The sequence below is a fragment of the Equus asinus genome, chromosome 16 (genome assembly GCF_041296235.1).
Source record: "Equus asinus isolate D_3611 breed Donkey chromosome 16, EquAss-T2T_v2, whole genome shotgun sequence".
Lineage (NCBI taxonomy): Eukaryota > Metazoa > Chordata > Mammalia > Perissodactyla > Equidae > Equus > Equus asinus.
In genome coordinates this window covers 30,842,576-30,914,664 of record NC_091805.1, presented here as the reverse complement: position 1 = coordinate 30,914,664, position 72,089 = coordinate 30,842,576, and the positions used below count along the sequence as shown (strand labels likewise).

Below are 72,089 nucleotides of genomic sequence, written 5' to 3'. Positions count from 1 at the left end.
TTTCTCCCCAAAGCCCCCTGGTACATAGTTGTATATTCTTCGTTGTGGGTCCTTCTAGTTGTGGCATGTGGGACGCTGCCTCAGCGTGGTTTGATGAGCAGTGCCATGTCCGCGCCCAGGATTCGAACCAACGAAACACTGGGCCGCCTGCAGCGGAACGCGCAAACTTAACCACTCGGCCACAGGGCCAGCCCCTAGCCAAAAGTTTTTTAACAAGAAGATATGGCTCATGCTGAAGCATCGTGATCAGATATTCATAGCATCAAGGAGAATAAAAGAATGGCTGGATACTTGTGGAACACAGTCAGACTACTGTATATAAAACAGTCATTGTCCCCACAAGCACAGCCAAGGTGAACCCAAAGGTGGACATCCAAACAATGCAAGATAATCCTAAAGATAAACCATCAGGTAGATTCCCCCCCCCACGCCAGCACATCTAATATATTTCCATAATTTAAAGGGAACTTGGATGATTTTTATTATGTTAAAAATATGTTAAATAAAATTTAGATTATTTGAAGAAGGGATAACATGACTTGGGCTAGTTAATCTGCTTTGAGTATGGCCCACTTTTGACTTCTCAGGCCAAACCAGAACTCAGGGTTTCAGTCTTTACTGACCTCAGAATCAATCTTAAATTTTTTTAAGAGCAAAGCATCCTAAAACTTGCTATTATTATCACAAGCTACCATTTATTTCACATTTATAAATGCTAGGCTCTCTCTGTGGATGGATAGATAGATAGATAGATAGATAGACAGATCGATAGATAGATAGATAGGTAGATATCCCCTAGTAGCTACAAGTATGCTTATCTCCACTTTATAGATGAGGAAACGCACACTCAGATCAACACCTTGCCCACGGTTATACAACTAGCAAGTAGCAGAGCATGGTTCAGACCAAGGTCTAGCCAACCCTAAATTCCACGTTCTTTGAATATCTCATATCATCAGGAGGTCAAAACACACCTCCATCCATCAGAAGCTTTTCCATACCCTTACCTGGAAGGAGACCTGGCTTGTGTCAGATCCTCTGACATCTCTCACCATGTTTTACCCTTACTCACTCAGTCAGATGAGCATGAGTTATCTTTCACTGTGCTTCCATTTCCTGACTACCACTCTCCTTCCTAGGTAGCTCTTTGAACTCCAGTCGCTTGTTCATAGTATTTACGACCTTGCTGAACATCCAAACTTTCTATTAGCGGCCACCTCCTGTTGAGCTACTTCAGTTCCACCCTCTCCAGCAACTATCTGCAATCAGCTTGCATTAGACCAGCCAACAAAAGGTGCCTAACTGCCTCCAACAACGTTGAACCACACTGTGCCTGCCACTTCAGCCTCTAGGATTAGAGTCTAACACAAGCCAAGCCCATGGTATTTTTCCTGTGAAAAAATGCCATGACTTGTTCATTTAGAATGTCCACTGTCTCTGCTTCTGTGTTGTCCCCAGCCAAGAGAGTACTTCCTGCAATAACCCCATAACTTGAATAACTGGATCCAACTACAATTTGGCTTTTCTACCCTACTTGGCAAGTCTACTATCACCTCTCACTGAAATCCTGGTTCATAATCTGACTTGGGTATTCCAAACCTTCTCCTCAGTTCTAAACTACCAACCGTCTTTCTCCTCAACCTCTAGTCTTTCCCATCTCTCCCTCCCCAGACACTGCTTCTTGATTCAAGTTGATGTATCTACTTGTGTGCAATATCTCAAAGGAGAGATTTTCACATGTTCCTCCCTTTTTATTCACATATATGCTTGCTCTACATCAACTATTCTCTTCAAAAAGGCTAGGCTTAGGGGACTGGCCCCATGGCTGAGTGGTTAAGTTCACGCGCTCTGCTGCAGTCAGCCCAGTGTTTCATTGGTTCGAATCCTGGGCGCGGACATGGCACTGCTCATCAAATCACGCTGAGGCAGCGTCCCACATGCCACAACTAGAAGGACCCACAACGAAGAATACACAACTATGTACCGGGGGGTTTTGGGGAGAAGAAGGAAAAAAATTAAAAAATCTTTAAAAAAAACAAGAGGCCTAGGCTTGGGAACAAACGGACGTGAATTCACATCTCAGCTTTACAATTTTATCTGTACAATGTTTTTTTATTAAGATTATGATAGTTTACAACCTTGTGAAATTTCAGTTGCACATTATTGTTAGTCATGTTGTGGGTACACCACTTCACCCTTTGTGCCCTCCCCCTACCCCCCCCCCCTTTCCCCTGGTATCCACCGATCAGTTCTCCTTGTCTATATGTTAACTTCCACCTATGAGTGGAGTCATATAGAGTTCGTCTTTCTCTGTCTGGCTTATTTTGCTTAACATAATACCCTCAAGGTCCATCCATGTTGATGCGAATGGGACGATTTTGTCCTTTTTTATGGCTGAGTAGTATTCCATTGTGTATACATGCCATATCTTCTTTATCCAATCATCAGTTGCCGGGCACTTAGGTTGGTTCCATGTCTTGGCTATTGTAAATGATGCTGCGATGAACATAGGGGTGCATGGGACTCTTGGAATTGCTGATTTCAGGTTCCTGGGATAGATACCCAGTAGTGGGATGGCTCGATCATAAGGTATTTCTATTTTTAACTTTTGAGAGATCTCCATACTTTTTTCCATAGTGGCTGCACCAGTTTGCATTCCCACCAACAGTGTATGAGGGTTCCTTTTTCTCCACAATCTCTCTAACATTTGTCACTCTTGGTTTTGGATATTTTTGCCAATCTAACAGGTGTAAGGTAATATCTTAGTGCAGTTTTGATTTGCATTTCCCTGATGACTAGTGATGATGAGCATCTTTTCATGTGTCTATTGGCCATCCTTATATCTTCTTTGGAGAAATGTCTGTTCATGTCCTCTGCCCATTTTTTGATCGAGTTGTTTGATTTTTTGTTGTCGAGCTGTGTGAGTTCTTTATATATTATGGAGATTAACCCTTTGTCGGATAAGAAACTTGTAAATATTTTTTCCCAATTAGTGGGCTGTTTTTTTGTTTCAATCCTGTTTTCCTTTGCCTTGAAGAAGCTCTTTAGTCTGATGAAGTCCTATTTGTTTATTCTTTCTATTGTTTCCCTCATCTGAGGAGTTACGGTGTCCAAAAAGATTCTTTTGAAACTGATGTCAAAGAGTGTACTGCCTATATTCTCTTCTAGAAGACTTATTGTTTCAGGGCTAATCTTTAGGTCTTTGATCCATTTTGAGTTTATTTTTGTGAATGGTGAAAAAGAATGGTCAATTTTCCATCTTTTACATGTGGCTGTCCAGTTTTCCCAGCACCATTTGTTAAAGAAACTTTCTTTTCTCCATTGTAGGCCCTCAGCTCCTTTGTCGAAGATTAGCTGTCCATAGATGTGTGGTTTTATTTCTGGGCTTTCAATTTCAATTCTGTTCCATTGATCTGTGCACCTGTTTTTGTACCAGTACCATGCTGTTTTGATTACTGCAGCTTTATAGTATGTTTTGAAATCAGGGATTGTGATGCCTCCGGCTTTGTTCTTCTTACTCAGGATTGCTTTATCAATTCGGGGTCTTTTGTTGCCCCATATGAATTTTAGGATTCTTTGCTCAATTTCTGTAAAGAATGTCATTGGGATTCTGATTAGGATAGAGTTGAATCTGTAGATTGCTTTAGGTAGTATGGACATTTTAACTATGTTTATTCTTCCAATCTATGTGCATGGAATGTCTTTCCATCTCTTTATGTCATCATCAATTTCTTTCAAGAAAGTCTTGTAGTTTTCATTGTATAAATCTTTCACTTCCTTGGTTAAATTTATCCCAAGGTATTTTATTCTTTTTGTTGCAATTGTGAATGGGATTGAGTTCTTGAGTTCTTTTTCTGTTAGTTCATTGTTAGCTTATAGAAATGCTACTGATGTATGTTGATTTTATATACCCTGCAACTTTGCTGTAGCTGTTTATTGTTTCTAATAGTTTTCCTATGGATTCTTTGGGGTTTTCTATATATAAGATCATGTCATCTGCAGACAGCAAGAGTTTTAATTCTTCATTGCCTATTTGGATTCCTTTTATTTCTTTTTCCTGACAAATTGCTCTGGCCAACACCTCCAGTACTATGTTGAATAAGAGTGGTGAAAGTGGGCACCCTTGTCTTGTTCCTGTTCTCAGAGGGATGGCTTTCAGTTTTTGTCCATTGAGTATGATGTTGGCTGTGGGTTTGTCATATATGGTCTTTATTATGTTGAGGTACTTTCCTTCTATACCCATTTTATTGAGGGTTTTTTTCATAAATGGATGTTGGATCTTGTCGAATGCTTTTTCTGCAACTATTGAGATGATCACGTAGTTTTTGTTTCTCATTTCGTGAATGTAGTGTATCACGTTGATTGACTTGCAGATGTTGAACCATCCCTGTGTCCCTGGTATAAATCCCACTTGATCATGGTGTATAATCTTTTTGGTGTATTGCTGTATTCGGTTTGCCAGAATTTTGTTGAGGATTTTTGCATCTATGTTCGTCAGTGATATTGGCCTGTAGTTTTCCTTCTTTGTGTTGTCCTTGTCAGGTCTGGGGATCAGAGTGATGTTGGCTTCATAGAATGTGTTAGGGAGTGCTCCATCTTCCTCTATTTTCTGGAATAGTTTGAGAAGGATAGGTATTAAATCTTCTTTGAATGTTTGGTAGAATTCTCCAGCGAAGCCGTCTGGTCCTGGACTCTTATTTTTGGGGAGGTTTTTGATTACTGTTTCTATTTCTTTACTTATGATTGGTCTATTCAGATTCTCTATTTCTTCCTGATTCAGTTTGGGTAGGTTGTATGAGTCAAGGAATTTATCCATTTGTTCTAGGTTGTTCAATTTGTTGGCATATAGTTTTTCATAGCATTCTCTTATGATCCCTTGTATTTCTTTGGTATCCATTGTGATTTCTCCTCTCTCAGTCCTAATTTTATTTATTTGAGACCTTCTCTCTTTTTCTCTTAGTGAGTCTGGCTAAGGGTTTGTCGATTTTGTTAATTTTTTCAAAGAACCAACTCTTTGTTTCCTTCATCCTTTCCCCTATCTTTTTTGTTTCAATGTTGTTTATTTCTGCTCTAATTTTTATTATTTCCCTCCTTCTACTGACTTTGGGCTTTGTTTGTTCTTCTTTTTCTAGTTCTGTTAGGTGTCGTTTAGGTTGCTTATGTGAGATTTTTCTTGTTTATTGAGGTGAGCCTGTATTGCAATGAATTTCCCTGTTAGGACTGCTTTTGCTACATCCCAAGTGAGTTGGTATGGTGTGTTTTCATTTTCATTTGTCTCCAGATAATATTTGATTTCTTCAATAATCCATTGTTTGTTCAGTAGCATGTTGTTTAGTCTCCACATTTTTGCACCTTTCCCTGCTTTATTCTTGTAGTTGATTTCTAGTTTCACAGCATTATGATCAGAAAAGATGCTTGATATTATTTCAACTCTCTTGTATTTATTGATGCTTGCTTTGTTTCCCAAGATATGGTCTATCCTTGAGAATGTTCCATGCGCACTTGGGAAGAATGTGTAACCTGCTGTTTTTGGATGAAGTGTTCTATATATATCTATTAAGTCCATCTGGTCTAATTTTTCATTTAATTCTATAATTTCCTTGTTGATTTTCTGTCTGGATGATCTATCCATTGGTGTTAATGGGGTGTTGAGGTCCCCTACTATGATTGTATTGTTGTTGATGTCCCCTTTTAGTTCTGTTAAGAGCTGCTTTACAAATTTTGGTGCTCCTGTGTTGGGTGCGTATATCTTTATAAGTGTTATGTCATCTTGGTGGAGTGTCCCTTTTATCATTATATACTGTCCCTCTTTGTCTTTCTTTATCTGTTTTGCTTTGAAGTCTACTTTGTCTGATATTAGTATAGCGACACCTGCTTTCTTTTGTTCATTATTAGCTTGGAGTATTGTCTTCCATCCCTTCACTCTGAGTCTGTGTTTGTCTTTGGGGCTGAGGTGTGTTTCCTGGAGGCAGCATATTGTTGGGTCTTGTTCTTTGATCCATCCTGCCACTCTGTAGCTTTTGATTGGAGAGTTCAATCCATTTACATTTAGAGTGATTATTGAAATGTGGGGGCCTACCACTGCCATTTTATCTCTTGTTTTCCAGTTCTCTTGCATTTCCTTTGTTTCTCGTCCCATGATTTTTGGATTACTAATTCAGGTATGTAAATTTTTGTATTGGGTTTCTTCTTATTTGTAATTTGTGTCTTTATTCTTGTTATTTGTTCAGTGGTTACCAGATTGTTAATATAAAACATCTCATAGATGAGATAGTCCATTTTCTGATGGCCTCTTATTTCCTTAAATTAAAACCTTCCATCCCTTTTCTCTTCCCCTTCTAGGTTGTTATGTCAGATTTTTTTTTCTTCTTCTTTCTTGTGTTGTGAGTTTGTGGTTAAAATGACAGGGTTATATTTATTCTTGGTGTTTCCCTTCCTTTTATCTTTAATGTTTTATTTAACTTTTGCTAACTTGTTCTGATGGAGAGCTGCTACTTTCTGTTACTGTCCTTCTACTTACCTCCTTTGCTCTTGGTTTTGTAACCCCTTTCCTTTTTTTGATTTTTCAGGTATGAGGGTTTTCCTGAGCATTTCTTGAAGAGGAGGTTTTGTGGCAATGAACTCCCCTAACTTTTGTTTACCTGGGAAAGTTTTTATTTCTCCATCGTATTTGAAGGATATTTCCACTGGGTAGAGTATTCTTGGCTGCAGGTTTTTGTCCTTCAGAGTTTTGAATATATCCTTCCACTCTCTTCTAGCCTGTAAAGTTTCTGCTGAGAAATCTGCTGATAGCTGATGGGGGTTCCTTTGTAGGTTATTTTCTTCTGCCTGGCTGCCTTTAGTATTTTCTCTTTGTTGTTGACTTTTGCTAGCTTCACTACTATATGCCTTGGGGTTGGTCTTCTTGCATTGATGAAGTTTGGAGATCTATTGGCTTCTGTCACATGAAGTTTCATTTCTCTCCCCAGGTTTTGGAAGTTCTCAGCCATTACTTCTTTGAACAGGCTTTCTGCTCCCTTCTCCTTCTCTTCTCCCTCTGGTATACCTATAATCCTTATGTTGCATCTCCTAATTGAGTCAGATAATTCTTGGAGAGTTTCTTCATTTCTTTTTAGTCTTAGTTCTCTCTCCTCCTCTGCCTGAAGCATTTCTATATTCCTATCCTCCACGTTGCTAATTCTGTCCCCCATATTATCGGCCCTACTGTTCAGAGTGTCCAGATTTTTCTTAATCTCCTCCACTGTGTTCTTCATTTCCAGTATTTCTGTTTGGTTCTTCTTTATAGTATCAAACTCTTTTGTGACATAGCTCCTGAACTCATTGAGTTGTCTATCTGAATTCTCTTTTAACTCATTGAGTTTTTTAATAATGGCTGTTTTGAAGTCATTGTCATTTAGGTTATACATTTCATTGTCTTTGGGATTGTTTTATGGGTATTTGTCATTTTCCTTCTGTTCTGGAGATTTAATATATTTTTTCATACTGCTTGATGGTGTAGATTTGTGCCTCCGCGTAGAGATAGAGTTTAGTTACTGCTTCCACTTGTTTCTACCGGTGTGGTGAGGAAGCAGCTGTTTAGACTGCACCGACCAGGAACCCTATCAGCTGTTGCTAACTGGACCTGGGAACCTCCTCATAGTCACAGTGGTCCTGTGTGGTCCCTCTTCAGCTGTGGGGGCAGTCACAAGGGGGCTTCAGGCTGCTGGTGCCTACTGTTGCAGACCACCTAGACGTGCTCCCTCCTTGGCGTCTGCAGTGATGTTATGGGCTTTCCCAGCAGCCAGGGGCAGGATCACCTATATTTGCAGCTCTGTCACTGTCAGAGCCCACAAAATCTCACTTGTCCACTATAGGTCACGGCAGAGCTATGGGTATCTTCTGCAGTCTGTGGTTAGCTCACCTAGCTATGCTACTTTTGTCCCAGGGTCTTCCAGCCTTGTGATTGCAGGGCGGGGCTTCTCTACTAGTGCTGTGCAGAGGTTTTCACTGAGGCTGCTGTGAGACTGTAGAGTTTCCCCTTTGGCTGCGGAGCCAGGCTGCTGGAACTCCACCCAGCCCCAGACCACTCTCACAGAATCTCCCAGTGCCCCTTGCCCCATCTGGGGGACAGCCGGAGTCTGTGAGTCTGGCAGCAGCTGGCAGGCTGCTGCCCTGCCTGGGGTCCTCCTCTTCAGGACCCTCCTGGAGTTCTGAATGCTAGGCGGGGCCTCTCTGCTAATGGCGAGTAGAGGCTCTCCCTGCTGCCACTGGTGTGGGACCCTGGAGTTTCCCCCTGGGCTTAGGTGTAATCATGGGGGTCTTAGGTAGGGCTGTAGTCACCTGTTTCCACCATTGCTCCTCTGGTGTGCGCACCCTCCTGCCCTTGGTGTGTGGTGATGTTCTGGGGGCGTCTGCTGGAAGAAAGCTGCTTGCAGGTACTAGGCTGTTCGGGGGTCGGGGTCGGAGAGTTTTCACCTATCTCCACCTCCTCCCAGGGGGAAGTCCGTCTGCCTTCTGATGTATAGCAGCATGGGTCTCTCAGGCATCCTGCAATGCTATATGGATATCCTTTGTTAAGCGATGAATGTCCAATTAGTTGTAGATTCAAAGGGGGAGAGACAAAGAAGACTACTCACACCGCCATCTTGGTGACATCATTCCTGTACAATTTTATTTGCTATATACCCTTGGTCAAATTTCTTAACTTTCCCAAGGTCTGGTTTCCACTTCTCTAAAATGGAAACAACAGTGCCTGTTGTAGCAAGTTCATGAGAATCCGACACTACCTCTTATAGTGGGCACATTTTGGGGGTTCATTTGGTCCTTTCCCCATCTTCTAGTTACAAAACCACACTCTCTCTTTGACTTGAATGAGGTTGATTTTCCCCATGGGATGGGACAAAAGGCCCTGGCCCAGCCAATAAAAGAACCAACACCCTTGACCACAAGGGTTAGCTCATGGACGTAATCTAAGTAGGGTCAATCAGGGTCCACCTGGTGGCTCATCTGATAATGACTGGGACAGAAACTTCTTGTGATTTCTGGGATTGATAACCACAAGGAACATGCAAATCTGGAGTAGTCAGTGGTTATTTTTGCCGTAGAAAAAGGAGAGCTGAGCTAAGAATGGAGTTAAAACAGAGGAAAGTAGAGCTGAGAAATTTAAATAGGCAGAGTCGTCACACTGTTTAAGCATATAATTCCTAGACTTCCTAGTATTGTGAGGCAATAGATTCCATTTTTCTTAAGTCAGTTTGAGTTGTGTTTCTGTCACATGCTACCACAACCTCTGACTAATAAATGTCTGCAGTATCCAGCATTGCTTGACGCCTACAGTATTATCTGTGCATGATGTGCAGCATTAACTTCTCTGCCACCTTCCTTGAAGACACCTCCCTCTTTATCATCTCATCCCACAAGCCCCTCAGTGGTATTATTCCTACACTTACTACTTCCCTCTGGAACATCGATAGCTTCTCTGCTTACTTGATTACTGCTTTCAGTATGCCCAATAGTAAAGAGTCATTATTTCCATTTTTTGACTGTTGTTAGTTTACAAAACATTTTCATATATGATTCATCCTACGGGATCAGTCACCATAACCTGACTCTTCTTCCTTCAAGATGTCTCCCCACCTTTCCTCTCCTATAACTCTAATGTAGGCCCACCTCACTTAAATAATTGCACTCATTAAAAAATATTCTACCTAAGAATTCTGACACTAAATTAAGCTTTCTAAAATGTCACTTTCAGCATGTCTCTTTTCTACTGAAGAGTCAAAAATATTCCAGGTAGCTTTGCAAATAACACCCATCTTTTCTCAGTTAATCCATTGCTGTCCCCCGATTGGCACCACTTCACTTATCCAAACTTATCTTGGAGCCAGACAGTTCTGCTTCTTACCACGTTCTACCACTTACCACTTGCCAGGGTGTGACTTTGATCAATTTATTCCCCTGCTCTGAGACTCTGGCTACACTACTACAGCCATGTCAACTTCCTTACCATGCCTTGCTCACATTAGACTTATTTCTTTCTGTTTTTTTAAAAACATTTTTCAGGCATAACTTACATAATATAAATTCACCTAATTTAGTTCATAATTCGTTGATTTTTAGTAAGTTTACCAAGTTGTGCAACCATCATCATAACCTAGTCTTAAAACTTTCTCCTCACCCCTGGACATCCATCATGCTCATTTACAGTAAATCCCGTTCCCACCTGCAGCCCTATTTTTTGTCTCCACAGATTGGTCTGCTCCAGACATTTCATTTAAGTAGAATCATAAAATACGTGGTCTTTAGTGTTTGGCTTCTTTCACTTAACCTAGTGGACCAGACTCATTTCTGCCGTCATCCTTCACACATGTGTTCTCTATCACACCTTCTCCCTTCCTTTCCACCTACCCAAATCCTTCATTGTTGTTGTTGTTGTTGATGCTGTTGTTTTTGAGGTCAGATTTGAGACCTAGTGCTTTTATAACATTATCTTAGATTCATTTCAATCCGCCATTGCTATACTTTTTACTCAGAGACTCCTTAGGACCTCTAGGCTTGCATTCATCCTTAGTTGCTTCGCATAGTTATCTTATTTTTCTTGCTGAGGAAAATAAAAACTCTTTATGGAAAGTGTTAGACACATTTGAGAACAAAAAAGTGTTCCTTGAAAAAAATAACAAATTGGGTACACCCACTCATACTTCCCCTTACGAAGAACAGTTTCCAAGAACCATACTCAGGTAGGGCTCACTTTAAGAGAGAATTTGATCCAACTGTAGGAGGGAAAGATTCAGATGCATGACCTGCTGATTTCTCTGCATCCTATGCCAAAATAGCTGCTGACAGGCTGGGCATAGCCTATGGCTTTTAGACACCCCATTCTCCTCCTATCATCAGTTCCCTGATAAAGCCCCAAATTTCAGGAACTGTCAGTTCCTTGAGGATGGTCTCAATGCCTGCTGATTCATCTTTGTTCCCACTTTAGTACCTGGCTATATCTTGCATGTGGTGTGTGCTGAATAAGTATGTGTCTAATGAACAAGTACATGAGCGCATGTGCAAGTTAGGCCTTCAAGCAAGCAAGCAGCACCTGGCCACGGCAATCTCAGGAGCCCTAAAGAGTCAGAAGCTAGTGTATTAGTTTTAGTTAAGAACTCCAGTCCGGATAATGCAAAGGCTAAGTAAAGACCCATACCTATTGCACATCAACTTGTCAGAAACACAAATAAAAATGTAAGAATTTAGCCATGGAGACATCGTGCAAAAAGTACAGACTTCAGATCAGAAGCAAGTAAGGCTGGATCTCTCACACCCACAAAATTGAATTTCCCTCCTCTCTCAGCTCACCCGTGCTTTAGAACGCTGTTATAGGTCGCTTCCTCTGGTTAACCTTCCTTTATACGCCAGGTTTGGTTGTATTCCTACTTTTCTCTTACCATATTTAACCTTTCAACAAATATTTATTGAATACGTACTGTGTGCAGGCATTGTTCGAAGGGTTTGGGATACAGGAGTGAGCAAAACAGAAAAAAAGTACCACCCTGCATTCATGGAGCTTCCATTCCGCTGGATCCCATGTCATCACATTTTCTTGTGTCAGTGTCTGTGTGCTAAATCCCCAAGGGCCAGAAATGCACCCTGTTATAGCCACAGCATCAAGACAATGTCTGAAATATAGTGGAAAATTAATGCATATTGGTTGAATAAATGAATAAATAAGCCACCATTTATTCAGCATATCGATAACATTTAATCCTCACAATTACCGTAAAAGGAACATATATACCTACCCTGTATCAATATCATTTTGCTGCTCCGGTTCAGAGAGGTTGATTAACTTGGCCAAGGCCACAAAGCTAACTTATGGAAGATCCATAATTCAAATGCAATTATTTAATCCCAAAGCTATGTTCTTACCTGCTACCCTGTCATGCTTTATCAAAGCAAAAGGATAATAGGAGAACAGTCATTAGGATGAGGATCCAGCTTAACTGGATTTGCTTGGACCAGATGAAAATTCCACATCTTAGTTAAAGCATTGGGAAGTTAATTTCAGAAGCAACCACCTATACTGAAAAAGGACAAGATACCAATTGTGAAATCAGTAACAAAAGAATAACATAACTATTGTTCCTCTGTGAAAATTAATCAGAAGGCACGTGAAAAGGTCATTCACCTTTACATCTACCTAAACTGGTGCATTTTCCTGAAATGTTTTGATTTCTCCAATCCTAAGAAGAGAAGTGATAGAAAAAGAATTTTTTTTTAATAAATAACAGCTACATCATTTGCCCCCAAACCTAAAAATATTGGAGTTATCCTACATATTTTGATAATTTACAGTGTTATATTGTTTTCTAATTATTACACATGTTTAAATGTCATTCCCCCAAGCCTATAGAAAATGCAGGATCCCCATGGGTATAAATTTCTTTTATGCTCCACAGCACCTAACATGATGCTGAGTATAGACTTAGCTCAGAGTCTCAGGAATGGAGATAAATTTAGAAAATCTGGTCCAGGGCTGACTGTTTTCCCTGTTAAATTTTACCTCCAAGATTTCATCCTGTTAATCTATGTCATTGAAGACAAGGCCAGCTTTTGCTATATTTCCACACCATTCCAAAAGGCCACATCAGTGGCTATTCATCTCATCACATAATAGACAGAAAAGCAGATTTTATTTTAAAATTAGCTTTGCCCCATTTAGTGAATTTGCTAGAAACTGTGCCTAAATTCACGTAAATGGTAGGATGAATCTGTGCCTGTGAGAGAGAGAAAGAAGGCAAGTGCGTGCACACACTTGTGGGTGGGTAAGCATCTTCATAAACCCCTCAGCTGCTCTGGAGGAGCTTACAGTACGTGCCATGGAAACAGTGGTTACCATGGAAAGAATGCGCCATGGTGACGAGCTGAAGAAATGCCTATGTAAAACCATCTTACCATGTAACCTTATACTTTCCAGCATTTTAAAAAATATGACAGGATTAGAGCACAGTACTCTGGGGAGTCTCAGCCCCCTCAAAGATCTTCCGAAACAATCTAGAAAGCGAAATGATAAACTGCAGGGCGTTGTGTACCTTGCTAAAGGGCTTGACAAGCAGTTAGGTAGAGAAATTGCCAACATCGTTTATCTACGGACTGCACTGCACACTATTAAATATTTTCTGTTAAAACCCACAAAGTATTACAAATGAAGAGAAAACATGGATAAAATTAACTTAAAGCGAATGGTTTCCCGACTTACTGAGATCAGAATTGATGTGTTTCATCTAACTTATCTGTTAATAGGCTTTCTTGATGCCCTCGTGTTACCATAATCTCCAAAGCACTGGACAAGCCAGTACATTTGTTTATCTTTAACACTCTTTGCTTACTAAAGAACTCGCTTTTATTAAACAGATCAATCACCTGCACACAGTTTAATAGCCTGCTCAGTACGTACGAGGTAGAAAAGAAAACAAGAAAGGGTAAAGGGTGAGAGCCCTGTTTTAACAAAGCCCTAAAAGCATTGAAGAGGCAATAAAATAAGCCCTCAATAATATATATATAAAGTATATATATATCTCTAAAATCTTAGAGGTAGAAAACTTGAAATCAAAATTAGTAATCTAAAACATTTTTAAACGGGAAAGTGAAGGCTTAAAAGCAATCATTGCTGCTACTCTGCACTCAATTTTGTCTGGTTACTTTAATAAGCAGCTAAATGATGCCAAGTGGAGAGACATCAAGTACATTACATGTCTCCTACACGGCTCCTCTCTCCGACGTTCATGGGAAAGCCAGACCTTTGTACCTTACAGCCCAGGCATGGAACCAGGAACCCACCCTGGTTCAATGAGGATGCGGCATCTGAGGGCCACTGTCTTAAACCCCAGCTATGAGGCATTGTTGAAATGTCAGGATACAGCCCACTGTCCGCAGCGGAGTGCGTGGGGGATAATGTGGCACCGTTGTTCCTGAAACTGCTCCCCTACCGGCACTGAAAAACAACCCTCGCCACAATCTCTCAGTGCAAGGAACATTATATCATATTTTATCTAGTCCTCTGAGATTAAAAATATTGATTGAAATTTTCATTGGAAGCTTTTCTTAAAGGACGCTTTCTTCCAAACCTCTTCTTTCTACTCCATTGCAAGTCAGCTATTTTTCTTGCCAAAATGCAGGAAAGCAATTAGGCTCAAGGGTTTTAGAAGCTGCACCAGTTCAGGACAAATCTATTGAACTTTGCTGAGAAATTCTTGTTCATTCACTGTGAAAATTTTGATGGTTTTATCCTCTTTCTTGATAACCGCTTAGTTTTTAGAAACCTGGACAAGGTGTGTACTGCAGGATTTAAAGAGGGGCCATCCTAAACAAAGTGTTGTAATGTTAAACAGGAAGGTACTAAACGCATTCTTTCAATAACTGCAATTTCGAGCTCAGATATACGTTGGAAAGAACTGAAGCTAAAATACAAAGGAAATTTAGCAGAACCAGTGATGGCTGAGAGAAAATATTAAGCTGATCTGCAAAGTGCCTCACAGGTTTTGAGAATAAAGCAGGAGGAAGCAAAGAGCCGATCCTTCAGCTTCTATCAGCTGTTCCTGTTGCTGGTGATTATAGCCATATTTCACAGAGAACATATGGCCGTGTTTATAGCCATCAGGCAGCATTTCACAGAGCTACGACACCATGTGTCCACCAACTAGCCTTCCTGATTACAGCTAATTAGAGAGGAGGTGGGAGGCATTTCTTAAGTAGTATTAAGGCACAAGGATGCCCCAAGTTCCCAGGCCTATTTGCAAGACCTGGTGACAAAAAAACCTGATATGAAAATTTTAAGGAGCCAAGAGAATGGACTTTTTGCACAGGACTTTCCCTAAGAAAAGAGCCTAATGCAACAATAAGAATTACAACAAAACAAAGAGAAAGAAATCGTATGAACACTAAGACAGGAGAGCAGCTCCGTACACCATGCAAGGTGTTACTTGGGAAATTGCTTTAGCAAGAAAATACACGAATATCCCTAAAGCACCTTTTCAGGGGGAAGATTCCAAATAAAAACTACCCTAACAAGTTCTCCAAGAGTCACTTTATAGTCAGCAAATCCAAGATGCAGTGTATTCGATATAAAATTCTATAGGGGCCTATTATATGCCATTGAGTATGTATATGCTCTCATCCAATTTTTGGTCCACCAATGCTATCCTTTCTTCTTTTTACTCCCAAAGTAAAATACAAAGCAACTTATGTCACCAGATAAATGCTTCACATGATTTAAGGGTCTCAGCTTTTTAAAATTCCCTCTTCTGAATTTGCAAAATTTCTTTCATAAGCCCCTGGAAAACAGACTTGGCTGTAGAGGGTTCCAGAGAATGAACTGGGCTCACATCCAAATGAATCCTTAGTTAAGTAATTCTCTTCCTCATATAGTTTACAAACTTGCTCTCTGAAGGGGTGCCTGCATGTGTGTGTGTGTGTGTGTGTGTGTGTGTGTCTGTGTATACCATGCCGTCTATTACAGACACGTCTTCCTTCAGGCTCTTTTGAAAGTCTGAGAACACATACATGGGTAATTGTGTCATTTTTTTCCCTATTTCTCTGCTTTGCTAGAACTGGACTATAATGACATTAGATAGGTCGCATGATGGCAATTTAATGGCCTGAACTCAATCCACAGGTACATTGTTGTGCTCGCCTTGGGATCTGTTCTCATTGCTGTGACATGACAGAAAATACCAGCAGAGACAAAATGGATAGCCCACTGCAGTGGTGGAAACAGTGTGTCAGGGAGTATAGGAGACAATGCCTCTGAAATCCCAGGGGCAGTCCAGCAGCTGTGAAGTCACCCTTACTGCCCCTCATACCCCCTCACCCTTGCTATTAACATGAAACCCCTCACTCAATGACATGCACTTATCACGCTCTCTGCTCAGCACTGAGGGCACAAGGACAAATAGAACACTCGCAGGCCTGGCCCTCGAGTGGCTTATTGTTTCTTAGGGGAAGACACATGAGCATTTAAACAAACAAATGCACTAAAACACCATAGATACCACTGTGATAGACACACGCACATGGTATAATGGCAGCAAACAATAGCAGTGGAGCGGAGCTGCATTTAAAAGTCCAATATGGTTGGAAGGGGAGATGGGGGAAGGATTTAAGGTCTAGAAATTTAAGAGCCCATTAGTAAGTCCAAAGTACATGCAATACTTTCAAAGGCCCCTGTGAGTAATTGGATGGATTCTGGACTCCCGCAAAGAATAAATATGAAGATTAAATTTAAGAAATTCTCTGAGCACACCTGAAAGAAAAAATTACAAGTTCAAAGCATTACACTGTTTATACAATTAACTAAATACAATATCCAGAGCCCTGATGAATGCTTCCATTTCTTAGGGAAATTTATAGCACGACACTCTAATTTTTTCAGGAAACCACATAATAGATAATCCCTTTCACAGGTTTGTTAGTGTCATAGGAGATTGTGTGTGGGTATGTACATATACATAACATATTTTATATTATATATAAAATATATTCATCTTAAATATAAAAATACAATATAAATTTATATGATCTTTTGTAGAATCTGGGGCACCATACAACTATTAGTAGATGTTGTTGTGGTTGTACTGCTTTTAATCTTGTTTTTGTTGTGGCTGACTCTAAAAGAGAAGTCAACCAATTGTGGCCCATGGACAATCTGTGGCCCACAGAGGGCCAGACCCGTGTGCATATTGTCCCAGGTGTTTGCCCTCTAACTGCTGGGTCGCGTCGTTGGACAGGGACAACATGGTTCTCAAAGACAAAAATATTTAGTCTCTGGCCTTTGACAGAAAAGTTTGTTGACCCCTGCTCTAAAATAATCATTATGATAGCAATCTGCCTTTTCCCTATTTTTTTTTGGTGGGGGGGCGCATTTGGTCTTTTGGCAGAAAACCAATTCCTGGGAAAAGAAGTTTTGTGATCAGATGAGTGGAAAACACTGCATACTCTATTCCCCTCTGGGAGATTTAAAATGTACCTTGGCATATTAAAGACTTTAAGAAGTCTTATATAAAAGAAACTTATGTATATTTATTTCCCAAACTTAATTGATCATATTTTTCTCCATCAACATGTGTTAACAAATATGGCAAATGCAGTGGATTGGCCACCCGAGAGCAACTCAGAGCCCACCTCTCCTGTGCCCTCTGTAGTACAGAGGCTGGAACATTCAATACTCTACAGTTCAGCCTCCCTTGTGTCTAACCTTGGTGGTGCACTACAGTAACGACCAGTAAGAGCTGGCACCCCTTGAGGCGACGCCCTTCCAGAATAATCAAGCAAGGGCTCTCCTTTCTCTTTTCTCGATTGCCTGTGCCCTTCCCTTTCCTCTGGCCAGAAGGCAGTGGGTCGGCAGCCACCTTGTGCATCAAGGCCAATGAACGAGGGCAAAGCCCTACATGCTGAGGATGGTGGAGAAAAGATGACAAAGTCTGGGTCCCCACTTGCATCACTGAGATGCTACACTAAGCCAGAACTGCCTACTCCTGGCCTTTCTATTGCACTAAATAAATAAACACCTTCTGTTTATGGCACCAGCGTCAGTAGGGAAGTGCTTCTCAGACTTTAGTATGCATATGATTCACCTGGCGATTTGTTATAATGCAAATTCTGATTCAGTAGGTCTGAGCTGGGGTCCCTACCCCGCTCCCAGGTCATGCAGGTGCTGATCCATGAATCACACGTTTGGAAGCAAGGTAGTAGGGTTTTCTGTCGTCTGCAGCAAAACACCATCAAAGCTGATAGATCCTCTGGAATTCATCTTCCAGGGAGCACACTTTGGGAAACTCTCAGGATTCTCACTATCATGCTCCCTATGACCACAAACCATTTAGAAGGTAGGCTCCACCTAGGGTACCAGTCACAGGATCTGGACTTCCTTCCTACGTCATTCTCATACAATATATTTCTTATTACGACCCATGAGGTAATGCAAAGCTACAGTGAACCGTTGTGCATGAAGAGGTAAAATTTTCCACAGATGTCCTCAGTATAGCAACAAATGCAATGAAGAGATTATACTTTTTTAATATCTTAAAATGATAGATTCCTTGGAGAGTTACCCAATCCCTTATTGATAAGTAAGGAATCTAAGGGCAAGAGAAGCCAGCTGATTCCCCAAGTCACCCAGGAAATGGGGGAGTGGGGAGAGCTGAGTGGCATTGAACCTGTGTGTGGGTCTCACTGCATGAAACTGTCCAATATTATCTCCCCATTGCATAGAAAACCTTTCAAGAGACAATATGGGTTCCTCAGTAAATGCATGCCCCTTCCATCACATATACATGACACAGCAGTAGGACAATATCAAGTTCACATTTCCAAACTCTTCCTGCTGACAGTGTATGAAGTGACAGCAACATCAGCCATTTCCCTTCTCATCATGATTAACCCAAGCCTTAGCAAATCCCCAATCTATTTAGAGACACAGACCCATGAGGAAGGCTTTCCTCATTCTTTCTCTAAAATGTAGTTCCACCTGACCTAATTAGGGTTGGGGAGATTCCAAATCTTACTTTTTTTCATCTTTGCAAGTTAAACTGTGGGTTTGAGGGGCTGGCCCCGTGGCCGAGTGGTTAGGTTCGCGCGCTCTGCTGCAGGCGGCCCAGTGTTTCGTCGGTTCGAATCCTGGGCGCGGACGTGGCACTGCTCGTCAGACCACGCTGAGGCAGCGTCCCGCATGCCACAACTAGAGGAACCCACAACGAAGAATGCACAACTATGTACCGGGGGGCTTTGGGGAGAAAAAGGAAAAAATAAAAAAATCTTTAAAAAAAAAAAAAAACAAAAAACTGTGGGTTTGACAATGGCGTGTGTGAATTTGCTGAAATATTTCATACGCTCTTTATTAATTAAAGGAAAACCTTTCATCTTAGGGTCTTGAGAGTTCTCAGAGCAAATGGAAAGTGGGGGAAATGCAGGAAGGGCTAAAATAGTTGAAATATTCCATTTTTTCTTTTTAATAATTGGTGCTAAAGCAGGAATATGAGCTTTAGATTTTAAATGCTGTCATTGAAGGGAAGAAGCTAACTTCTAAGTGTTTTGACATGCAGAGTAAGGGTTCAAGGGCCAGCCAGCAATAACTTTGGCTCCAGTGTTTGATGGCACGTCCATGCTATGCTCCGCCAGTCAGCTCTTAACATGAACTGCTGCTCCTTCCTTCTGTGTCTCTTCCTGCTCATTTGTTTTGTTAGGATCCTTTAATTAGTCATCAACCAATTTCATTTTAAGTTTGTATGATAATCCTGTTTCAAAGCTCAGGTGAGTAAAGTCAAATTTAAAAGGTGATTTCCCCAAGGCCATAAAGTCAGTCCATAGAAACAATCCTTGAAACTTCGAAATTTTTGTCCTTGTCAATAATTCTAACTCAATTTCTGTGAATTTTCACCAAAGCAGTCTTTAATGTGACACTATGAGGAGCACTTATCTACTCAGGTAGAAGTTGCATTGGCCAGAAAGTCCGCACACAGAGCTAGTCTCAGCTCAGACCCTTCCTGGGTGCTCAGGCAAGCTGTTTATGCTCTGGGGGACTGCATTTTATGATCTGTAATCTGAAATACATGGTAGACTGGATAATTTTCCCCTCAATTACTTCTATGTCCTAAGCCCTGGAACCTGTGATTACCTTACATGGTGTTATGGTTTGAATTGTGTCCCAAAAAAGACATGTTGAAGTTCTAGCCCCGCCCCCCCCCCACCCGTGCCTATCAACGTGATCTTATTTGGAAATAGGATATTTTTTTTTTTTTTGGATGAGGAAGTTTCACTCTGAACTAATATCTGTTGCCAATCTCCTTCTTTTTCTTTTTCTTTTTTTTTTTTTGCTCGAGGAAGACTAGCCCTGAGCTAACATCTATTCCAATCTTCCTCTATTTTGGATGTGGGCCACCACCACAGCTTGGTTTGATGAGTGGTGCAGGTCCTTGCCTGGGATCTGAACCCGTGAACCCAGGCCCCTGAAGTGGAGTGTGCCAGACTTTAACTACTACACCATGGGGCCAGCCTCCAAAAATAGGGTCTTTGCAGATGTAATCAAATTAAGATGAGGTCATTAGGGTGTGCCCAAATCCAGTATGACTGGTGTCTTCATAAGAAGAAGAAAATGCCATGTGAAGGCAGAGAAACAGAAGGAGAACACCACGTGATGACATAGACAGAGATTGGAGTGATGTGGCTGCAAGCCAAGGAATGTTAAGGATTGCAGCTCCCCCGAGAAGCTAGGAAGAGGCAAGGCAGGATTCTGTCGAGAGTCTCAGAAGGAACATGGCCTTGTTGACACCTTGATTTTGGACTTCTGGCCTCCGAAACAGTGAGACAATAGGTATCTGTTGTTTTAAGCCAGCAAGTTTGTGATATTTTGTTACAGCAGCCTGAGAAAATTAATACACATGGTAAAAGGTACTCTGCAAATGTGATTAAGGATCTTGAGGTGGGAAGATTATCATGGATTATCTAGTTGGACCCAATGTAATCACAAGTGTCCCAAGGGCCTATAAGAGGGAGATTCTATAAGAGGAGGATCAAAGTCATAAAAGGAAGGAGATATGGCAATGCAAGCAGAGGGCCAGAATCAAAGAGAGATTTTTCAGAGATTTGAAGATGCTATGCTGCCAGCTTTAAAGATGGAGGAAGAGGCCATGAGCCAAGGAATGCAGGTGGTCTCTAGAAGCTGGAAAAGGCAAAGAAACAGATTCCTAACTACAGCTGATGGAGCTGCATGGCCTGGCTGACGCCTTGATTTTGGCCCAGTGAGACCCATTTTGGACACTGACCTCCAGAACTGTAAGATAATAAATTTGTGCTGTTTTAAGACATTAAATCTGTGGCAAGAGGAAACTAATACAAGATAACGTTTTCCCTGGTTAACCCCTAGGGTTGATGTTCTAAAGACAAAACTAAAAATTTCTTTGAAAACCAAACATTTATTTTAGTTTTGTCATGATACTAATTAATTTTAAAGATATACTAGGCATTCAATACCAAACTTTTTAATGAATGGATAAATGAATGAATCAAAATAGTTTCTATTGTACAAAGACATGTGGAGCAAATTGAGTTTAATAGTAATTCTTTAAGTGCAAAGATCCTATGATAACAGTCTCTCCAGCACATAGCACAGTGGCTTGCCTAAAACAAGCCTTCTCTAAATGTTCTTTATTTGATTAATCTACAAAATGAAGAAGATCCCAGGGAAACCCACACAGCCACTGGGAATAAAAGAAGGCAAGAGTACAGCATTGAATAAGTTCTGCTTCCAGTAAGCCAATACCCTTCCAGTCTTCACCCATTGAAAATATCATTGAGTTTACAGAATGTGGCCAGATTTCTCTGGGGTAACTTCACTTCTTTGGATCACTCCTGGTGACTAATTAGTAGCCATAAACTTCCTTATAAGTAGCCATGTTTTCTGCACATTAGGGCATTTCCCCTTTCAGGACTGGAGACAGATGTTCAAAGGATGATCTGAGCTGACAAAGCAACATCTGGCATTTAGCATCTTGCTGTGATGGATTGTCTGATACATCACCCCAAAGTGAGGTGCAGCGGAGCCCTAGAATGTGAAATGGCTCCTGCGGTGCCACTGCTCCCAGTGAGATGGAAAGCACTGAATGTGGAGATTTTATATGTTGGAGAAGAGGGGAGAAATTAAAAGGAAGGTGTCGTAAAACATGATCAATTTCACAACTCCAGGAACCAAACCTAAATAAGCATCAAAAGATTACATAGGAGCCATTTGAGAGATACACAAAGTGTAAAAGGCTTGCATAAAAATATGCTGCTATCTGGGATTGTTATTCCTAAAAACAGCAACAGTCATCTGGCTATTTGGCTGTGGTCAAAACCTTAGGTTGGGGGATTCAAGAGGCAAAGGGTCTGTGTCCTGACCTTACCACCAACTCTAGGAACGAGTTGTAACCTTGGGCTAAGTATTTCATCTGCCATTTAATGTCCAAATGTGCAAAAGTGGGTCCATTGCTACTTCATTAGGTGGTCATGAGAATTTTTTGAAATACCGCATATAAAGTGCTAGCATAGCATCTGGCACAGAGCTGTGTTCTTAAATGATGGATATTTATGGAGGGGTACCGTGAGGTGGGCACTGTGCTAAATGCTCTGGTTATGTTACTGAAGGCAACAGACTACAGTGGTTCCAAGTACAGACTGCCCGGGTTGGTATCTCACCTCTTCCATCTACTCTTTCCGTAACCCTGGGAAAGTTGCTTAACTTCTATGTGCCTCAGCTTCCCTATTCTAAAAGCAGATAGTATCATCGACTTCACAGATTTGTGATTGGAAATAAATATGCAGAGATGTTCGGTGAGCTTAGAAACATTGCCTGGCACCTGATAAGCATTCATAAGTGTTAATTAATGTTATTACTGTCCCTCTAACCTTTACAACCCTCTGCTGTAGATGCTGTTATTAGATCCATTTTGTCAACAAAGCACCTGAGTCAAAAGAGTCTAAGTGAGCTGTGGATCTGGGTTCGAGTACTGCTAGTCTTGTACTTGGTCCAGCATTGATTAAGTTAGGTTTTTCTGGAAGCCAGAGCCCACCAGATCGATTTTGACCTATCACCCACTGTTTCCGAAATGAACTGGCTTTATGACTTTGGGAAATTTCTTAAGCACTCATGTTGCATTTATATAATGGGGAAAATAATACTGACACCTCATCTGGTGGGGAGGTTTCAATGAGATGTTGCAGTAAATTCCATATCACAGAGCCTAACATAGAAAGCCCTCAAAATATGTTAGCTACCATAATAAATGTCATTAGTAAAAGCCCTGAAGACCAGCAATCATTTAGTGCTGTACCACTTTCTGAAAAAAAGAGACCAAGTTTTAATTCTCAGTGCTTATCTAGGACATTTTCCTCATGCTGTGACATTGTCCTAGGACTTTTCTGACATAGCAGCCTGACTGGTCCTGGAAAAACACCTGGCCCTGGGCAACAGTCTTTGTGTCTTGCAATGACGAACAACGCTTGGGCTTTTCCTACAGCTTACTTTGGACCAGATTTGATGATGAGCAAAGTGCTGGTCGATGCAGCGATAACTGCAGCTGAGAACGTGCTGGCAAGCAAATGACTTTACCAGCCCTGGAGTATTCTCTGGTGTCGACCTGGCGTATGGAAACTCAAAAGGAGTGAGTGAGAGCATGGCACTGGGACATTGGTTGGAAAAAAAAATCATTCAAGGTTAAGCATGGAGTGAGAACTAGCAGTGATAAAGCAGCACAACTTCCACAGAGCCGAACTGCATTCTCTGACCCATTAGTATAACTCTTATTCTTCTCACACAGGGTTTAAAATGATGGTGGGATAATTGATTTTGCATTAGCAATTTCAAGCGTAGTATGTAAGAAATATTACAGGCCTACTCCCTAGTTGCTTGCCAAAGCAACTTAAGAAACTGATAAGAAAATGGGTTTTTCTTAAGCACATGAAGGCACTTTATATCCCAGATGCTGCAGGTGTCCATTTCTGACAGCGAAAGGCTTTTGGATGCCCGTCTTAGGGACTGTTTGTCACATGGATACAATAGAACTTTATTTTAGCTAAGGTTGTGTTTACCTAGATCTATGCCACCCACCCAGGTTTGGGATATTCCCCCCTAAAACCTTATGAATCCAGTGAATACTTGATAGCTCTCTCCAACCCATGTGGAGTAGATCTAGGTAAACACAACCTTGGCTAAAATGAGTTCTACTGTATCCATTGACAAACATTCCCCTAAGACGGGCATCCAAGAGCCTTTCGCTATCTGTCAGAGATGGACACCTGGAGAGCTACTGCCTAGGGTGACGTGAGCTGATACGTGAGCTGATACAAGTCTCACTAACGACTAGCGTCGGGGGAGAAAGACCTCTTTGACTACTCGAAAATCAGAAAAATAAGCACTGAGCTATAAAAGGAAGCCGACAAGTGACCTCAAAAGAAAATTCGCTTCCTTTCTAGGCTCCTCTTTGTGAGTGGTTCAATAATATTTTCACAGGGTTCTGCTTGAGTGAGAGAATCCTGTTTCTGACTCCAAGTTACGTGTATTCTTTATCTCCTGACAGGAGAAGCAGTGGCCTAGGAATAGGGGTAGGAACAGGCTACGGATTAATTAAAATGATGCGAATAGACAGGGCCTGATAATAATGGAATTTTCAACACAGGAAAAAGTAATCAAACACTTTTGAAAGCGAAAAAGAGTAAGAGCTGCCGATCTTGGTTTATCATAAGCTAAATATGTCAGCAAAAGCCAGGAAACGCTGTGACCCTTCTGGAACGAGGCGTATTTCTAACAAGATAGCAGCAATACCACAGTAGTTTTAAGAACAGTAATGTAAGTGCTTTAAGTTCATCATGATTTCAAACGGAACCATACACAAGAGAATCCAGGTTTTGTGGGGTTTATACAATTTGGACTCTCTCTTTGAGGAGAAAATTACCAATGTACTATTTTTAGGACACTTCCTACTTAGGATTGCCAGTGAAAATATAGGACTCCCAGTTAAATTTGAATTTCAGATAAACAAGAAAAAATTTTTGTATAACTATGTCCCATGCAAACTTTGGGACCTACTTTACACTAAAAAAATTTTCATTTTTTTATTACCTGAAATTCAAATTTAACTGAGTGTCCTGTATTTTTTTGTTTGCTAAATCTGGTAACTCCTCTCCTAGGGCCTTGGGAGAGGCCCAGAGAATGTGAGAGGAGCCCAAAGGGGAAGCGCCCTTCACGCACAATCTCCTTGCACAGGTGCTGTTAACCGCTGCATTTCACAGATGCAGAAATGGAGGCCACACTTAGCCTAGAGTACAGGATTCAGGGAACCCACACAAAAACATCTATGACTATTTTAAAGGTTTACCCAAAAGGTGAATGAAAATATGTCGCACATTGTATGAGATAGAGTGAAAGAAATTAGTGTTCTTCTGGCAAAATAAGGAAAGAGTAAGAGAAACTTTTAATTACCGATTTCATGAATCAAACAATTATAACATCTCAGAATTGAAACGGAATGTATAACTTAACTAGTCCAGCCAGGCTTCTATATTTGAGTCCCTTCAATGACCTTCCTAGCCAATAATTATTAGTCACGTCGTAGTAGGTCTAAACCTCAGGTATGTGTGCAAGAAATCTTTTATATTTAAGTGAAATGAAATCTGACTCTGAGCCTCATGCCAGGGGCCTGGGAGGAAGTTCTAGGTCACCATTACTGAGTCCCCTCTGCTCTCCTGGGATTACTTTAGAACTCAAGAGACTTAAGGTTTGGAAGCCACTGCTCTCCAACCTGTCACAGTTGCTCTTAACATCCCAACTTTCCAAGCCACCAGCAATCCCTGAGAGATTAGTGCTCTTTCCTTAAGTGCCCTGAGTGGGGCCCTGAAGCAGGACTGGAAACCCTTGCTTGAGACCTGACCTTCCTTGGTGCATCTTCCCCCTTGGAGCTCAACCGGAGTATTGCCCTTGTGACCCCTCTCATCCCTAGAGCTGGGGACCTCTGACCTTGCTGCTCCTCAAAGACAGTGTCTCTTTTGTTTTTTTCACTATGTGGCAAGGAGTGGGAGAATAGAGCCATCACAAAAACTGATAAGTTAATTTTTTCCCAAAGCTTGTCTCTGAAAACTTCTCCTCTTAGGAAACTTACTACCTCTAGGAGCAACCTATTCCATCATTGAACAGATCTGACAGTTTTTGAAGCTGGATCCGTATCTTGTACCCCTTGGTCTCTGTTGAACTCTCAGCAGCATAAAGAGAATGTCCAACGTAGGAATGGCAAAGAAATTTAATCTGGAGTACTGTGCAGTAGTAACTGCTAAAAGCATCATGCTGGATGGGGTCGTGGGGTTTCCCCTGGTGCTCAGAGGGAACAAACTGGTTAATTACTGACATCTGATAGGAAACATGGTGGCACCATGAAGAATTGCCAAACCTCGAATAACACGTCTTCTAAATGATAATCCTTCAAAAACTTGAAGCCCTGTGAGTTGTCATTTTTCCAGGCCAAACAACACCAGCTCCCTCAGGCATCACTTTATGATCCAACTTTTAAGTTCTCCCACAACATTGTTTTCTTTCTTCTGAGCAAAAGTCACTATTCTCATCTTCCTCTTAAAAAATAGGGCCCAAAATTGCTCACAAAAATATGCAGATGACTATGTGGGAAATGCTGGTCAGTTAGTCTTATCTCCAAAGATAATCCAACAAGGAAATGGGCTGTAGAAAAACAGCAGACATTTGATTTGGATACAGGAAAGGAATTCTGAATTTACTTTTAATTCCTCAAGCTTTAAGTCTCTATGCCTTCATATCTCTCTCTTCCTTCTACTACCTCTTTAATTATTTTCAATTTAAAGTGGCATCTCTTCCAGGCAGACCCCCCTAACCCCTTTCAACAGGGTCAGGTGCCATTTCTGACTCCCACCATACCTTGTGGATATCTCAATCAAAGCGCTTCCCACTTGCTTTAGAATTGTCAGCTGAGTTGCCATCTCTTCAACTTGACTGCTGATGCCTGAGACACTGAATTATCAGATGGTAGGTTGCCTTTGTAACACACTGCCTGGCACTCAGGAGGGGTGCCACAATATATATTGATGGAAATAAATAAATCAAGTGATAAAACGCTGTGGGACAATCTGAGAAGGTCTCCTGGTGTTCATCAAAGGCATGAAACCTCATAGGTATGTGTTCCTCTGGATTCTTCTTCTGCTCATTCATGCATCATTTGTAATGTGTGAGAAGAGCTCTACCCAAAGTATCCCATACGAGAAGGGTGGAGTCAGATGTCATAATGGACTAATGAGACCTAACAGGAGCGATGCACAAAATCTCTACTGACTTCCAGTTATCTGCTCGAGACCTGCACCAGCATAAGCCCCGCTAGACTGGAATTTTTATGGTGGCCTAGGGATTTACAGTAACAGGTCTGTAATAGAAACTGAAAACACGGTCCATGAGGGAAACATGCGGAATGGGGCTGGGCTTGCTCCTGAGCCTCGGCCTCCCTGCTATGCTGTCTGCACAAGGCACGCCAGGGACACGCTGCCCAGCACTGATGGTCAGGCAGATAAGAGGCACAGGGCATGAGCAAAATCCCAGAAGCACTGTGAAGGGCGCAGGGACTGAGGAGCATGATAATAAAGGAAACAAGAATTCTAGAAAGAAGGAGAAATTACCCCACCTAAGGAGGCATATGAACTAATCTGCTACTGGGCTTTATTTTCACAGACGCTGTTGACAGTGCTTAAACACAGAATGAGGCCAGATTTTCCAAAGGGACGTGTGTGGGCTCCAAGCCGTCTAAGCCCTCCCCAGCCACACCCACAAAATAAACTTTAGGAGGTAAATTTGACTTGGCGTAATTGGATATTTTTATCTTGCTTACCTAAACTATCACAAGCAGCTGTATAAAAATAATGTAAAATGAGTGTTGTTTGATGAAAAAAAAATATGGTTTAAAATTCCAATTAGGTAAATTTCTTCTTTATTTAATTTCCTGAGGTCTTTTTTTGTAAAAATCAAATTAAACCTATTTGAGGTAGGCCCAGCATGACTGTTATTCAATTCTGTTGGGGGTTTTTACTCTTGGCTGTGGCTAGAAAAGAAGATTCAAAGTAAGCGGGCCTGTGGGGGTGACTGCCATTTACCCCTATGTTTTCATAAATGGAAGCAGCCAGGCAAAGAGCACAGCTGTCACCATTTTCCAAACAGGCATCAGGGGTGGGAGCCACTTGAGCAAGGGCCAATGTGACAGGCAGGCTTCCTCACACAGCAAATCTAAAATTTTATTAGCAACAATTTGAATTGTTCAGGCCAGTCCAATGCCTTGCGTATACATATCAAAATAGATCTGTTCACTCATCCTGCATTTGCCCAGGCTGTTTCTCAGTTCTAAAACTAACCTGTGATGTGTCCACTGTTCCCTAATATTTGAAATGGTCAGTGATCAGAAGAAGATTGGAGCAGACCAGATATGAATGAAAGATTTGCCAAATAGACCAGACTGAAAGATTCACCTGGAGCAGAAAGCTGAAAAGGTTTGTTTTGTCTTTCTCCCACGTGCATCTGTGTTGCAGATTCCAATTGGAGTGGAAATGCCAGGCTGCTCAAAGAGAAGGTTGTCCTTGTAACGTGTCTTGGCCAATTGGAAATTGGCAGCACTCATGCTCTCCTGAGAACTTCTTCTTGCCAAGCCTCTAGGACATTTCCCAAGACTGAGTAGATTGGCCAGTTGGACAACATGTTGCACACAAACTTTTCAGAGTGCAATCCAAACTCTTCAGAACTCTGAGTCGTTAGCAAAGCAGAAAAAAATAATCGAGCTTCGCTCTTCCCTACTCAGGTTTTTCTGAATGTCGGTCGCCATCATGTTCTCCCTAAGAATGAAAAATAACAAAGTTGCTCTGAAGTAAGGCAAAGTAAGAGACACAGCTAAATTTAGAGGAAAAACAAAACACAGATGAAACCACTTTTAACAGATTAACCAAAAATTCAATTGTGGTCCTTATAAGAACTTAACCTTTTGTTCAGGATCAGTTACAACATCATTAACTTTATCCAAAGAGATATATTCATCGTGGGCACAGAATAGAAAAGGTCAGGAACCAGATCCCAAAACTTTAAAAGAGGAAGATATATATCTAAATTACTAAGTGAATTCAACCTTTCGGAAAACCTTTTGTATTCAGTAAGAACCTTTTTTACTGTAGGGGGAAAATGACTAAATCCTTGGCTAAGGACCAGTGGTGGGAATTATGTGAATGCCCAGTTCACTCGAACTCTTCTAAAATTATGGTGTTGATTCATATGTAATTTAAAACACCCTCAGAAAATATTCTATAGCCTCTGATGGGGGTCATTAAATAAATTGGACTAATCATGATTTTACAAATGCAATTGTAAATTAAAGTATCAAAAACAAATCCAATCACAGCTGTTTGGAAGAGTTTGTGGCTTAAAAACTTCACTTACCACCAAATAATATAATTAGGCAATTACTAAGTGACAACAGAGTCATGATTATTGCATCAAAGCAAAAGGGCAGAAGTCTTAAACACCCAGAAAAGTCACTCAGAGACAGATCACAATAAACCAGAGAGTATTTCCTGCCTGATTTTGCCTGACTTTCTGGTCAGAATAGGTAGGCAATAGCTTTCTGCCAAATGGTGCCTAGACCCACAATCAGTACATGCATTAGGCACTTTAGGCACAGGACCCAGGACCCACAATACTCTTAAAGACCTATCAAAATGTTTTCATTTATTTTAAAAGCATAAGAAAAAAAATAAACTTTTAGGTCAAAGAAAATGTCTTAATATGTAATATTAACACATTCGTCTCGATACCAAGGCAGTCATAAAATATCATTTTTACTTTCATTTTTAATGGAGGAAAGGGTCCGCGAATGCAGAAGTACTCAGGACCGATGAACTCATTGTGTGGCCCTGCCGAGACTCTTCCCACAGGACCAGAAGGTGAGTAAGCTGCCTTGGTGAGTGGCAGGAGCCAGCTGGATGTCAGAGGAAAGGTGGAAGAAAGGCAGGTTGGATGGGAGAGGAGTATAGAGTGGGATGTGTTTATAGGGCCAAGAGGGTGGTGAGGCTGAGGTTGTAGGCCACTTAAAGAGCTCTGTTTCCCAAGAGGGTAGCAGGGCTGAGGGTAGATAAATAAACTCAACAGCTCTGTTTTCTTCACCACTGTATACCAAGTTCAGGTATGAGACCTGACTCATAACAGGCACTCAATATTTGAGAACGTATAAATGACTCTAGGGTTCAGTGTGGAAACTACTGGCAGAAACAAGACAGAGATATGTCCCTGTCATGCAATTCTTTACCCCATTTTTATAACTACTAGCACCAGCCTAATTGATTCCTCAACCATTTGCTTACTTCTTTTATGTCCATCTGTCTCAATCTTTCTGCCACTGAGAATAAGTTGCCAGTGAGACACCTTGGGCAGTGGCTAGAGCATGGATTCTGGTTTAAGTCTCGACTCCTTCACTAACTAGCACTGTAACTTTGAGAAAGTTCTTTACCCTCTCTAAACCTGTTACCTCATGTAGAACATGGTTATCTGTTCCCACCTCAGGTGGTCATGAAGATGAAATGAGACAATGTGTGTCGTGTGCTAAGCCCAGTAAGTGTTACATGGTGAGGTTTTACAGATGAAAAACTTCCTTTTGTGTCAATTATGTATTACCTAGAACATAACCACATTTACTAATATCTTTCACTAATGCTCCTAAATTCAAGCCCTAAATTTTTGCAGTTAACTCATTTTCCACACAACTCCCAACTAAAGGCACTGCTGAGTTCAAGAGTGAGGATGAATGGAAGCCAGACAGCTGCTTGGTAACCCGACTGATAGCAGGACCCACAAAATCACTGGAGGGATAATGAGATGAAGAGATTATTATTTGTGGTTGGCAGATGTTTTTATCAGCTACTTGGGATGAGAGAGAGGGAGACACAGGGAGGAGGTAAGAAGACCAAGTACCCTCATCAAGCTGCCTTCAGAGGTGGGTGGTTCCTCAGAGCCCATGTTTTATGAGGATACAAGCCTGAGGCCAGAGCTAAGAAGCAGAGTATGCCTAAAGGCTGCTACCAAGGTTACGCCTTCTTCTCAGTCCATCCACCACAGAATCCTCAGCCTGGCTTCCAAAACACACATTTAAAAAATTTGATTTGAAGGAGTGACAAATACTTACTACCTGGGCTAGTCGCAGCCTAGACCCACTTGGTAGAAATGCATTACAACCCCTGCTACCTGCTCCTCTCATCAGCTTCTCCCCCAGCCATGTTTCCTTTGATCTCACACAAATAATTATTTTCCTTTCTTCTTGTATTCTTCATAACCACCTTTATTCCTCTTTTAACTTTTCATCTTCAATACATTCATTCAAATTCATTAATATGTTTGAGCATCTATTATTTAACAGTATATAATACTATGAGATACTTTACTAGGCAGAAAAAAGGGAAACTCTGTAATTTTTTTGCTAAATTTCACTTCATTCTTTTAAATTAACATTTCTTAATTGAGATATAATTGACATACAACATTGTATTAGTTTCAGATGTACATCATAATGATTCAATATATGTATATATTGCAAAATGATCACCGCAATAAATCTAGTTAACATCCATTGTCATCAAATACAAATGCTCTATTATTTTTTATTGTGGTTATAATAGCTTATAACACAGTGAGATTTCAGTTGTACATTATTGTTTTTCATACACTATATAAGTATGCCCCTTCACCCCTTGTGCCTGCCCTCCATGCTCCTTCCCCCTTTTTTGCCTGTAAGTTTGTTTATATTCCACATATGAGTGAAATCACATGGTGTTTGTCTTTCTTTGTCTGGTTTATTTTGGTTAACCTGGTGCCCTCAAGGTTCATCCGTGTGGTTGCAAATGGGAGGATTTCATCTTTTTTATGCCTGAATAGTATTCCATTGTGTATATATACCACATCTTCTTTATCCAATCATTTGTCGATGGGCTCTTGGTTTGCTTCCACGTCTTGGCTATTGTGAATAATGCTGCAAAAAACATAGGGGTGCATAAGTCTCTTTGAATTGTTGATTTCAAATTCTTTGGGTAAATACCCGGTAGTGAGATAGCTGAGTCATATGGTATTTCTATTTTTAATTTTTTGAGAAATCTCCATACTGTTTTCCACAGTGGCTGCACCAGTTTGCATTCCCACCAGCAGTGGATGAGGGTTTCCTTTTCTCCACAACCTCTCTAACAATTGTTGCTTTTTGTCTTGGTGATTATAACCATTCTAACAGGTGTAAGATGGTATCTAAGTGTAGTTTTGATTTGGATTTCCCTGATGATTAGTGATGTTGAGCATCTTTTCATGTGCCTATTGACCATCTGTATATCTTCTTTGGAAAAATGTCTGTTCATATCTTCTGCCCACTCTTTGATTGAGCTGTTTGGTTTTTTTAGTTCATTTGTGTGACAAATGCCTGTATTTTTAAAACAAGATTTTAATCCTCACCCCAACAAGATATTTAAGACCCCAACCTAAAAGCACGGAAGCCTTTGTTCCACTCTGAGATGTGATGTCAGCTGTCTAATTCGTTCACTCATTCATTTATCCAAAAAACATTTCTTGAGCACCTAGGCTCTCCACATTGGGCTCTGAACACAACAAAGCCTTGTGGAGGAGGAGACGGTAAGGAATAAACAGATGCATATATAGTGATATTGGGTGGAGGTAAGTGCAACGAGGAGAAGGAAAGTCCAGTAAAGGGACAGAGGCTCGTGGAGCTAATTTACACAGCTTGGGAAAGGCTGGATTTAGCAGAACGGGAACTTCTCTACTTATCACCACCCTCTTCATTCTTTCTCATCTCTCTTTGCCTTTCTTCTCTGATAACCCTCTAGGATTAAAGTTGCTGCAATCTTTCACACCATCCCAGGTGGTCCTACCACTAATTGTGAGAAGGGTTGGTGTATTAGCTTCCAGCTCTGGATAGCACGGGCAGAATAAGAAGAACTAAGACACACGTCTAGGACTAGTGAGAATGGGACATGTGAGCTCAAGACATGACTAGAGTTGTCTTTGGGATACTGAGGAGACTAGAATGGTGTGACTCTTCAATAGGGGTTCCAATGAATAACATTGAGCCTGCAGCCCCTTCAGAGCAAAATGTAACAATTCAGTGAAAAAAACTACTTAGAAGAGAGGGCAATAATGATTTACATTATTTTTTTATAAATGTTTACTCATCTAAAAGTTAATAATGTTGAAAATCTCAAATATTTTATAGCGGTATAGCCATGAAACTCTCCTATTGTAGTATTCTGAAGTATCAAGTGAGTGTTTTCTCTTCCATCTCTCAATATATCAATGTGAATAGCATCCAAATATTAAATATTTATCAATTTAAATGTAAAGCTTTCACTGAAAATTTTTAGCAATAAATTATATCTCTTTAATCTGAAATTTTGCCAGAAACATTCCTAAAACGAAGGGAAGTGGAAAAATGCTACCTAATTCCAAGAGGTTTGCAAATAAAATATGGAGCTGTTTCAACTCATTGTAAATACAAGTGGTCTCATGTATTCAAATGGACACTATGCGCTTAAAATGCTGCCTATCGTCTCCACAGGCCTTATATATTCTAGCCTCATCCCCTGTTTAGACAGAGATTATTGCTACCAGTTATAATAAGCAGACGGAATAATATGATTTTGAGGCTTATAAGATATATTTTAGTTTTAAGATCTGCCAGTTAATGTATGAAATTATGGTGAATTAATTTTAAGAAGTGTTCTACAGTTACACTGTCCATTTGAAACCTTTAAATTAAGCCAAGTAAGTCCTATCTGCATTATTATTTCTGTTTTAGACAGATGATTAAATTTTATCAATTTCTCCCCTAACAACCAAATCATACATGTATCGATTCAACTTAAAATCATACCATTCTCTTCCCTTGTTCTACCTTTAGCCTCTTTCCCGGGTACTAGTAACAATTACTTTCCAAAATACAGATGAGAAAATCTTCATCACCATTCTAATAATACTTTGTCAAGTTTATAAATAATCTTTTTCTCCTTTGTGTATATTCCAGATATTTAACCCCAAAATTAATTGGGTTTATTTTCACATCCTAGTCATTTTCACAAGAATCCTCCTCTTAATCTTTGTAACATAGAATTTGTACCTTAGAAGACAATCTTAATGCTCCCTGACCAGTCACTTCATTGGCAGATAAAGACTTCTGGGTTAGCATTTTACTTGCTAACTAACCAAGAACAGACATGTTAACCTAATTTTTGTTATCCCGTCTCTGCCTGGCAGAAAATTCCAGAAAATATAGACATGATGCATGAAGCAGTAGCAGTTCCATTAGGATATGCCAGCTATCTTCCCAAGTCGCTTACTTCTCTTTGGCCTTCTCCAGCTGTAAGTCTCTTTAAATCCTTTCTCATTTCCACTGTTGTCCTTATTTTTTTTCACACGTTGTCATGCCTGACTTTCCTCTCTGTCATTTTTATTTCCCAAGAGCAGCATCGGTTAGGTTCCCCAGGTCTCTACTCTCTGCCTTATTTGGGGCTCCTCCCTATGTTTAAAATAATCTCCTACCCTGAGTAACTTCTATCTTCATCTTCACCTGGCTTCTGAAAGCCCACTTTTGCCGGGAGCCTTATTGTGCTGATTTTCCTGTCAGCTGCATTCTTCAGGCCTTATTCCCATGAAGACTGTCTCGGCCAAATCAAATTGCCAGCACCTTTGGAGAAAGACACTGTTTCCATTTCTTTTAAAGCACTGTGTTTGGCTCTAAAAATAATATCTCCCATCAAAATAATAATCCTGAACTCAGTGTCAGAGATCATCACCCAAGCCATGGCCAGATCTGCCAAGTCAGCTTCCATTGTTCCTGCAGGTATTTTTTTCAAGTATTCTGGAAGTTGTAGGGCCAAAAGCCCCCCAAAAAGGTGAAAAGAAAGGAAAGATATTTCTTATAACAAAAGGATAAGAAAATCCATTGCACACATCATATGGGTCATTTTGTGCTGGCAGCAAAAGGGCTGACTATTCTTGAGATACAGAAATGAAAAGATGGGTCATTTAATAAAAGTTCTGAGGCTTCACTGGTCTTATCTCCCATCCCTTTTATTTTCAGAGATATTTCTAAGAGAGTACACACAATAGTAACACTCTGTCATCAATTTGGTGTTCTAAAAGCTCCAGTTATCCAAAAGTTTTGCTATTGGCACTTCATCTTTAAGAAGAATAATTACTCCAGTTATTCCCCAAATTTCTGGTCATTCTATAGTCGTTGCACAAAGCCAGAAGTGATATTTTTCATGTATATATATGTATGTAGGGAGAGTGCCCCCAACCTAATTTTCATTCCATTTACATTCAGGAAGCAAAAGGTCTCTACATTTTCAGGGGTTGTCTATAGTACTTTGTTTTTATGGAAACATTAGAAAGAGGGAACCAATTACACAAGACTCCATTTAGTTTTGATTGCCTTAAAATACAAACTGCTGAGGTTTTATAGGCTCACACTAAAGAAAGAAAAATACTTACCACCTAATTCCAGATATCTTGTGACTTATGAACCACTAGACATAAAATCATTGCATCTCCAGGGCAAGAAAGAACCTAAGTGGAGACGAGGAAATGAAGCCAGTCAAAAATGAAGATCAAAAATGAATACGTTCATTCCTGAATAAGCCTTTTTTGAAGTTTTACCTTTGCCCTTTTTTATTATTCATTTTGAGCCCACATCCATCTCGTCAGAATCATTCTGTTGTTCGTTTCTAGTGGTTTTCCTAACCCAGCTAACATTTAAGGTACATTATTTACCAGGTAAATGATAGGACTTAATAAAAAAATTAAAATAGTTACGTGTTATTTATTTACTTAAACAAAAGCCACACACAAATGCCTTCAGGAGCCAATGGACAGCCTATTGCATTGCACAACTCCAGGCACCATCTGCTCATGTTGCATTTCACGTTAATGGACTGGGAATAACAACCAAATGGAGCTTGAAAGCCCAGTGGTACTATGGCAGGTAAAGGTAACTTGCAAAGCTGTCCCGGACAAACCTGTGAGAAGAAGAGGGGCCTATTGTCAAACAGAGGGCACAGGACCCTGCTAAGAAAGCAAATGCATATTTGCAAGTTTGAATTTTGGCTCACAGGTCACCAGTTTATGATATCATTCTAGAACTATTTTAAGGAAGTATTTATCTGTGGAAAACTAAATTGTATCTCCTGTTTTATTAGAATTATTATACAATCATGTGCCACGTGATGACATTTTAGTCAACGATGGATTGCATATACGATGGTGATCCCATAAGATTAGTAGCATATAGCCTAGGTGTGTGGTAGGCTACACCATCCAGGTCTGTGTAAGTCACTCTATGATGTTCACACAACGACGAAATCACCTAATGATGCATTTCTAAGACCATATCCCCGTCAGTAAACAACACATGACTATTTCAGTGTTAGGTCTGTTTCGAGGGATGCTTTATTTCTTATTCTTTTTTATTACTTTATTTTAAGGAGAATTTTAAAATCAAAAGGCAGTACAGCAAAGTCTATCCTATACCAAAAGCAAATGAATCACTACTTATATTTTCTATTATGATAGGAATGTAATTTCTTTGTTCCCACAGCAACATATAATTTCTAGATCCAAATGAAGTTATTATTGAGTATAAAACATCCTTCTTCGCATCTTCTTCCTGTCCATATTTCCCCAGTGATTGTTCAGTAAAAGGCAATTTTGCTCGATAAATGGGCAAGGCATTCTGCAAGGTGGCATGGCCCTCACCTACAAAAGGCTTAGAATTTGGAGAAGTAACAGACATGTACACAAATGGCTATGGATAGTAACAGGAATGTGGAGTTGCTACAGTGAGCTGTTTTTAAAATGTGATGATGGGTACAAAGAAAAAGGAGAAATTTGATGATATGAGAAAGGCATTTAAAATGACCCTTGAAGATGGACCAGGACAAAGTCATGTCAGAAAAGAGTTGCCTGGTATCATACCACACATAGGGATTATGTTAGTGAGAATATGGAGACACAAAAAGCAGTGAGCAGTTTGAATCATGTGGCTGGTCATGTGGAGCCTGTGGGGGAGTAGACGGGATGAAGAGATTATGAGAAAGATGGACTGAACTCTTCCCTCACTGGCTGCTCCTTCTCATACTTTTGCTTCTCTCTCCTCATCTCTTCCTCCAAACCCTTTAAGTAATGGCACCCAGGGCTCAGTCCTTGGACCTCTTCCATTTTCTATTTACATTCACATCTTGTATGATCTTGTCCACTCTCTTGGTTTAGAGTCTCATCCTTATTCAGATGACTCCCTAGTTTATGTCTCCAATGCATATCCTGAACCCAGACTTGAGCTCCAACTGCCTACAGACCATACACTTAGAAGTCTAATAGGCATCACAAAAAGCGCCTGGTGTTCTCTGCCAAGTCCACTCCTCCTCCAGCCTTCCCCGTACTGGCTCTTTCCTTCCAGGTGCTCAGGCCAAAAGTCTTGGAGTCAGCCTTGATTCTTCTTTTTTTCTCACACCCACAAGCAATTATTAGAAAATTCTGCTGATTCTGCTTTCAAAGTGCAACCAAATTTGACCACTTCTCACCACCTTTGCTGCTACCGCTCTGAACTGAGCCACATCATCTGTCACCTGGGTTTCTTCAATGCCTTCCTAACAGGTCTACCTGCTTCTACCCTCCTCTCCTACACATGGATTCTCAACACAGAAGCCACAGCGATTCTGTTAAAACGCAAGTCAGATCATGTCTTTCCTCTACTCAAGATACTAAGAGATCTCCCTCATAGGAAAGCCCAAGTCCTTCCACTGGCTGTACGAGCTTTCATTCATTCAGTTTCAGCCCAGGAGGGCTCCTTGTTGCTAGCGAAGTTCCCACCTCATTGACCCTGGTACCTATCATTCACTCTTCCTTGCAGGCTTTTCCTCTGGATAGCCTCGTAGCTCCCTCACTTTCTCCTGCCTATCCTTACATGTCACCTTCCCATTGAGGCCCATTCTAGCCAGGCTGTCAAGAATTGCACCCTCGCCCTGACTCCCACAAGTCCCTTCTTTGATTTTTCTCCTTTGCATTTATCACTGTTTAACATATGTATTTTATATGTTTGTCTTGTTTATTCTCAGCCTCCCTTTTTTTCTTTCTTTCGTTTTTTTTTTTTTTTTTTTTTTTGCTGAGGAAGATTCACTCTGAGCTAACATCTACTGCCAATCTTCCTCTTTTGGTGTGTGAGCCACCATCACAGCATGGCCACTGATAGATGAGTGGTATAGGTCCACACACATGAACCAAACCTGGGCCACTGAAGTGGAGTGTGCCAAACTTAACCACTAGGCCACTGGGGCTGGCCCCTCAGCCTCCCTTTTTGATGTAAGCTCCAAGAGGGTAGAGACATCTGTAGGTTTTGTTCATTGCTATATTTCCAGCATCTAGGACACTTTCTCCCAGGTAATAGAAACTCAACAAATATTTAGTGACTGAATGTGTAAAGAAGAACTTTAAATGGTTGCAGGCAACTAGAAACCACTGAAGATGTTTGAACTCAGTCTGAAGAAAGGCTAACGAGCAAGAAGTCTCTGCTGAAACCTTGCACTGGATCTTAGAGGTAAAAAAGACATTTCAACGGTAACTGTTAAAAAACAAAATGTCAGAAAAATTACCATGACTGTCTCCCCTACCCTGTGATAATTTCATCTCTGTTTACTCTGACTTGATAATTTCATCAAGTCAGCTTGGCATTACGGAAAAAGTAAAGACATTGGAGTAAAACAAGTACCAAAAGTTAAAGTTCTGATTCCAATAGTGAATGGTAATTCATCTATAAAATGGAGGTTATAACTGAAGTTTTTTATGAGTTATAAAGATTAATAATTATTACTAACATATATAAAAGATCTAGCAGATAACAGGTTTTTATAAAATCTTAGTTCCTTCATTTTAATAATTAATTAGGAAAGGCAGAGCACAGCCAGTCTCTTAAACTTATCCACCTATCTTTTCATAGTTTATTCGCTAAAATTCTTGCTAATGTTATGGGTGGAAATTATCAACCAACATTTGACTAACATGCTCAGCAGTAAAATGTGCCTGCTATACAGTTCCTTCTGCTATGTATCATTAGTGTTTCTGTGAGCCAGGCTTTCAAATTTTCTACCCTTCTCTAACTGTTCTGTCAACTCTCAGTCCCTTCCAGTCCCCTTAAAAAAGACCGACAGTTTTATCAAGCACTTTGTTGAATTAAAAATACATTCATTTTCTATTCTGTACTTTCCTCATAAAGAAATCTTTGAAAATTAAATTTAAGAACAAAAAAGGTTGGAATCATGGCATCCCACTCCAAATTGCCCATATAATTTCTATCTTAGGCAAGGGAGACTAATCCAGTGATTCTCAAACTCTTTGGTCTCAGGACTCCTCACATGCTGAAAGATTATTAAGGACCCCTCAAAGAGCTTTTGTTTATGTGGGTTATACCTACCAATATTTACCACATTAGAAATTAAAACAGAGACTTTTTAAATGCAAGAATACACAAAGTCACATTCCATTAGACATCAGAGTAATGACATCATCACACATCATATAGCATGTGGACAGCTCTGCTATACCATCATGAGAGAATGAGAGCGAAAAAGGGATATAACATCTGAGCATTATTACAAAAATTGTTTTTACCTACCAAATCCCCTGAAGGGGTCTTAGGGATGCCTAGGGATTCCTGGACCACACTTTGAGAACCACTTCCTAATCTTTGTTTAGAAACAAATAAACCCAAAATTCTCAGTGACTTTACACAATGAAGATTTATTTTTTGCTCACATAAAGTCCACCGTGGTCTGGATAGACCTTGTGTATCTTATAGCTACACCATCTGGAACACGTGGCTTCACCTCAACAAGGGAAGAGACAGATGGAAGAGGCATGTAGATGGCTCCTAACTGCTCTGATCCAGAAGCACACGTGTCACTTTCACTCGTAGCTCGTGTGTCAGAAGTAGTCACATGGCCCTAACCCACCACAAAGGGGGTTGGCAAATTGAACGTCCGCCAAACTGACCTATTTTACACCTTCTGCATGAAACACATTTCTCCAAGTACAGCCTTTGGAATCAGAACACTCAAGTTTGGTTCAGTCTGCTGAGCAGAACCTAGATTCAAGGCACAGCCAAGCAGTGACCAGCAGAGAAGTGGCAGACAAACTCAGCAAGAGATAAAGTTCTTTAAAGAAAACAAAGAACTGAATGGATCCCATTACAAAATCATTACACCCTAAGACTTGCCTAATTTAATGGGTACTTGCTATGTATGTGCCAAAGGTTGTATTTTTTGTTTCATTTGATCTCATAAAAACTTTGTGTTATGCCATTATTTATGCCAATTTTTAAGCTGGGAAAACTGAGACCCAGAGAGATTTAAATAAGTTCTCCAGGGTCATATGGCTAACACAGGGTGGGGCTAGGACTTGAGTCGCGTCACTTGGCCTCACAATACTGCCTCCCTTAGATAGTTTTTCCTTAAGAAAAGCCTTCATCGTAATAAGTGATGTTTCTTCAGGTTGACTTTCTCCCCCAAACTGGATAAGGGACATGTGACCTAACTGCTACAATTCAACAGCATCAATGTCACTTGGCAAATCAAAATAGCAGTAAAGGCTGCCTTTGCTAAATCTTATTCACTATGTTTTAGCATATGTATTCCCTTTATTCCCTTGAGGAGTCAAAGCACGGAATGTAAGTGCATAGAGTCCTGGGTTCTAGACCCATCTCTGCGTGGGTCAAGTCACATCAACTCTCTGTGCGCTGTTTCGCCCATTTTTACAGATGAGGAAGCATGGGAAGTGCAGAAACGTGGGAATCAGATCGACCTATGCCAGGATCCCAGCAATGCCACTGTCTCTACAAACTTGGGCAAGGCATTTAAGTTTGCCAAGCTATAGTCTCTTTAACTGTAAAATGGAGTCAGTAATAAGATCATTTAAACACTAAAGTTAGATAATACATGGGAAGCACCCTTGAAGGTATGGACACCAGATTCATGTCCCCAACCCTATCCATTCACACCTACTCCTTTGTGTGCCCCAAATAGCATGCCCACTTCTCTTCCCGTACAAAAACTGTATGATTCCATTTAGTCTTATACTCAAGTTAATGTGTCGGCAACCCCTCACCATAGCATCCACCTCAATAAATATAAGAAGAACCCATTTATATGCAACTATTATATGTGAATGCCTTGTTTTCTATGAGGTTTTATTCTTTTATACTTTTCAAACAAACGAAACACACATCAAGGCAGTTTTCTTCTACGATAAAAATGCATGTAATTTAGACTGTAGAGTTTCATTTGATTTTCTTAGATTTTTCATTTTGTTCTTTGTAAAACAAGTATAGAGGCCATACAATACAGTGTTTTAAAAGAGGCAAAATGTCAAGAATTGGAGAAAAATTTTTATAAAGCTTTTTGTTAATATGTGTCAAGAGCCTTAAGTTACTACAGGACATCTGTCCTGAGTAAAGAAAATAATCATAAATATGGAAAAGGCTTTATATATAAAGATGTCCAATGCGGGATTATTTTAGGTAATTAAAATATTGGTGTAATCTAAATGATCCAAAATTGGGAACTAGATATGTAAATTAGGATAAATCCCAATTATGGTATTTTATGATGTATATGAAGATTTATAATGCTGTGGTATATAATTTAGGAACACATTCAGCTGCAAATAAGAGAAAAACCTGACCAACAGTAGCTTTAACAAAAATAGGTTTATTCTTACAGAACAACAGGCCAGGGTGGGGGGGGTTGCCATTTTGAGTTCTGCAGCTCAGTGATACCATCAGAACTCCAGCTCTTATAGTCCGCTCTGCCACTGACAGTCTCTTGCCTTTTTATCCTTATGCTCATTGCCTCATAGTAGCAAGATGACTACTGTAGCTTCAAACATCACATCTGTTTTGAGAGCAGGGACAAGGGGAAAACGGCATTATCAGAGATGTCTCCTCTTGTACTTGTCCCTTTCAACAGGAAGTGAAGTAGCTTTCCCAGAGGAGCCCATCAGACTTCTTGTGCCCCATCGTCCAGAGCAGCTTTGCACGGCTGCCACTAGGTTTCAGGGAGGTAGAGCAAGTGACTGGCTTTCTCACCTCTTATAGTCAAGGCAGGAATGGCAGAAGGAAATAGCCAATCAGTAGAATGCAAGGGGGTGACTGAATGTGAGAGAGGTTGAAGCAATCATGTTGAAGCATGGCAGCGTGTTGGGGAGGATGACTTTACCACCTGTCCCGGTGGCATAGTCAACGTGAGCTTCTTCCCAAGGTTGGGGGCTGGCGAGCCGGCTGCCTGGAGGGAAGCTGCAAATGCCGGCTGAGCTGTGAAGCTGTTGGAAAGCTGTTTCTGGTGCCAAGAAGGCTCTTTATTTTGATATATGTTTTGTATTTTTATGTATATAATATATATATATCTTATATGTTATATTATATGTATTTTTTATATATTTCAGCTAAAAATCTCACTATATGGAATCTCTCCAATCTGTGAAGTTTCCTAGATGTGAGAGATGGTATAATGTGGCGGTCAGGACTAGGCATTGGAGTCTGACAGATTTGGTATCAACTCCTATCTCAGCCGCTTGCTAGCTATATGGCTTTGGGAAAGTTACATAACTTCTCTGATCTTCAGTTTCCTCATCTTTAAAATGGAAAAATAACAATAGCAACAACGGCCACAATTATTATTATTATTATTTGTGTTATCATATTATTAACTACCTTACTCTTTTGTTCTGAGGATAAATATCATTAGGAGTGTAAGGCAAATAGTTATATATGACAAGTCAGCTGATCTTATTTGAGATAGATATGAGTTTATCAGATGTCAGAAAAAAAAGTAAGAGAGCAGTCTAAGTAGAAAAATAATATTAGCAAATAGTGATAATAATAGCTTACACTCTTGAGATTGTATTATGTGGCAGGAAGCGTTTCACTTGCGGTGCCTCCCTGAATTCCCACAACAGTTGGTATGTGGTACATTAGTGAGGATCAGTTAGGTTATCTGTGGTAAAAATAACTCCCAAATCTGGGTGGCTTAATACAACAAAAGTTGATTTCTCACTCATGCAGAGTCACACGTTAGGGACAAGCCCTTTGTGGGAGCACTCCAGGCTGCTCTGATCGAAGGGCATCTCCGTATCAGCACACGCAACCGTGATCACGGAGACAGGGCATGTTAACCAGGTTTCTAGGTTCTGTGAACTTGGTGTCTTAATATCTCCCCTACATGCATAGGTTAGACATGTTTTATTCTGAACAACCCAGTGACATGCCTGAGTCACCTTGCTTTGGCCATCTGTGTCCTTCATCGCCCTCCCACCTCTCTCCTTGGCAATAGTCCTCCTCAAGGGGGCACACTTGCAAATAAAAACCAACTAACCCAGAGTCCACAACCCAAACACCTCTTTAGTTGGGGTCTCACTCCCAGAGTCACTATCCACTTACCCTAATCACCCCAGGGCCAGGTACCAGACAACTAGGGACAGCCCCTATGCCCCAGAGTCTGCTGAAATCATTCACACTAGCCAGTTTGCCTACCCCGTCTTGCTCATTCCTTCCTGCAGAAACCACAATAAAAGCTCTTGCCACAGTTCCTTTCTATCTCTCTTCCTATGACCAACCCTGGTGCTTCCTGGGTGAGCCCCTTCTTTCTCCTGGGCACTGGGAGTTAAAAACTCTCTTTTCATTGACAATTATTTCCTTATCTGTTGGCCTTAGTATGCCTCAAATTTTCTGTTAGTACACTCTAATTTAAAATACAGAGGAAGAAAGAACATGGAGAATCACACCTGAGCCTTTGAATGCTTCCTCCCAGACAAGTTCATGCCCATCTGCACAGGGATGGAGAAGCACAGTCCTCTCGTGTGCTTGTGCACAGAAAGGAAGAGAGCTGGAACCATCAGTGAACGGTTTTAATGTCGACCACAAGTGCGTTTGTATCCAACTTAGGCATCATAAAATGTGAGATTGTATACAGTAGGAAAGGGGGATGGAAATAGGTGTACATCTGACCTAGGGCTCTTAGGGGTCCACATTTGAGCCAATGGCAAGTTGGCCATGCATTTATCAGTTAGCCATTTTATTAGTTTTGCCAAGAATTTACCTTGGTACCAAGGAAGCCCACCAAATTCACAAATTCTCTGTGACCTACTTAACGCATTTTCATCACACTGTAAAAATAAAAATTTCATGCCTTTCCCTTTTCAAATTCCTAGGAACCTAATAGTCTTCCATGAGGTTTCAAAAATAATTGCCAGTCAGCCCGCACCACCTCCATTCTCTGCTTTTGTGCTCTGTGGTGATTTTCCTACCCTGGATATTCGGAAACACTGTGCTTCTCCGTGCTGTCTTTCCTCGTTGACTATTATTACAGTAAGTATTCTTTTTGCTATTACCCTTTGTCACCAAGCCTGGCTCATAAAACAGGCCAAGACTTCCTTCCTGTTCCTGTAATTTCCCATCTGCTCTTTTTCTCTATTAAGAGGCCAGTCCCCCTTTTCCTTTTGTCATCTTCTCTTTTCTTTCTCCCATACCTTCAAAACATTATTTTTCTCTCCTGTGACTTCTTTCTCTGCACTAATAGCATCTATTTTCTGGACCCGCCTTTACCAACTTTGTCCTTACCTGTCTTGCTTCCTTCCCTGCCACAGTAATTTTTCATGAACATCTCTTCTAGGGTCCACTTTCCATTTTTATGTCTTTTAAAACATCATCCCTGTCTCTACTTATGTTTCTACTAGAAATTATTATAGCATTAAGTCATTAAAACCTGTATCGCTTAGCTGTGTCATTTTACTGCCAGCCTGTCAGAGGCCTTTGGATATAACAATACAATGGAAAATTACTCTCACGCATACAGTGAAAAAGAGAAGGGGAAAGTGACAGGAAGAGAAAACAGAGACAGAACATAAAAGTAAATTACAAAGGGTCTGCTCAAAGTGAACAGAAGAATGGAACCATCAATCAATGAATTTCTTTAATGTCGATGGTCAATTCAAATCACTCTGCGAAGAAAAAAAGGAAGGAAATAGGCAGAAACTATCCTATTCCTTTTTCCTCCTAATGTTATTTTCTTTCTAAATTATTTGTCTCAGTTTATCTCCAGGTTTATGTACTTATTGAATAAATATTTCCTGCATATTTTCTGTGTGCTGGGTATAAATGAGACATACCCTCCATTTGCACAGGCCCCAGAAACTGTGGAGTTTGATCTTGGCTCTGGCACTTACAGGTATATGTGCAATGAGGTTCAGAATTTTACTGAACTGGAATCTCCAAAAATGGTTTCTCACTAGGAAAGCTGTCAGACCAAGAGAAGAACTGGACTTCTCAGTGGCTCCGGGTGCTTCCCTTTGTAGGGAATCAGGAGGTTTAGGTTAGTGGGGGCCCGGGGAACATGGCTTCCTAGTCCCTCGGCCCCCTCCACAGCCTGGCCGGGCCAGTCAATACAAGACCTCATAGGGCTCCCTTAAACAGTGGAAGGAGGATGGCTTCACCTACATATGTGGGGTTTCTGGAAGACTTTTTTCTTTTTTTAAGATTGGCCCTGAGCTAACAACTGTTGCCAATCTTTTCTTTTTTCCTGCTTTTTCTCCCCAAGTCTCCTCAGTACATAGTTGTATATTATTAGTTGTGGGTCCTTCTAGTTGTGGCATGCGGGATGCCGCCTCAACGTGGCCTGATGAGCAGTACCATGTCCGTGCCCAGGATCCGAACCCCGGGCTGCCAGAGCACACGAACTTAACCACTCGGCCACGGGGCCAGCCCCAGCTGGAAGACTTTTAGAGAGAGCAATAGAAGGAAAATAGAGAGGCCTGTAGAGTAGCAACTGCAGTCCATGTGCAATATGCTAAGAAAGGAAGCCGTGGGGAGAGAATATGACCTTAGCCATTTATTAAGAATGCACTTTCCTCTTTGTCATTTCTTTGCAGGACTAAAAAAAGATTCAAAATATGTGTAATTATTTTTGGTTTCTAGGTTTTGTTTCTTTGCATGGAACAACATACAAAGATGGGATCACATGGGGTTCCAGAATTTGTTTGGATTACATCTGGATTGTCTATGACCTTAAGCAACTCACTCACCTCCCTTAGAAAAAGTTTTCTCATCTGGAGAAACAGGCAATGAGGTGGCAGGTGAAAATCCAGCTCAGTATATTCAGCTCATGGCCAGCAGCCATTTGGATTGCACGGTGCCCATGCTATACAGGTTACTAAATACATTTTTAAATTTTTAAATTATTTTTATTTTTGTGAGGAAGATTGGCCCTGAGCTACCATCTGTGCCAATCTTCCTCTATTTTATGTGGGATGCTGCCACAGCATGGCTTGACGAGTGTTGCTAGGGCCTCACCTGGGATCTGAACCTGTGAACCTTGGCCTGCTAGAGCAGAGCTGGGGAACTTAACTACTACACCTCCAGGCTGGCCCTAAATATTTTTAATATCACCCCTGCCTCTGACAATTCTTATATCTAGTTACTTGAACAGGGTGAACTGTTCAGGTAACTGCATCTAAACTTAGAGTCAAAGATTGTGGTGAGGAAGCCATATAAGCAAAACTTTTGACATAATTCTCACAGTACTGGTGTGACCTTCTACATAATCCCCACAGTGAGGCTGATTTCTGGCTGGGAGTGCTACACATAACACAATGGAAATATTTACCAATGTGCTTATCATCTCTGGAGGTCACTTGGATTCAGGTGAAGGGTAAGACAGCGCACAGAACAGGCATTTGTTAGGAATAATTAGATGAAGTTGTGTCCGGAGCTGGGGATGTGCTCTCCAGTGGGTGGTCTCCTGAATCCTTTACTCTGACACCCCCGTGGTGGCAAAGTGAATCATGGTGCTGAAGCAGAACCCGTCACATGTGGGATAAGTTTGCTAGGCCAACAGACAGAGCTGAACTGAAAGTGATCCTGTGCCCTTAGCTGTCAAAACGTCCTGAACCAGCCCAGCCCAGCGGCGCAGCGGTTAAGTGAGCACGTTCCGCTTTGGCAGCCCGGGATTCGAGGTTTTGGATCCCCAGTGTTGACACGGCACCGCTCGGCAAGCCATGCTATGGTAGGTGTCCCACATATAAAAATAGAGGAAGATGGGCACGGATGTTAGCTCAGGGCCAGTCTTCCTCAGCAAAAAGAGGAGGATTGGCAGCCAATCTTAGCTCAGGGCTAATCTTCCTCAAAAAAAACAAAGTCCTGAGCGGGAGTCAGCAGCAAGCTAAGCAGCGCTGTGAACTTCAGCCTGTCTCACATGAGAGCAGACAGGATTTTTCATCCCTTTTCCCAGGCCACTGAGAGCAGAAAACTTACCTGCCAGGGCCCTTCTCCAACTTGGTCTTTGTCTCAAAATTTGCTTTGTGAAGATACTGCTTCGGTGGTTCACAAGCCATGCTATCTAAGCTCAATAGCCACTGTAGAGAAAAGGGGTGGATTTTACCCCAAACTAAGGAAAACGTCTGGCTTTCACATTGTCGTTAAACTTCAAATTGTCCTGAGAGGCTTGCAGGTGAGTGCTTCCAGATCCCCACTGGGCTTTAAGTGGCCAGCAGAGAACTCCTCTAAGGCACAGTTAACTCCTTCCTGCCCAGAAGATCTTGGCTGCTTGAGGCAGAGATTTACAGCCTACAATACAACATGCCTTCCATATATCCTGCCATTCTCATTCTCATTCCCAACCCAGCGAAGGGGTTTCAGGGACCAAGAAACCAATCGCTCTCAGAACATCCAAGTCAGGCTGGCCTTTCCTGCAACTTGCTTACAGGAGCACAACAACTTGCAGGTACAAAAATCTCTGGGGAATACTATCTTAGAAATAGGAATTTGGGCACTATCTCCAAGGGTCAAAAATCAGGACAATCAAATTGCCTTAATAAATGGCCACAAAGTATCTGGCTGGATCCAGTTATTCATTTATTCAATTTATTTGTTTATTTGATAAATATTCATGGAACCAGACATTCGCTAAGTGCTTAGGATACATCAATGAACAAAATAAACAACAAACATAACAATAATAAACATCATAAATACTAATTTTATCATATGGTAAAAGTGTTAAGTACTACAGAAGAAAGAAAAAGTAGAATAAGACAAGATAATGTGGTTAGGAGGGCAGGCTGCAATATTAAATAGAATTAAATTGAGAAGGTTAAATCACTAATAGGAAAGAAGATGAAATTGTACTCTAGCCAACAACTCTCTTTTAAATGTGAGATCTGATTTGGAATTACAAAGAGGTTCGTATATACAAGGGAGATATGTAGGTGCTGGGCACTGTGAAAAATTTGGTCTGAGACTCACGGCTCTGGCATGAGTTAGCCCTTTACTCGGACAGTGGCTGACTCCCCAGCATCCATCCGTTCTTCTCCTGGTGATTTCCCCAAATTTTACATTGATAGTCATACCTCTGCCATGCAGCCCATATGCTTTGGAGGAGACTGACTCCGCCTTGGCCCAAGAATGGAACATGTGCCTCAGGCCAAAGCCAATCAACATAGTCCTATGTCCTGCCCAGTTGTTGACTCACGGATGTCCCCTTGATACAATCAGAACAAAGAGCTGAGGAAGCTATTTGATAGGGAATCCTGGAAAAGGTTGTCCTCATTTTCTTGTTCTTATATGGCAGGCTGATGTGATCTGGGTAACTATTTCCAGTGTTTTATACAGGAAAGCAGCTGGCCTGAGAACCATGTCAGCACCCAGAGGTCAAAGTTAAGAAACTCCCACAGGAACATACCCAGAGCATGGATCAAACCATGCCTCTGGACCATTTGGTGACATAAGCCAATGAATCCACTTTCTGACATAGACCAATCAAAGTTCAGTTTTTGTTACTTGCATCTTAGCTAATAAATCAAATGAAAGGAGGCTGTAGACAGGACATCTACTTTGTGACCTCATGTGAAATGTCTTCTTCCAGCAATCCCACTCTAAATTTAACCTCTCTTTATTAAAGACACAATTTACAGGCAAAATCAACATTTTTTTGTGAGTCACAAAGAAACAACTTCTTAAATCAGTTAAAGAAATACTTCCAGAAAACTAAAAATAGTCGAACATATTGAATTAGAAATGAAAGGTGCAGATGTTAAGGCAGGCTCAGGAGGATCAATTCTAAGGTAATTTAGGGGAAGGAAATGACAAACGCTCTCAACTTCCAGCATAGTACATTGTTTCTTGATTCCCTCTTAATGAAAATATTGTGCATCCTCTTTTCTTTTCTGCAATATAGCCAATGGATTTTCTTGCCCTCTTTTTTTGCTTATACTTTTTGCATAGATTTGGTATTTTTGTTTTTAATAAAAGTGGAGGTGTTTCTGAGAATTTCTATTGCAACAGCAGGGCTTGAACTTCAGGTCAACTGAAAGGAAGAGTGTGTGCTGTTTCCATAGAAACCATAGCAGTATAATGTCAGGTACTAAGAGAACTCAAGAATGAAGGGATAAAATCCTGCATCATTTTAATAAACACGTCCTACTTACCATTATTTAACCACAGTCTGCATAGATATGCCCCATCTCTTAATAGCCACTCTTCATAAATTTCTTTTGACCACATCTAACCTTACTAAGTTGGTCTTGATTATGCTGCTAAGTAAATAAAGATGAAAAGAATGCCCTTCATTAGGGTATTGTAAATGTCTTATTATTCTGAAAACTCATTAGACATATATGTTTTAATTAGAAAATAATACTATGGGGACCCAATAATAAGGGTTAACTTAATCCCACAAAGACAAACAGGTAAATTAAACAGGGCTTACCTTTTGTCCTTGTATTACAGGCCCCATTTTGGGTTATTTGCAGTAGAAAAAAATAAACTAAATAGTTTTTACCCAAACCCTCTCTCCAACCGATGCCTCTCCTTGCAGGTTTATGTTCCAGAAGTATCAAGCCTGTGGGGGCAAGAAAACTAACTCCAAGCCTCCCAGTGTTCCAGGCAGCACGGGATGCAACCCAGGGCTTATGAGCCTCGCCTTAGGGAGATGAGTGAGCAGCCCTCGCAGAGGCCGGCTTGTGAAGTAAATGTCCGTCAACACTTCTTTGTCCCTTCCTGATCTTCACTCTCCCTACTTGCCCCACAACCAAGAAGCCATTCGCAACTGTTTCAAGGCCTTTCCTCCACACATCTATTAGGAATTAGGAGGGAAGGTTGAGATAAGGGAAGAAGGAGTGAGGGAGGGAAAGGGGGAGGAAGAAACCAAGCAAAGGAAGGGGGAAAAAAAGAGGGGAAAGCAGAGAGAGAGCCTAGACGGAGCCATAAATCAACTTGAGGAAGAAAGATTCGGAAGTATTCCACTACATCAAGGCCCCTACAAGGGACATTGGTTGGGAAGAATGATTTGGGTGAAGTGCTATACAAAATCCCTTTGTCTCTCAAACTCAGTTAAGGAAAATTGTGCCAAATTCCAAATAAACTGAGATAATTCTCCATTCAGGCCAGTTAATAGAACTCAGTGAGAAGGTCTCCCTGTACTGTGGCCTAAGGAATTATAAACTCAAAAGAGAAAGGAGCCTTTCTCCCTTCAGTAAGTGGTCATTGGAATGGAAAGTAGAAAGCCCCTTGTTGTCGATGACTTCACAAAGCCACATGGGATTAATGGCCACGGCCAGAGGGCTGAGTGCCTTGTGATAACCAGTGAACCACAGAATGAGGGGTTGGTGTGCCCCGAAGGGAGCAGAGAGGAGAGGAAGCTCTGTGGCAGCAAACATGACAATAATGGTCATTCATTCTTTATGAGAACTCCCCAGGGATGCCTGAACCAGGAAAGGGATGTGAAGAGCTGAGGATCAGCAAATCCATGATCAAGGAATGTGAGCCAGAGACTAAGATTTGGATCTGCTTTTCTCAAGTGTATCCCTCCTGTAGGGTTCTATTATAACCCAGTAAAAAGTCATCATCAAGTCCAAGAGAACCAAATGACTGAGAACCACAGTCCTTTCCCTGGGAGGTCACAGTCAAGATGCTGACAGGGGAATTTCTTGCCTGATCTAGTCACCAGCATCACCACACACACACACACTCACACACACACACACAAACACACAAACACATGACTCGTTTGAAATTTAATTGCTCCAGATTTTAGGTTTATATGTGGCAAAAAAGTACCCAAACAATAGAGACTTACCTACAGATGAAATCCCAAAAGATGACGTGAAATCTTGTGACATAATCTCACAACTTTTTAAAGAGACAGTAAGCCTACACTTCATGTAATCATCCGATTCTGCATAAAATTTTCATATGCAGGGTTAAATACCCATTTGAGCTTATCACTTTAGTGGCTCTTGAATCATGATACCAGTAAATCCAATCAATTTAAAGATCGATAATCTAGTCCTTTGATCTTCAGTAGGGTCTGATACTTTATAATACACAGATGACTTTCAGATAGGTTTCCCTCTCTACCCCACATGAAGATACTCCCACAGAGCAAAAGGGTGACAACAGCAGAATAGGGTCACTGCTCTTCATTTGGAGAAACAGAAAAGACGGTATTCCAAAAGACATAGAGTGAGCTAGTTAACTGTAATAACATGTTTTTAAATGCCAAGACTTTATTAAAATTGAATATTTCAGTGGGTGCTTTTAACTTATCATATTCCCAAATTTGATCTGCTTCAGATCCATTAGTATGGTTTTACTATCTCAAGGAAGTTTCTATGGGAGGAAAGGATTCAACCTCATTGACCACAACCCCAGAGAATCTTAGATAAATACTTTATGTGAAGTAGGATGGGACAAGATTCCTGAACCTCACTGAGTCTTAGGGAATGGGAAGAACAGAAGAAAATACCATCAGTATCTAGAGCTCATTCATAGAGTTCAATCTGGAAGATAGTTCAGAGAACATCTAGTCCAGGCGTGGCCAAATCCTCTCTAGGGGCATGTTAGATTTGGCCTCTAAAATTTAAAAGGAACAATGGAAGCCACTTGAATAGGCTTACTTGGGGCATGCACTATTGAGTTGCCGCAAGCCTTTAGAGTCCAGCTCTGCTCATGTATTATTATCTGCCTGGCCTTTGAAATTATTCACTCAGCCCTGAGAAAACCAGAAAATGAAGCCCCAGGGCTGTTAAACAATTTGCTCAAGGTCACAGAGTGATAGAATTAACAGAGCATGTGTTCCTGGGGATAAGGGTGGAGATGAGTGAAGCCAGGACTCACCCAATTTCCTCCTAGTCCACAGACAGTGTGAGCCAGCTAGAGCTGTGGCAGAGGAGTCATAGCCAAAGAAAGAAGCACTTCTCTTCCTCCTTTTTCTCTAGTGTTATGGACTAAATCGTGTTCCCCCAACAATTCCTATGTTGAAACCTTAACCCCCAATGTGATGGTATTTGGAGGTGGGGCCTTTGGGAGGTAATTAGGGTTAGATGAGGTCATAAGGCGGGGCCCTCATGATGGGATTAGTGATCTTAGAAGAAGAGACACTGAAGAGAATGCTTTCTGTCTCCGAAATGTAAGGATGCAGGGAAAAGACAGCCATCTGCAAGACAGGAAGAGGGCTCTTGCCAAGAAAATGAATCTGTTGAGATCTTGTTCTTGAACTTCCCAGCCTCCAGAACTGTGAGAAGTAAAAGTCTATTGTTTAAGCTACACAGTCTATAGTATTTTGTTACAGCAGCCCAAGCTGAGAAAGACAGATTTTGGTACCAAGAAGTGGAGTGCTCCTGTAGCAAACACCTAAACCTGAGGAGGTAGCTTTGGAACTGGGTAATAGGCAGAGCCTGGAAGAGTTTTAAGGTGCATGCTTAGAAATATGAATGTTGAGGGCAATTCTGGCGAGATTTCAGATGGAAACGAGAAACATGTTATTGGAAATTGGAGAAAGGGCAGTTCTTGCTATAAAGTGCCAAAAACCTTGGCTGAACTGTGTTCTAGTGTTTTGTGGACAGTAGGACTTTCAAGTGATGAAATTGAATATTTAGCTGGGGAGATTTCTGAGCAAAGTCTTGAAGGATCAGTTTGAATCCTCCTGACTGCTTATATCAAAATGTGATAAGAGAGAAATGAGTTGAAGGAATTGTTTAAAAGAAACCAGAATTTGAAGATTTGGAAAATTCTCAGCCTGTCCATAAAGCAAAAAATGAGAAAGCATGTTCAGAAGAGAACACCAACAGTGTGGTTCAGTAAAGAAAAGACGGGATTATATCAGCAAAGACACTGTCAGTTTGAACCAAGGGGGACAGAGAAAGTGAGATAGAATGAAGGAAAAACTGTCAGATTTCTTGGATTCTACAAGATGGGACCATAAATCTAGTGAGCTGCAAAATGCACTATTCCTTAAGAAAGGTAAGAATGACCCTGAAGGTGATTCAGAGATCATCATGGCTGCCACACCCAGCACAAGCCCAGGGGGCTGGGCTGGTTCCTTCTCGGTTTCAAAAGATATGGCCATCTCTCTGGTTTCCAGGTCCAGGATTACCTTCATCCAGTGCCTCAGAGGCAGGGCCACCCCACAGAATCGTGCGGATGATGCTGCCACCCCAGTGGGTCTGGGCAGCAGGACACTGAGCCAAAGATTGTTCTTGAGCTGTAAGATCCAATTGAATTTGCCTTGCTAAGTTTTAGACTTGCTTGGGACCCCATTACCCATTTCTTCTTTCCAATTTCTCCCTCTTGGAATGAGAATATCTACTTTAGGCCTGTCCTAGATTGTATTTTGGAAGTATATAACTTGTCCAGTTTCACAGGTTCACAGCTGGACAGGAATTTCGCCTCTGGATGAATTATACCACAAGTCTCACCCGTATCTGTTTTAGATGAGACTTAGATGAGACTTTGGACTTTAGACTTTGGAGTTGATGGTAGAATGAGTTCAGACTTGGGGGGCTGTTGGGATGGAATGAATGTATTTTGTATGTGAGAAGGACAAGAGTTTTGGGGGGCCAGGGGCAGAATGCTATGGACTGACTACTATGGACTAAGACATCTACCATTCCATCTCCAAGGCTCCTGAGACCAATTTACACCCACATCCCAGAGTTTACGCAGAACTGAACCAGTCTGTCACATCAAGAGTCTAGCAGAAATTCTGTTGGTGACATTAGGGTCCTCAATTTTTCCAAAGGAGTATTTTCAACTTCACATTTGTCCATTCACCTTTGAACTCATGTTTTGAATTGAAATCAATGGAGGTGTAATAAGATCCTATTTTTAGCCATGGTCATTAAATTTATTTTCACAATTCAGCTTTTTTTCCTATAAGATCATCATAGACCATCTTATAGATTTTCAAACTAAATATGAAAAAACTAATTTAAAAGAAATTTTATCATAAGTACAACCTTAATGGGATTTGCACTTCTGACCTTTGAAAAATGAATCCAAAATTTGACCTATCAGACTACACTATTTTTTCTTATTCTCCACAGGACTGTCTACGCACTGAAATCGGCTCCCAGATTGCTCTTTCAGAGAGTTCTCCAAGGTCAACAATACCTGAGATTACAAATAAAAAATTGATTTAAAAAATCAAATAACAAATATCGGTAGGGTCAGGACGAGTCTTCCTTTGGTGGTCAGGTCTATATGCAGGGCAAGTGGCATGCAAAACAGCCTCTTTTTACTATTAATTCAAGTGTGTGTGTATGTGTCTGTGAGCGGGTGTGTGCGAGAGAGACATTGGATTGAAAGAGAGAGGAAAGGTTTCAATTTACCTGAAAATCGCACTATCAATAAGGCACTCTTTAGAATAAGATGGCATTTGCAAGGTTGTAAGAGTAGAAATGAAGGGCGTGTAATACTGGAGAACAGAATACTAGGAGTGCTATGGACTTCTATTTCCAGTTGAACAGCACAAATTCTGTACAGCTTTGGGCTATGGCTGGCCTCTCTCACCTCAGTAATCAGCCCTCCTTCTAAAGAAATAAACTTATTTTTACTGCTCCATAAGACATTTCTATGGGAAAAAAACTCCAAAATTAAAACTTAAATGAAGACTGGGTCAAACAAGAAGAAAGTCTTTAAGAAGAAAAAAAAATCACAGTTTATGGAATGACTGCTCTTCTCCACAATGGAGAAGTTTCAAAGGTTTGCTGGAGCCCTCCATTCCTCAAGTTATAGCTCAGCTCACCAGCACTAATTTTCAGTTAAGAGTATGTCCTTATGCTTATTACATATCATTACTAATGAAAACTAAAGAGACAAGTGACCTTATGCTTCTTGAATCAGCTTAGGGCTTCCCTTATAAACATGTTTTCAAATAGGTGAAATAACTCAGAAAGGCCATGTTTTCATTTTTTTTTTTTAATGAATACATTGCTTAAAGATCCTTATTCAACACATAATTTGAAACCCAAATGGAAAATTATTCTTATGAGAATTTTTCATGATAATGAGTCACAGCTGAAAAAAGCCTACAAAAGAGGTATAGGTTCAGGGCGGATGGAAACAACCAATGGGGTCTCCTTGGGCCTCCTCCAGACACAGAGCACTGCGGACACAAGAGGTCACTAATGCTGGTTGAGATCTCCAGCTCACATCAGTTGTTGAATTGTTGAGTGCCAGCCTACTGTGGGAAATGTCAGAGAGAGGGCACAAGTTTGGGAGTATGGTTTGACCCAGAAGATTTACAGTATCTTGAATCATATGCCAATTTTATCTGCAATACTTTGAGTTAGCATCAGATTCCTACTAACTTGGTCTTTGAAATGTTCAACCTTATTATCATTGGTTCTAATATCACTCAGTTCTTTATTCATATTTTCCTTGTAATTCTAAATTAGTGATTTTTTAAAGATTTAAGGAATGGTTAGCACAGTGGCTTTGAGATCAATCACATCAGACTTTGGGTCCCAGCTCTGCTGCCTACCAGCTACGTGACCCTGGGAGGAATATTGCCTTTCTTAGTTTGAGTTCACTTATCTGAAAAGATGGTTGGTAACAAAAACCATTGTTATGAGTTTTCAATCCATAACAAATTGGAGGGTGTTATTTTGCAGCAATTTCTCCTCCAAAGATGCCTCTTCTTCTTCCCGTTCTTTAAATGCTGCTGTTACCCAAGCTTCAGTCTAAGGCCTTTTCGTCTTCCTCTGCGTAGACTCCGGACTCTGGGATGGTGATTATAGTACACTTTATTTTGGTCATTCACTGTACCTTCAAATTTCCTGTGTCACTAGTTCTTCCCCTGCCACTGGATGACTATTTCAACTATTCTTTTGTTACCCTTGGCTGACAAAAAGTCCCAAAGTCACTGAAATAGAAAAACTCAGCCATGTCTGTAATTAAAATATGCGGTACTCTCTACTATTTGATGCTCCAAATTCAATTTAGAGTTGCAGTTTCTCACCTCCCTTAACTGAGACTTGGTGCAGTTCAAAAGCTGAAGGAGGCCATGGTCAGCCTTTCCTCTCTTCCCTCACTTGATGCTTCTCCTCCTCCTCCCTTAGGTTGCTAACCAGGAATGGAGCAGGGGCAACAGAGAAGCATGCAGAAAGCAGGAGAGCTCTCAACTGACTGGCACTATGTGTTGGAATTCAGTGACAGGCTCCCTGTTTAGAGTTTGGTTTAGGAAGATCTTTAGAGTCCCCCAGCAGACTCCTGGAACTCAACACATCCCAAACCAAACTCTTTACCTTGCCCCAACATGCTTCTTTTAACAATTTTTTCCTGCCTTGTGTCACCAACCACCAATTAGATAATCTGATAAATCCAGAGTCATTCTTGTCTTTGCTCTCCCATCTCATTTCAAACGAGTCCCCACCTTCTATTTAATATGTTAAGTGACAACGTCTCCAATGTGTTCCCTCTTCTGCAGCCTCACAGCCACTGCCCTGTTCAGGCTCCCCATATTTCTTCTCCAGGTTACCCTCATGAAATCATAGCTGGTCATCCATCACTTTCAAGACATCACAAAGGTGATATCTTCTCGTTACTTCATTTTAATGTCTTTCTTTTTATAAAGTGATCATAACGCTACATTAATGATACCATGATCTTTCTCAAAAGCCTTCCATAATGCCCTCTGCCAAAAGGACAATCCGGATTCATTTATCTGCCTTATAAGGCTCTTCACTTGACATCCCTACATACCTTCCCACTTCTTTTAACTCATTGTAGGCTGATTCTCAAGAAACCACTGAATAACGGCATTTCCTTAACTACGCGTGGGTTTGTTCTAGCCTCTGTGTCTTTGTGCATGCTGTTCCTGCTGCTTCGGGCAGTCTTTCCTGCTTCTTTACTTGGAAAGCTCTTATCATCTCCTCTAAAACCACTTCTCTCACTTCCTCACCAAGCCGTGCTAGTTTTTGCGTCGTCTTAGCTCCTACAGCTCTTTGTTCATACCTCCCTGATAGAAACTACTTAGGTGTTACAATTTTCTGTTTATATCTTTCTCCTTCATTAGACGGTGGGGTTCTTGATTTGGGGAATAACAGAAAAATTTAGAAAACTTGATAAATATGTGAATGTATCTGTGAACTGAACAGTTGGAAATTAAGGAAGTAGAAAAAATCCACAAGGTGAGGAGATTAGATGTTCTTCAAGTATGAATTTTCTCCTAAGATAAACAGAACAAGACTTTGTTCAATCATGAGCTATTTTTTACAGAAAGGACTTTCTGTTCCCAATTCCTAATCAAAGTTTTACTTTTTAAATACTTCTACTTATGATCCTTGGGCTGGAGCCTGTTGTATTCTACATATTTCTTTTCTCCTAATTTTTGGGCAGGGGAAGGAAGAATTACACATATTGCTTTGAAACAAATCTGCTAACTTTGACCCTGCTGTGCAAGATTCTGGAGGACAGACATTGCATTTTGTTCACTCTGTACTCCACACAAAGTTCCTGGTTCATTGGAGACACCAAATAATTTTTTTAATAAATACATGCTAATCATATGGCCCAAGAATAAACTCATAAATACTACATTCATCGTCAAACTTAGCGCTCCACGACACATATATGATAAAACCTAAGAATTTAAAAAAAAAAAGCTTCTGAAGGAAATGGATGTTAAAATAAACAGTGAAGCCACATTCATTGGATGCACAGAATAGAGAAGGTTAGCCGTGAATGAGCAGGCTCTTTCAAGTTCTCTGTCTCCCAAAGGTTTCTTCCAAGAGTGCGTGTAAAGGAGGGTAGGGGAGGATGGGAGGAGTGGGAGTGATGGGGAGGATAGGCAGTTTCATTTTCACACTGGACTATACAAAGCAGGACGTGAGAAGGATGTCCCTCTGGCTACCAGAATTATTGGGCAACAGAGGCTATCCCCAGACATGATATTCCTATCTTTTGGATTTACCTATCATGTTTTATAGAATCGTATTTCCCACTATATGGCTTCCTCTAACTCCTCAATACACATTAACTCCTCTAGCAACGTGGCACTCAAGAGGTTAACATGTTGGGCAAAGTAGCCTTGGTTCCTCCCACGAGGGCACCTTGGCATTGCTCAGCTAATGTTCTACATTCTGCTAATGCGAATGACAACTGCAGAATTTCCCAATGCCCAGGAAGGAAAAGAATATCATCAAACATTCCAACATCTCTCAGTTCTCCCTTCCAGCTCACTGTCTCTATCGCTGTATAAATGGCATCATTTTTAACAGAAGTATGACAAATACAATAGCATCATTTTATAGCAGTGCTAAAGCATATTTTTAAAATGCATTTTATTTCAAAGCCACTCTAATTTAAGCCTTTTGGAATCTTTATTCTCTTTCTCTCCAGAAACAGCCTCTGTTTCTGAATGCCACTGGGAGAGCTGAGGAATGCGGATAGCATCTGCCAGGGACAAGAGGCTGCCTCCCAAGTCTTTAGTGATTCACAGGTTGTAAATGTACTTGATGGCGTGGCTGTGCATTTACACCAGGAATTCATAAATGGGCATTTGCAAGTTTCAAATGGTTAGCAGTTAATATCACTCCATTTCTAATATCATCACAAATGCCAACATCACATTCTCTACCTCATCAATTTTGATAGGTACAATTCAGAATTTTTTCTTAGTGCTTCCTTTTATCTAGAATATAAGAAGTAAACACCATTTTGCTTACTTTTACTTTTCCCAAAATCAATCTTAAATAAATCCTTCAGTTACAAATGCATATTTTCAGACTATTTTAAATTACTCTGAAACACTTCCCATCTAATGGACATATTTACTTTGCAGAACATGCAGTTTTATATCGATTTTGTATGTGATTTGGTCAAGCTGACAGCTATAAGTGAAATGCCACCCGAGCTGCCTATGGTTGTCCCTATGACTAGATATCCACCATGCACAGCCTAAAGTGTTAAAAGGATTATAGCTCTAACTGCCAGTTTCTGTTTTTAAAATATCTCAGGGCATAAGGATGAGCTGACCTAATCAGGAGGTCCTTTGAATAGATTTTGCAGTGGAAGGCACAGCTAATGCCTGGTTGACATTCCAACCCAGAGAATTTTTTCCTCTGTGATTAATGGACTTGACATCCATTTTTTTCCACTGCTTTTGCTAAACATGTAGTTCAGGATTTACTATTAAATACCACTGAGATCATAGGCAACTAAATTCTTCTGACTGTGAAAATATTGTCTGAGAGGCCAGAGTTTCTCCAAAGAGTTTGAATCATACTAAGAAGTGTAAAACGGTCTGTGGCCTTGGTCCATTGAATGTCAAAATTTCGCCAATGTGAGAAACATTTTTGAATGGAAAGTGGATTGCATGAGCTAGTAACATGATAAAGCCATAGTTAGTTTGAGGAGATTTTAAATAAATTTTAAAACAGTAACAGAACAAGGAGGGAAGGGGATGGGGGAAGAGGTCATCCCTCTAGTTTCATAAACGGTGACGTGTCTGATTGCTCTGCTTCTGCATAACATTCTGGTAGTCAGAAAGGACAAAATGGGAAAACCCAAAATATTCTTCTCTCATTTCACTGATTTAAATGATCCAGAATTTTGCTAGTATAGACATGAGACATATCCTCCTAGCAATCTGCCACTATGAGGACATAGTGTTATACCCTTAAAAGGTTCCACACTTCTTTTTAATCATTAAACAGTCTTCTGGTGCACAGACTAAGAGCATCTGCCATTCACATCACTAAAGAGGACACGTGGTACAGCAATCAGGCCTTCATGGATAACCTATCTGGGTGTGACACCCTGCAAGTTATGGAACCTAATCTTAGATTCGCTACATGTGAAAAAGGGATAATTATAATACTTTCTTCATAGGGTTGTTGAAAACATTAAAAAGAACAAGGCACATAAGGGCTTAGCACCTCGCAAAATATAAAATCTCAACAAATATTAGCTATTATTTTATTAGGAAGCTGAAATAAGTAGTCGCTTTTAAAAATAACTTTTAAAACATGAATAACCTATTTCTGCTCACAAGCCACATTAGACCTGTATATGATTTACCAAATGTGTCCCTTAATACGAGCAACAAAGGGTAGTGTGATGTTCATATAAAAACAAATTCCCTGTGAGTTGAGAAAAATGCCAATCCTTAATCATTGGTAAGAGGAAAGTGACAATTTCAACATTTTTGTTCGTTTGCTATACTTTAGAAGCAGAGTAGATGTCCTAGGTGCAGCCTAACTGCTGGTCAACGGTGACAGCGAGGAAGAACAATGGACCAATCCATGAAGCTGAGTTCAGGCGATTGTTTTATTGTGAAAGGAAATCAACTGTTGCTAAATTAAACCACCACGTGTGAGTTACAGGTGTCAATACATGAATCTGTTGACTGGGGCTCTGCTGTGAAATGGAACATGTGACATTTAAGCATACTTTTGGAACAATATACACCTTTTCGTTTCCTTGTGAATTTTAATGCTTTCGTGAAAGCATAACATCTTACTTAGAGCATATAAATGATTAGTTTCAAAATGAGACATGTAAACACGATGTGGGTTCATTAATTGTTCATTACTCCTGCCAGTTGCAAACATTAGCCCCGTGACCAGGCTCTGGCGACAGCACACATACCATGCACAGTATATTAGTCCTTCCCTCTTCTGTCCTGGGCTAAGAGAGTCCAGAATGGGCACCGTTAGCAATTCCTAATGGAGGCTCTAATTCCTACTTAGAAGCAAACAGTAAGAAATTAAATCAATTCAATCTAAAAACATACAGTGGCAATGCCATTTCACAAGGGATGCTGTTTAAACAGTTAACTCTGAGTGAACTCTTCCTGTTCTTTGATTGGGAAGCGTTTCAGACCTTAATTACTGTGTTCCGTGAGCGTGTGACAGATCGTCCCTTTTTTACAGGCTTCTTGCCAGGATAAAGCAGGCTTTTTTTTCTTTTGAGAAGACTACACTTAATTAGAGCTAGAGTAATTAACTCTTTGTGGGTTTGATCTTGTTTTACCATTAAATTTTGATTCTGGCTGGAATCATCTGCTTCTATTGTCTTTGTAAAACTTCTTAAAATAAAAAAGAATTTGAAGCAGAAATTTAGTATCACTATCAAAGGCATAACTTCCAGATTTTTTAAGTGCAGTAAACAAAATTGTAAATTTTTTAAAAAGCCTATGGGAACGTTTGCACAGCAGCAATAGAAACAGAGAGGAGGGCGGAGCGGAGCAGCGCGGGCTTCCCCTGAGAGCCGCATGACCACGGGCAAGTCATCTACCCTCCCCAAGTTTCTGTTTCTTCACCGTGCATGACAAGATTGCAGCACCTAGCTCACAAGGTTGCTGTGACCACGCCTGGCATACACTAGGCGCTCAATAGTCACAAGCCAGGCTTTCTTGTCCTCCCCATCTTTAATCATAAAATACTGCACTCTGCATTTTAATTCTCTGACTCTGGACGGTAGGACACGGCTGAATGGCTGTCAATCTGACGAGCTTTCAAATCAGCAGCACCCCACCACCATCCCGCTCCTCAGAGACTGTCCTTTTGGGTGACACTGTCTGTTCACAGATCTAAGAAGAAGAGATGACAGACCTGACTTAAAACAGGGAAGGCTGGGATTTGAAAGGTTACCCTGAACGATACAGAATGCTAGGAGGTGCAGAGAAAAAGGATTCACTCTTCATTAGTGATACCCAAATAAAAATTGATCACATTAGGCTCCCCGTGACAATGAATAATTCAATCAGTAGTGGCTTTTAAGATAAAATATAAAGTTTCTTCCTGAAAGTAATTCAGAAAAAGGTGAGGAAAATTCATCTAGCTAAGGATGACTGTATTGCTGTCTGTCTTTCATTTTTTTAGAAAAACAACTTTATAGATTTTTGTAAAAATGATACATGGTCATTATAAGAAAAGGAACAGTCAGGCCATAAGGAAGAGAACAATGAAAAAGGAAAAAAAAAATCATCAAACACCTACCATCCCCAAATAGCCGTGGCTAAGAACTAAAGACCACTGTTTTGGGCATCTCTATCCTCATATATACAGTGGTAATTTTGATTATACTTGAATTAATTGAATAGAAAGTTAAAAATCTCAGTAAAATTAATGAAGAGCATTATGAAAAATGCTGGGAGGTTGGGGTTATTACATCTTTTAAACTAAATGTTTTAATTTTAGTGGGAATCTGTTGAATCTCTGCTATGACAGAGCATGAAGTTGACACACTTAGACTCCTCCCCTTCTGATTATTTTTATTTTATTTGTATATTGTTAAGGTTTCTAACATTTATATTCCATTTACTGAGACAGGTTTCAAGTTTTAGTTCTATATTTAGATAGATTAAATGCTCATCACTAGTTTATTTTATCATCTTTTCATCATTTCAAAATTTTTTGTTTTGATTTATCTCCAGGTTGGCTGGATTAAGCGGCCCAGTTAAATTTGGACTATTTGTTTTGTGAATTCTGTATTCCTAAAGTTCTTGAACATGGGTTTGTTTGTTTGTTATCCTTCAAGGACAACTTGCTTATGTTAAAATTATTGGGGTACACATTCTCCCAGAATGCAACAGATACTGTTTTCTAGCATCAAGTAAGGAGGAATTTAGTATCAACCTGATATTTTCAGCTTTATATATGACTTGAGTTTTGTCTTGATGCTATTTATATTTTTAACCTTCAGGTTCAGTGACTTCACTAGGATATATACTAGCAATGATTAACAATGTTTTCATGGTGTTTGAGACCTGTTCACATGCTGATTCAAATCTTTATAGTTCAAAGAATTTTTAAATTTTACTTCTGTATAATTATTTCTGGAATCAGAATTAATACTAGAATCAGATGTAAGGCCAAGAGAATGTGAAAGACTACACAAGAGGTGCCCAATATACCACGTAAATGCTAACCAAAGAAAGGTAACGTAGTGACACTAACACCAGACAAAGTAGATTTAAAGTAAGAAGGATTATTAAAGATAAAGAGGGACATTTTGCAATGTTAAAAAGGTCAATCCTCAAGGAAAATAACGTAATTCTGTGATTTAAATACTTAATAACACAGTCCCAAAAAGCTAAACAAAAACAGATAGAATGAAAAGAACTAGATAAACCCATGATCAGTAGATTTTAGCACACCTCTCTCAATATCTGATGGGACAAGTAGATATTGAAATATCATAGAGACACAGGAGATTTGAACAACATAATGAATGAACTAGACCTATTTGACATATGTAGAACACTGCTCACAACTACACAATGCGTATCTTTTTAATGCAGAATGAACATTTACAAAAATTGACAATATGCTTGGCTATAAAACACATCCCAACACATTTCAAAGGATTGAAATCAAAGAAAATATGTATTCTGACTACAGTGAAATTAATTTAGAAATCAATAGCAAAGAATAACTAGAAAATTCTCAAATACATGAAAATTAAGCAATGTGCTTCTAAATAATACACAGGTAAAGTAAAAGACAGAAAGGAAATTAAGAAATATTTTTAATTGAGTGAAACAAAAATATTAAAACTTGTAATTTGTAGCAGAAGAAGTGCTTAGAAGGATATGTTCAGCATTAAAATTCATATACATTAGAGAAGAAAGACTAAAATACTAATTGATTTAAGCATCTCCTTTTTGAAAAAAAAGCAAGTTAAATGAAGAGAAATTAGAAAAAAGAAAATATTAAAGATAAGAGCAGAAATTAATGAAATAGGAAAATACATATAATAGAGAAAATCAACAAAGCCAAAAATTTATCTTCTAAAAACAGTTAAAATTAAAAAATTCCTAGCAAGATTCATCAAGATAAAAAAAGAGAGAGAGAAAGTAAACAGCACAAAATTCAAGAATGAAAAGAGGACATCACTGCAGATCCTGCAAACATTTAAAAAGAAGATAATATGAGCAACTTTATGCAAATAAATTTGAAAATTTATGAGATTTTCTTTGAAAAACTGAGCTTATCAAAGCTAACATAAGAAAAAATAGAAAATCTAAATAATCCTATATCTTCTAAGCAAACTGAACCCATTAATTAAAAAATCGTATCAGAAAGAGAACTCCAGATCCATATGATTTCACAGGAAAATTCCACCACTTAAGAAAAACAGAAGAATAATCTCACACCTATTCTCTGAAAGAATGGAAAAAGAGGGACCACATCCCAAAGTGATTTTAATTTGGCCAGCAAAAGCTTGTTACCAAAACTTGACAAGGACACTACAAAAAAGGATGATTACGTGAATCCGTCTGAAAAGCACTCATATCCATAATATATTAAGAAATTCCACAAATCAAAAAGACCCCATAGAAATTTGGGCTAAAGACTCAAAGACATGTGTTTTAATTCCCTACTGCTATTGTAACAAATTACTACAAACTTTCTGAATAAGAACAATACAAATTTATTATCTTACAGTTCTGTAGTTTAGAAGTTGGAAATGGGTCTCACCGCACTAAAATCAAGATGTTAGCAGGGCTGCATTTCCCCTGGAGGTTCAAGGGCAGAATCCATTTTCTTGCCTTTTCTAGTTTCTAAAGACTGCCCACATTCCTTGATTCATGGCCCCATTGCTCCCTCTTCAAAGCCAGCAACACTGAGCTGAGTCCTGCTTGCACTGTCATCTCTGGTTCCTCTTTCATTTCCATCTTCCACTCATAAGCACTCTTGTGATTACACTGAATTTGCCTTTATAATCCAGGATAATCTCCTTGTTTTAAGGTCAGCTAATTAGCAGCTTTAATTCTCTCTGTAGCCTTAATTCCCCCTTGCCATGTAACCTAAAATATTCCCAGGTTCCAGGAATTAGAACATAGACTCTTTGAGAGATCATTTTTTTCTACCTACAACAAACACATCACCAAAAAGGACATAGAAATAGCCAATAAAAATGTGAAAATATATTCAATCTCATTAGTCATCAGAGAAATGTAAATTAAAGTCTCAATGATATACCACTATACCCTTCTAGAATGGCGAATATTAAAAAGTCTGTTAAGGATGGAGAACAACAGGAATTCTTGTATATTGCTGGTGAGCTTTTCAAAATGGTGCAACTACTTTGGAAAACTAGCAGTATCTACGAAAGCATAAAACACTAATACTCTGCAATTTCATCCCTATATCTACACCCATGAGAAGTGCATACACATATGCACCGAACGACATATACACAAATATTCAAGGCAACAGCAATTTTAAAAATCACAAACTAGAAACTACTGAAATGCCTGCATAAAATGGAAAGATTAAGAAATAAATTGTGGTATGTTCATACAATGGACTGTCAAACATCAGTAAAGATGAACAAACTTGTACCACACAGAATAACATGGATGAATCTCACAACGCAATGTTGAGTGAGTGAAGCCAGACACAAAAAGGTACATATTATAGGATTCTATTGACATTCATATGAAGTTCAAAAGCAGACAAGACTAATATTTTGTAATAGAAATCACAATAGTGGTGTCCTTTGGGCATGGTATACTTGGGAAATGGCATGAATGAGGCTTTTGGGGTATTCATAATGTTCTATTTTGTAAAAATACACATAATTTTTGCAATTTTCTATGTATGTTATATTTCAGTTAAAGTTTCAATAAAGCTGCTGAGATAGTGCATGTACTTTGTTCAAAAAACTTGGGGCCTTGTCTGGCTTTTAAGGGTATGTGAAAACAGCCTCCTGGTTAAGGCAGGCTGTCATCCCGAGACAAACCTCACCACAGACAGAGCTTCCTGTCAGGAGAGCCAAATACCAAAAGGTGAGAGGTTAAAATGAATTAAAGTTTATCCATTCTGGAATCAAACGAAAATGTTACAGACCCCAGAGACTATTCTTATTTTGGACTTTTTCAGTGACCTAAAAGTAGCCATTTGAAATTAGTTAAGTAACATTATATTCAACCTTTTGAAATGAGAGTTTTTGCCTTTTAATGAGAAATTGGCATTTTCATCATCAAGGAGGTATGCAACCTCGACACCGTGCTTCTCCAACAAAACCATTTCAATTTTTTTTTTTTAATACTGTGCTTACTAAGAGCCCATGCATGATCTGCAGACAAAAAAAAACAGCAGCAATGTGTGCCCAAGGGGAAAAAAATGGGCATTGCACATTGTCAAACCAGGAATCCAAAGCCTTATAATGAGAATTCCCATAGTAACATGACTAAACCCACTTCCGGTTTTGGTTTTGGTCTGTTTTTACTACATCACACATGGATATAGATAACAATAACAGTAAACAATATTTCTCTTTTTCTGGTGCTTTATGTTCGTAAACAACTCTTATATTGACAGGCTACTGGAAAATCAGGGTCTTTTGAATGAGACTTACCTTGGTTCAAATCCCAGTCAGGCCCCTTGTGAGTTATCTCACTTTAGACAAGATGCTTAGTCGAGCTCCAGTTACCTCGTGTCTACACACGGTGAGAACTCCCTGAGAGAGTTTGTGTGAGGGCTGACAGATATGTTAGTCAGTCCCTGGCACACAGTATACCAGAGATAACAATGTAACGTCCATGGCACACAGCAGGCACTTGATAAATGGTAGCACCTGCTATGATTGCCTCATTTGAGTTTTCTAATAATCTAGGAGAGCAGGGACTACAAGTGTTGTTTCATCTACCAAAATGGCTCCCCGACAGTAGGCATTCAGTAAATGTTTGTTTAACGAGTAATAAATTCATAAGTAAACAGATGAAAAGAAGTTAGGCAGGATCCATTGCCCTTGTTTTGTGTGAGACAAGTGAGGCTCAGGTTTATCTGAGGTCCCACTGCTACTAATTAGAAAAGTTTGGTTGCGAACCCAGTTTTTCTTGCTCCAAGCCCAGTGCTCTTTCCCCTTTCCAGCAGCGCCCATGACAATATTTACTTGCCTTGCTCAGGATGTTGGCATTTTATCTTCATTTCGTATGTGCAATTTGTTCTAAGGTAAGCAGCGTCTGGGCTCAGCTCAGAAAGAAATTCAGTAAACAAGTTTCACACTTATGCTGATAGCATGTGATATTTTAAATATACCTAAACTATGATAAAATGTGGAAGCCCTGAATTTATATAGGACGTATGTTTAAGACAAAATAAAAATATCACCACAGAAAGCATTGAGCAAATAAATCCTCCCTGGGTTTTTTTCTTGAAGCTATTGCCTTAGAAAATTAAACATAACCAGATAAATGTCTTTCCCAAAGGCATTATGGTAATTCCAAAGTAGCACGTTAGGCCATTTGACTAAGGTTTAGAGAGTTTCTTCAACTAGCTAACATCTGGGCTGTCCACGCACCTTGCCTTTACTGATGGAAATGCGTTCGTTGAGGCCAGCATGCTGGGAAACTTATGTGCATGTCCACAGAATCACAAAATTGCATTTTAAAATGTCAATACGTTATCCAATACAGTATGCGTAGAATGGAAATAATCCGGAAGCACTGGGAAACAAATAAGCTTTTGAGTGGGGGAACTTTAAAAAGCAAAAATGAGGGCAATAGAAGAATACTTTGGAAACAAAGCCAGCAAGATTAAGGAAAGGGGCATCAGGACAAGCCCCAGCCTCGGGCAGCCCTGCCCTTCCCTGGGAGCTGAGGCTGGAAGGCCCTAGCCCAAGGAACTCCACCCAGAGTGGCTGCCTCTGTCCTGTACACCGCCGGGCTGCCTATGGAGCTGCAGAGCTGAAAGCCTGTCTCCTTGCCGTAAGTGGAGGGAAGGTGGACTGAGACGCCTAATGGGAAAGGGAACATTTCAACAGAGATATGAACTGCACAGTGAAGATCCTAGAAACAGTATAGTGCAGTGAAGACCACTGGACTTAAATTCCATAGAGTGCTTCAGAGTTGAAGCTTTGGTGGCAAAGCACTTCATCTGTATTTGCTATTACTATCTATATTATTGTTGACACCTTTTTTTTCTCAACTACATTTTAAATGATTCTTGCCAATATATAGAAAATCTATTGATTTCTTCATACTTATAATGAGTAATACTACTGAGTGCTCTGAATGTTTCTTCCCAATTCCCAAAGGAGGTACCCAAACTCTTTAACATAGTTTCAAACATTTTATTCTTTAGCAATACGGAAATTCTTCCACGTCTTCTAATGAGGCACACTTTTTCCTGCTCTGAGCTCTTCGCCCATGCTCTTTCCTGTGCTTAGAACTCTGTTACCTCCATCTTCTCTCCCTAACTCCTAATAATTCTTTAGACCTTACCTTAAATGTCCTTTCTTCTGGAACATCTTCCTTGTCTCCCCGGACACCACCGTCACCACCATCACCAGCAACAAAATCAGATTAAGTGCCTCTATTGCATATTTTCACAGCAACCATGTGTTAGCACAACTGCCCTATCATAGAACTTTTCATGATTTATTGAAACTGCATTTCTTATTGTCTCCCTGGATAGACTATTAGGTTCTGTGAGTATAGAAAACAAGTCCATCTTCACATTTTATGCCAAGCACCTAGCATATAGGTCCCATAGGAGTAGCTACAAATTATTTGTTGAATGGATGAACAAATGTATGAATGAATGAATGAGTTAAATCTAAATTCCTCAGTATGACTTACAAGGGCCTGAAGCCTGCTTACCTCTCTGGTCTCTGATCTGGCCACTTGGTATATAACCATCTACCTGTCAGCCATTATCAATTTATTTCAGATCCTTAAAAACACCATGTTCTCCTCATCCACAGGAATTTATATATAATATTCTCTTCTCTAGAATGCTCTCCCCAATCATCCTTCTCCTGAAGAACTCCTACTCATCCTTGAGGGCTCAATTTACTTGCCCTTTTTTTTCCCTTAATCCTCCTCTCCCCTCCTTTCCATCCCACCCAGATCAGGTGCTCCACCAGGTACCTCCCCAGAACACTCACTTCCTCTATAATGACACCTCTCGAATTTTTCTGGAGTTTTCTGGTCACTAATTAGTATCTTCCTCTAGATATAAGATCCCAGAGGACATGGACAATGTCTAATCCAGTTTATTATTTTATCCTGGCACATAACAGACTTTAAATAGTTGTTGAATGCACAAATGAACTAAATAGTTAAATTATCTTTAAAAATATAAACAAAGTGTGCCACATTATTCAGGCATTGCCTTCCTATCCTTTCCCACTAGAGAACTGATGAATCTCTAAGAAAACTGTCACTGTTCTGATTCTGTCTGGATCCTTTTTCTTTTGTCATTTTTCTAAACCATCCACAGATCCTCTTCTGCATCCTATAACATCAAAATTTGCAATTGCTATTTTTTTCATCAGAGCTTTTATTCCAGCTGTAAAGACTTCTCAGCCCCTTTGTCAGCAATTGCTCAAAGTTTATACTTGAAGTGTCAGGTCTTTAATAACTGTATCTCTATAGCTTTGGCACATCCTGTTCTACCAGCTATTGTTCAGACCCACACAAGTACTGAAACATGAGACTTCCTCTCCTTCTGTCTCTCTCCAGAATGTCTGTGCCTTTTTAACTATAAATGGAGTTTGTCCATTTTCACTGAGCCACACCTCTCTGTTGAGTCTATCTGGTCTATGTCTTGAATATATTTGCCAGACAGTGGATTCTTCAGTTCCCATATTATTGGATTGAAGGGAGCATTATCTAGGCTGAGTACAATACTTGGTACTCCTACTCTTAAGCATCATACCTTGGCTACAGCCACCTGGTCTTAAACTAATTATTTTATGCCTATTATGGATGGGTTATATTACATCTTTATAAAAGAAAGAGTGAGGAAGCAGTAATCAGTGTGAATCAGCCACCATTCTGGAGATACCATCAAGATGCAAGATGATGATCAGCCAGCTGTCTCATCTCTGGTACCAAAAAGGTCATATATCTTAACGCATTAAACAACATCTACACTGACTCCCATTGTCCTGGTCATTTGCATGTATGTTCTCAGATAAATTCACTACCTTTCTCCTGCTCTGCTCTGAATCACAGTAAACCATATTTCTCAGACTTCTTTGGATGGTGTCAGGGACTGTCTTCTCTGTGGCTTCAGAGAAGCTAGATTCTACTAGAAAGTCTATTTTTCTGCTGTGGTACCATCTCCCACCAAACAACCCAGCCTCTGGATTCTGACAACACTTGTTATTCCAGCTCTAGAGACTGTAGTGGCTTCCTGTTCTTATTATTATCTGGGATGCTGCACCATCCCCTATGTGGCTTTTGAGCCTTTCCATCATCTGTGGAAACAATTTTCAATATTAAATTTTCTCTTTTGAAACACCTAAAGAGGATTATTTTTCCCTGACTGGACTCTAACTGATATATCCAGAAAAACCCAAAATGTTCAATCAATAAATCTTTTAGAGTAAATAATATTTTAAATATCTTAAATACTTGATGCAAAGTAACTGTAAATCACTCATAATATTTACCTCCTACCCCCCCCCCATGCAGAATATTTATTTGGAATTTCATTTGTGTACTTTTTTTAGTTACAAATGTGAAAGAAAAGTAGTTGCAATTCATATTTTAATAAAAACCCCACTAAAAATTGAAATCTTAAAATGGAAGTCAGGATTAATGGGAAGGAGAACTTGAAGGTAAACTGGAAGCTCAGACTGAAGACTCTATTGCATCTTATATCAGAGAAACTAAGACATTACTTCAAGGAGAAAGTGATTAGATGTTACCCAAATGGTCCTGAGAAATTGTCAAATATCTTGGATACAGCAAAGCAGTAAAAAATCTTTTTTTCCCAAAAAACTTTTCTGAATACTTAAGATTTCAGATGTGTTAAAGAAAATGTTTGTATACTTCCAATTTTTATGCTAAAAAATTTAATCTCAAAATATACAAATATCGAATCACTATGTTGTATACACAAAACTAATATAATGTCGTATGTCAATTATACCTCGATACATTAATTTCTTCTGTAGATAACTTGAGGTCTTAAGTTCTTTAATAATCTTTAAAGCATCATTATTTGAAAGGAAGTTACATTTTCTAGTATAAAAACACAAAGAAAACTGCTACTAACATTAAGCCAACAACCCCATAGCTTATAGTCCAGGAGACACAGAGTACTAAAATTAACAAAACATTGTTCTTCAAACTTCAGTAAAACTATCACTTTTTTTCACATCATATACTCTCAAAAGTCATCAAAGTTCAAATTTTCTTGAACCCCTTATAAGAAGACTATTATTGAAAGTCCCCTCAAGTATTGTCATAGTAAAGTTAGTGCATAGAAAGTCACAATGCGTGTAAGTGTTGGAAGTTACTATTCACTCACTCTCAAGCTTTCTCTCTCAACATCCTCAGAATAACCACCCATTTAGCCAGGTGCTTCCTGGGCTGTGTGGCTAAATAACCACATCCTCCCTGGAGGCTTCATCTATGAAAGTCCTTCACTAGCCCTCTGACAGCAGAAGGAATCCTAGGGATAGAACTGAAGAGATCAGAGAGCCACGAGGACAAAGTGGAAGTGAGACATCCCAGATTCCCCAGTCTTCTGTTCCTGTCTTCTGGTCTTGTCAACGTAGCCTGGACAAGTGGATAGAAAATGTCATTCTAGAAGGAGGACTACTAGCCTGATCTCCCCACTCTGGGAAACAGGTTCTTGTCTGCACTAGTCTGCTGAGTCTACCAACTTCATATATGCATCTTGAAAATGATCAGAAAGTGTTTCTTTTGCTGTGCAGAATCTGCTGTGCAGAAACCATGAACAAAACAAAAAGACAACCTAAGAATTGGGAGAAGAGATTTGCAAACCATACATCTGACAAGTGATTAATATTCAAAATATATAAAGTACTCGGGGGCTGGCCCGGTGGCGCAGTGGTTAAGTTCACACGTTCTGCTTCTCGGTGGCCCGGGGTTTGCTGGTTCGAATCCCAGGTGTGGACATGGCACCGCTTGGCACGCCATGCTGTGGTAGGTGTCCCACATATAAAGTAGAGGAAGATGGGCATGAATGTTAGCTCAGGGCCAGTCTTCCTCAGCAAAAAGAGGAGGACTGGCAGTAGTTAGCTCAGGGCTAATCTTCCTCAAAAAAAAGAAAAAAGATTAAAATAGATATATATATATACGTATAAAGAACTCATAAATCTCAACAACAAAGAAACAAACAACCCAATTCAAAAAATGGGCAAAAGATCTGAACAGACATTTTTCCAAAGGAAATATACAGATGGCCAACAGGCACATGAAAA

At 40.0% G+C, this 72,089-nt stretch overlaps 1 long non-coding RNA gene across 1 annotated transcript; it reads right to left on the bottom strand.

Annotated features, from left to right (window-relative positions):
* Positions 1-31,006: 31,006 nt before the first annotated feature.
* Positions 31,007-47,162, bottom strand: LOC123277721 (uncharacterized). Its single transcript, XR_011494755.1, has 3 exons — positions 46,929-47,162; positions 35,075-35,149; positions 31,007-31,556 (listed from the first exon to the last, which is right to left on the bottom strand). It is a non-coding gene; the product is annotated as an uncharacterized lncRNA (long non-coding RNA).
* Between the last annotated feature and the right edge of the window lie 24,927 nt (positions 47,163-72,089).